Source organism: Chanodichthys erythropterus, chromosome 7, assembly GCF_024489055.1.
Source record: "Chanodichthys erythropterus isolate Z2021 chromosome 7, ASM2448905v1, whole genome shotgun sequence".
In the NCBI taxonomy this organism is placed as follows: Eukaryota; Metazoa; Chordata; class Actinopteri; order Cypriniformes; family Xenocyprididae; genus Chanodichthys; species Chanodichthys erythropterus.
The window spans coordinates 2,249,196-2,321,284 of record NC_090227.1 but is presented as its reverse complement, the minus strand read 5'-3'; the positions used below and the strand labels follow the sequence as shown (position 1 = coordinate 2,321,284).

At 38.7% G+C, this 72,089-nt stretch overlaps 3 protein-coding genes across 4 annotated transcripts in view; 2 read left to right on the top strand and 1 right to left on the bottom strand.

The window, feature by feature from the left end:
* The first annotated feature begins 30,997 nt into the window (after window positions 1-30,997).
* On the top strand, window positions 30,998-53,224 carry si:ch211-136a13.1 (HHIP-like protein 1). The gene is made up of 10 exons (XM_067390739.1): window positions 30,998-31,094; window positions 31,410-31,696; window positions 35,917-36,563; window positions 45,427-45,570; window positions 47,309-47,637; window positions 48,814-48,940; window positions 49,094-49,239; window positions 49,524-49,605; window positions 50,856-50,938; window positions 52,566-53,224. Exons 1-10 carry the CDS (start codon window positions 30,998-31,000, stop codon window positions 53,222-53,224), a joined length of 2,601 nt encoding a protein of 866 aa, XP_067246840.1.
* A 2,811-nt stretch (window positions 53,225-56,035) lies between these two features.
* Window positions 56,036-64,581, top strand: yif1b (Yip1 interacting factor homolog B (S. cerevisiae)). Of its 2 annotated transcripts, none has more exons than XM_067389584.1 (8): window positions 56,036-56,234; window positions 56,612-56,832; window positions 57,000-57,104; window positions 59,912-59,990; window positions 60,382-60,439; window positions 61,838-61,993; window positions 62,253-62,346; window positions 63,868-64,581. In XM_067389584.1, exons 1-8 carry the CDS (start codon window positions 56,192-56,194, stop codon window positions 64,021-64,023), a joined length of 912 nt encoding a protein of 303 aa, XP_067245685.1. In that variant the 5' UTR covers window positions 56,036-56,191; the 3' UTR covers window positions 64,024-64,581. The 2 variants fall into 2 exon arrangements, with proteins under 2 accessions (XP_067245685.1, XP_067245686.1); XM_067389585.1 differs by having other exon boundaries at window positions 56,037-56,225; window positions 63,868-64,580.
* Window positions 64,582-71,153: 6,572 nt separating this feature from the next.
* Window positions 71,154-72,089, bottom strand: part of LOC137023042 (uncharacterized) — a 9,443-nt gene continuing 8,507 nt past the window's right edge. Inside the window, exon 2 of the mRNA XM_067389583.1 lies at window positions 71,154-72,089. This exon is cut by the window's right edge and continues 1,586 nt beyond it. The gene's annotated coding sequence lies outside the window, so the exon portion shown is untranslated.

Genomic DNA, 72,089 nt, shown 5'->3' with positions numbered 1-72,089 from the left:
TTTCAGGTAACACAACATCTGGTAAATTAAGCCACCTTTTGTTTAAATCAAGTTTATTGTTATATATATATATATATATATATATATAACAATAAATTTTTTTTATTTTTTTTTTACATAGTAATGTCCATAACTCAGAAGCACATAATGTAAAAATATACGCCTGTGTTTTTATTTTTATTTCATGCGCAGTAGCTGAGGATGTTACATAAAATCTCCTCTCATTACGCGTCATCACGTTATTTCATTATTATTAGCAAATGTAGAATAAAATATATGTAAAAATTAAAATAGCATACTTTCTTGGCAATAGATGCTATTTACACTAAGTGTCAATAGCAGCATTTTCTTAGCGATATGCTATTTACACTAGATGGAAATAGCGATAGATGATAAAATGATCAATTCTTTGCAATAAGAGTAAATAGTATTTAGATGCTATCTATACTTTATATTGGCAGATACTATTTGCACCTCAGTGTTTTTTTTTTTTTTTTTTTACATTAACAGGATGCAATAATATCAGAGTGTAAATGATTATATTTATTAAAATTATTAAATGGATGCTGACTTATTGGGATAATAACTCTCCCTACACCTTCCCCTAAGCCTACACACTTTTTGCCAATAAACGCTTTTAATGTTATTAAACACTCGTTCACTGTTTATTTCCATTTTTAGAACATTATTTTAATTATTAAAAATAAATAAGATCTCAGCAAAAGGCGGATTCGAACCCTAGTCGATCGCGTTAAAAGCCAGGTTTGCGAGCCTTAATCGCTACTGCTGCGCCACAGAAGACATTAAATTCTGTGTCTTTTTTTAAACTTGAGTGGCCCAATCAGACATTGATCGGCGGAGCTAGTGTAAATAGTGTTTGCCAACAAGGGATGCTATTTGCACTTAGGCCCTGTCCCAAATGGCACCCTAAACCCACACAGTCCCATGCCGCTTTGACTACCGGGTAAAGTCCTCTGCATAGCTCACAGTCTTGCGGGATCAGCAGAAGTGCGCATGGAGGGTGCATTGCAGCCGCAAAGGGGGGCGCTCACGAGCACCCTTCTTTAAGCTTAAATGACGAATGGGACACCCTACGGTCTTGTGGACTTAACGGACATGCGCACGCAGCGGCCATTTTAAGTCCACAAGACCAAAAGTGCACATGAAGTGTGCCTTTTGGGACAGAGCCTTAGTGTAAATGGTCACAAAATAAGCCATGTCTTTTGTTCAAAATTGAGTTTCATATCACATACATCGCTGGTATTCAACTGTCCAATTTTGTAAAGTTGCTCATTCTACTTTGCATTTAAGCATGAAAATGACCTCTAATATAAATTAATTTAATAGTTTTTCCTTCAGTTAGATTAGATAATCAAGACACTTGGGTGCGTTCTTCAAAAATAAGCGTTTATTATGATATTCCTTATTTTATGTGTGTCCAAAAAACCATTGTCAACTAAGTTACCCACTAGGAAAAAACCCTTAAAAAAGGAATGGATTGTCCCAATCTCACATAATTTGCATAGTGTGATGTCGTTTTCCTCTAGAAGCACATTGATGAAGGACTAGAAAGTATGTCCTTTCTCTTTTCTCTAGTTTTGGTTAAAAAAGCAAACTTGTGTCAAGAGTGGATTAATTGACTGTGTTACACAAGTAGGCCTATTATTGCCACACATTTTAACAAGAAAAACTTATGTTTTTGAAAATATGTTTCTAAACATACCATGTGTTCAACCAAGTGGACAGTAGCAAATTGTTATGCTTGGTGAAACTCATACGTAGGCAGGGCTGGAAATGGGGGGAGTGGATTTCAGTGTTCCAGTTCAAATTGGTTAGATTTATTTTAAGGAAATGAAAATGATTTCTATATATTATTCACTCAATATTTTCAGGTTTCATCAGATGTAATGCCAAACTCTGTCTAATAATGATGTATAGCCCAAAAAAAGAGACCGCGTTTCCATTAATGAGACGCTTAGTAGGCTAGAGCAGCACAATTAATCATTAAAAGATTGCGATCTTGTGTCAAACACCCTAAATGACAATGATTCGTCTGTTAAACCTTTGACAAGTGCTAAAATTCAGATCTGCGTTGGCACTGCCGCCGAGCCACAGAGAACAGTTATATTTAGGTCTTTCAATTGTAGTCTATCATTATTTCTGTGTTACACTAATTCAAAATAAGTACTGGGATAAAAGTGTATAATTCGGATATACACTCTGATGTCAATGGTGGTGATAACAATAGAGTAAATCACCTTTTGAAATTAACCTGACACTTCAAATAAAGGTTTAATCAATTGCATTCTTACTGATTCATCCATTAATGAAACAAGTGTTTTTTTTTTATGAGTGAGTCATTGAATCATTCAAACCAAATTATTTATTTATTTTTTAAAAAATTGAATGAAATATTTTAATAGAGTGCAGCAACTAACATTTCGTCAGAACCTCTAGTAAATTGTTATATTGTTTAGTTGTCTATTCAGAATCGTGGAAGAATCTCAATTTCTCAGTTTTCAATTTTGGCGACTCAATTTTCAGAATCATGCAACTCATTGAGAATAACAGCATCAAAACCTCATGTGAAGATGTGTGTGGTTGTGAGAAGGAGGGGGAGATCAACTCATTAATACTCTTTAAATTAGGGCTGTATGATTTATCGCACGTGATTTGGCGAAGGCTGCGATTATTTTATGCGCAGCTTGTCAGAGCTGTACGGCTCTGTGATCAGTAGTTAATGCTCCATCTGAAAGCCAGAGGGCGCTCCTGTGCAGAAACTTTAAATATGCCCTGCCGTAGAAGTATAAAACATGCATCCCTATGGGCATCACACTCGCTGTAGCTGAATAAACATAAGATTGAAACGCTTTGATTGATTACACATGACTAATACACAGAATAAGGCATTTGTGTGTTTAAGAAGCCACATCATCTCACAGAAGGATGCTCAACTGGCATTATGAAGTGAGTTTGGAGTAAAAACATGTTATTAAATGTTCTCTTTTGTTGGACAAGATGTTAATAATTGCTTCTCATGTCTGGAAAGATGTTTGACGCGTGTTGCTTTTTCAAATGTACATATGTATAAGCGACTCAAATTCACAGTGCTTTCAGATGGATTAGCATTTGGAGCCATACTTCTTTGACAAGCCGCACATAAAAAAAAAAAATCACAGCCTTTAAATACTTCTTAAAAAACAAACAAAAAAGCAACATGTTTAGGTGGCAATATATATATATATATATATATATATATATATATATATATATATATATATATATATATATATATATATAATATATATTATAAAAGAGTTAGAGTCCAATATCTCTATGGTAAAATCCTCAAAACAAAATTTTATAAAATGATAAACCACATTTCAACCAGTTTAAGTGATGAGTCAATATAATGTATTCTAAATACATTGTTATCCAAATTATTTTGATCTTTAGAATGCACATTAGATTCACTTTCCCTTAAAACTATTCCCCTTAATGTGTTAAATTACCACTTGAGCAAAAACACGCCGTTTTAGTGTTTGTCCCTTTAAATGCAAATGAGCTGTTGCTCCCAGCTTAAGAGTGACAATCTCATGCACTAATAATGTCAGAAACTCAATGTAGTGGTGTTCATTTCGAACCGGAGTCTGAAAATGATGCCTACAGAGAATACAGAGAATATATGCTGCATGAGATAGAACAGGTACAGTTTAGTTTAATTGCCATTATAACTTATAAAGTCATCTTGCTTTTATCCACTATTGGTACAAGCCATCGGATCCCATCAGAATGATGGCCAAAATTTTACTGATGAGTTTTATGAAGCGAATATTTTCAGCCGGCTTTCTGTGTGCGTGCTTCGGATGTGTGCACTTTGAAAGCCATATAGCAGAAGTTTAAACTGTTATGGCCAAAAATCGCATGCAGATAATTAACTTTCATGATGACCAAGAACTGCATTGTCATGTAAGCGTGACAGTGATAGAAATGACAATCAAAACCAAACAGATGTTTTGTTAGTTTTTGGCAGAGAATCCGGACCGAGGCATGAGCTGTACAAACTCTGCCCTCTTCTGGAAAGCGGGGTGTAGAGAAGAAGCTCATTTGCATTTAAAGATACATGCATAGATTCATCCTTCCACTCAAAAATGGGCATTTACAACATGGTATAATAAATGATCTGTGGGGTATTTTGAGCTGAAACTTCACAGACACATTCTGGGGACACCAGAGACTTTTATTTATATATATATATATATATATATATCTATCTTGTAAAAGGGGGGATTATAGGTCCCCTTTAATGGGAACATTAGCAGAATATTCTTAGAACATTTTTGTTAGCTGTAAGCTGTGAAACATTGGTAACACTCTATAAAAACAAACTGATTAGATTTTATTTCATGACTGTCAGAAACGCTTGATTCTGATTGGTTGGATATTTTTGTATAATGACGCTAAAATTTGAAACTGGATGTTTCTCTATAAACATAAATAATTTCTCATATTAATATTTCATGACCATTTAGGTTACGTATTTATTTTTTATAGGCTATGTTTTTATAAAGTGTTAAAGTAGTTTTTGAAGGGGTGTTCACAGTTTAGATTCGACAGTCAACAATCTCAGTGTAGGTAAAGTGAGGTTAGGTTAGGCATTTCTTGTGGATTTGTGAATCGAGAGTGAAATCATAGGGCCGTGTTTTCTGCTCATATTTAATGTACAGTTCAAGGCCTTGAACATCACTCAGCCCTTTGCAAGTCACATTGCTTCAAGTTTACATTAAAGGCATTTTAGGGTTTCTTATAAGCAAGCTCTGTGAAGGCATGACGGTAAGCAGCAGTGTCATCCTGCTCCACACACTCCAGTCTCTCAGTGACGGATAAGCCGGAGCACAGAGGAGGAGGGTAGGCAGGGTTTAGTGTCTGTCTCAGTCTGACAGGCGATTCATCCTGCACAGGTGAGGCAGAAAACTTCAAGCAAAGACGATAATGCTAATACATTTCACTTCTGAGTATTATATGTACTGAGCATACTTACTATGCTTTTTATAGTATGCTTATTCAGTGCAGTATGTGTGTGTCAGTCTCTGATAATAATTCAATTAGAATTAGAGGCCATTTACATGACACCATTTTCAACCAAATGAGGAAAACTTTTTATGCGTTTTGGCCGTTTACATTTTTGTTTTTTTGGTTAGCCTGAAAATCTGAATTTGTGAAAACGGTGACGTCATGCACATTTGTGTTACGTGTTCAGTCTATAGGCTTGAAGTGTTTCTTTACAAAGTGACATCGCCACCTACTGGCCTGGCAGCAGAATAAAGCATTTCAGTTATTTTTACAAGGCAATCTGTTGTGTAAACGTACCCTTAAAGGAAACTGAATTATTCATGTTTTGGTGCAAACACTCCACTAACATAAGTTAATTAGTTAATGCATTTGCTAACATGAACTGACAATGAGATATATATTTTTTAAAGCATTAATCTTTGTTAATGTTAGTAAAATAAAAATACTAAATGTTGAAATTAACATCAACAAATTAAGATTTATAAACGCCGTAGAAGTATTGTTTATTGTTAATTCATGTTTGTGTAGTTAACTGTTAACAAATAAAACCTAAACACACAGCGAAAAAAAAAAAAAAAGGTAACATAAATTCATGGTTTTATTTGAGTCAAAAATATTCTGAACCAACCTAAATACATTAATTGAATTGAATAATCCTTATGTAAAAAAAAAAAAAATCGAAGAATTATTCAATTCAATTTGATGGAATTTTACTATTAATTTAAATGCGTAAATCTTGAAAACAGGCTTTTTTTTTTTTCTTTCTTTTTTTCTTGCAGTATACGAATATAGCTCATTTTCATGTCGTTCCAAACCTGTATGATTTACTTTCTTCTGTGGAACATGAATGACGTCAGAAATGGCATTTTGTGTAAATTATTCAGAGTTTAACTATTGAAGTGTTGTGCATCAGTCAAATGTCTGGGCAGCACAAGATCTGCATGATTTACTTGAGGCTAATAGTTTCTGTAATGTGAATGTCAGAACAGCTGAAGACGGATTGATTTTTCATGTTCAGCTCATTCTTGCTTGCAATCTGAGTGCATTGTGGTCTTAATGGAAAATACTCTGGTTGTGCCATAGAGCTGGATTAGAAAGATGGATGACATTTGATGAGCTTCTCAGGAGATCCAGTCAGCATTAGTGTGAATCTGAGCCAGTCTATGAACTAATAAACTAGAAGAGAAAAATGTGAGGTTTAGAAACAAATAAACAGATAAAGGGTTGCAAAAATAAAATGAAATATGCTTGATTAATCCCAATAAATTAATGGATACTTTTTTTATTATTATTATTTTACATGGGTGTGCATCAGTATCAGCTCACATGTAATCTTTTGTCTTTTGGTGCTTCGCTGTTAGTTGTTGTTTTGTTCACACTCTCAACTCCATTATACACATTATATCATGCTAAAATCCATCCTGCAAAATAATATAAACAGTGCAGTTGCATCCATGTTTATATTTCTATTGTTAAACAATTAAAACAATATTTTAAAAAGAGATTGTTTCACACACCCTAGTGGTTTTATATATATATATATATATATATATATATAATTTTTTTTTTTTTTTTTTTTTCTTTCTAAAGTATACTTGCAATAGTTCCACTTTAGCACAATCAAATATACTTCAGTATATCTTTAGTTGGACCTCAGCACTACTTACGGATAAGTACAAAATTAGTTTTTCCATTTTAGCAGATTTTAAGTATACCATTTTAGTATACTAAAAGTACAATTGCAGGGCATTTATATCAAGTACATAAATATGTACATAATACATTTAAATATATTTATTTTTCACTTGGGCAGTGCTGTTATTAACTAAAAAGTAAAATTACAACTAATACTATAAAAAAAATGCTAGTTGAAATAAAGGTGAAATTAAATAAACTAAAATATGAATATTAGAAGCCATTTTACATGGCACTTTTTTTCAGCTGAAAAGGTTTATGCGTTTGTGCATTTTTTGGGAGCCTGAAAATGCAAACTTTTGGAAAAGGGTTTCAAAGTGCAGGTTTTTTTTTTTTTTGTTTTTTTTTTAACAATACCGTTATCATATCTGTGTAAACTACCACCAAAAAAATAAAATAATGCGTATTAAGTGTTCAGTCTATAGGCATGTAGTGTTCGCCATATCACCACCTACTGGCCTGGCAGCAGAATACAGCATTTTTATTTGTTTTGACAGCACAGTCGTCAAAAAAACATTTCCATTTTTAGTTGTTGTCATGTTACCTTAACCTTAAAAAAAAACTTAACCTTAAACTCAAAAGTAAATTAGAAATGTTGCCTTTGCAAATAACTGAAATGAAATAAAATAAGTGAAATAATATAACATGTAATGCAAACCCAAATAGAAATATAAAAAAAAAACAATAACAAACTAATAAAAATGACAAAGGACATTTAAACAAAAACAAAATTTTAAAGACAATTACTAAAATTTAAGCTAAAAAAAAAAAAAAAAAAAGCTACCTCAAATATTAATAAATATTGTAATAATATAGAAATAATACTAAAACAACACTGGTTACACATTGAAAAAAATGTCATTTTAGTTCAGAGCTGACGAGATTAGAGAGGTCCGTTCCGATCATGGCCAGCTGTTCTCCGTCATGATCCTTGATCCTCCTGGATTTGGCCGTTCTTCTGATTTTCAGTCTAGAAAGACACAATCTGATAAAAAGTTTCAAATTAAGGCTTAATGCTTTCGTTTAGATTAAAACACACACATGTGCATACATTACTGATCACATCCAAGCTCTTGAATATACAGGAGAACTGAAGGATCGATGAACAGCAGCAGAAATATTCGACTGTTTGGAATTGCCAGTATCTGAATAATGTGTGATTTGTCGGATTTGCTGAGAGTAAAAGCAGATCAATTTAGACAAACTCTAATCCTCCACGGCAAGATTATTTTCGCTCTCTCTCTCTCAAACACATACACTCACACACACGCACACACACACGTGGATCTGGGTGCAATCGGTGTAGTGTGAGAAATGTGACCGTTATAAAGACACTTTATCCGTCAGTCAACTCGGGAGCAGAAACCTAAAGGTACTAATTCTCTTTAATTGTTTCTTTTCTTCTTCCCCTTCTACTTCATTGAACCACTAATTGTCTTTTTTTCCTCTTGTCTCTCAATCTTTCCATCTAACAATAATATACTACCTAAATTGCTCTGATAGGTACAGGCTCATGAATTGTATGATATTTGCACATTCACATGACCTTCCTGTGTTTATCCGTCAATGTCTTGATTTGTGATTTAAAGCTGGCTAGATTTGTGAACCGAAATGTGGTTTGATGGCCAGATTGTGCTTAATTGAAGTTCAGCGGTTTGTTTTGGGTTATCCAGGTAAATTTATTATCATTTGCAGCTGTAAAAAAACGATTCAGATTTAAGAAGCATGTTCCCAAATTAATATTTTATTATTTATTTCATAGCCCTTTTATAACTTTCTCAACTAACAGGGAATGTTCTCAGAAAAAACCGCTTCCAGTAACGTTAATAGAACGTTCACTCAAAGTTTTTTGTGTCTTATAAGAGTATAGAGCTGTTAGAAAAATATTGGATATTTTCTAATCTTATTTTTAAAAAAATAACATTTATTATTTATATTAGAGCTCATCTAATAATAAACTGCATGTAAATGTGGTCAACAAGACGGCTCACATTAGTGAACATGAGTTCTTACGTGGGGTTGCATGTGCCTGTTGACCTTTTTAATATCCAAATGTGCCGACATGTGGCAGCAGGACGCCTGATTATGCACATGACTTCAGGAGCAAAATGTTCACAGTTGATTCAACTCATTTTATTTTAATGTCATTTTACCTAGCGCTTCACCCAAATGTTGGCAATTTTACTTTATATGTTTTGCTTCATGCTCCTTTGGTTTGGTTTGCAATGGGCTGGAAGTAATGAAAAGCCATTTCACTGGAAAGCTGCCTTAGCTTGAGTCCTGCGACGAGGAGAAAACAAAGAACCATGGGAGGCGACCAGTCTCTTTTTGATTTAAAAAATAAATAAATAAATAAATAAATATATATAATATATATATATATATATATATATAAAATCATTTAAGTTCATCTTTTCCCTCCCTTTCTTCCTTCACACAGCACCCCATATTGACAGAAAAACACAGAATTGTTGACGTTTTTGCAGATTTATTAAAAAAGAAAAACTGAAATATCACATGGTCACAAGTATTCACAAGTATTCAGACCCTTTGATGTGACGCTCATATATTTAACTCAGGTGTTTATTAACTCATATTTAACTCATATTTAACTTTTTCTTTAAATGTTGTGTTATTAAACGTGCTTCTGTCGGATTTTATCATGGCCAAAACACTGGACTTGTTGTTTCTTACGGAAACTTTTCTTACGCAGCGTGCTCAATGTAGTCAGCTTCATTAACAAATGACTCTTATGAACCGGGTCTTTGGGAGTCAAAAACGCAGCGCAGCCAAGTTCACTTACAAATTGTTTTCCATTTGTTTGTGAATCGGAAAATTGCTGCTTCTCGGCTAACTCAGAAGTCCTTGAATTTTCGTAATTTTTTGCGAGCTGATTCACTGACCGCCCGCTCCACTTTCATCATGGATAAAGGTCTTTTTGCCATCCGATGAAATGGTAACATGAAATCAATAAGAAGATCCCAATCACAGAAACTAGTTAGGTAAGAATCTAAATGTATTTTAGCTTTTTTCTGCATTGCTAACACATTATAAGTGATTCAGTTGGCCCAGTTTCCCAAACCATTCGCTCAGTACTCAAAACAAAGACACATTTCTCAAAACGTTGAACAATGATTACATTAGGTAGCAAAACTGATGACACACACCAGTCAAAATCGAGAGAGAGCTGAATGAATAATTTACAGGGGTTTTAAACTTACACAGTACCAGCACTTTAGATGAGGGAAATTTCCACTATGTACAGTATACTGTAGCACGTTGTACACCCTCAAACTTGTGATTGTCAACTTTCTCTGTAGCCATTTGTTATACTGTATTTTGCAGAACTGAGAAATGACTGTCTTGTGTCAGAAGACCAATACACTGCTATAGTACCTTATATAGCCTTCTGTAATAAAATTTGACCAAATGTGCAGAGGATGCTGAATTTAGTTTTACTGTAATTGACAGTATACTGTATTGTGGTGCATACAAGTTCATACATTCATCTACTGCCTGATCACTTTACAATAGTAAAATGAAAAAAAGAAAGAAAAAAAATCATTTCTGTATTTTACTGTATCTTTAAATTTATTTTTGTATAGTGTAGTAGACAGTGAGATGCAAAATAATTCCTGAATCCCAGTAAGCGGTATTTTTGTTCGTGTTATATGAATTGATCTCACTAGTGTTAAGTTTTGTGTCATTTGAGGCCAAAGTTTGATTTTGTCAGACAAGAATAAGTTTTTGACTAAAACATTTTATTTTGACCTGGAAGTTTGAGGTTTGTACAAGTTGGTGCATAGTTTTGAGATTGTGTTTATAGTTGTAAGAAAATGTTCAATTGTTTAATTTCAGCTAGATTAAAAAGTTTGAAAGACAAATTTATGCTGGCTTGTCATAAAGCCAACTTAAAGTCTTGTTTAAAAAACATAAATAGTTTGGTCAGTTAGGCCAGAATATAGATGTTCTGGCTGATTGCTAAAGTGTTGCTAGGTGGTTGCTAGGAGATTCTGGGTGGTTGCTAGGCTCTTGCTGCAATTGCTGGGGTGTTGCTAGAGTATGTAGTTGATAGGCTGTTCTGGGTGAACACACATAGACACTCCCACCTCTGTTAATAAGAGAAACTCAAAAATTGTTTGCAAAAAACAAGTTTTTGTTGTTCTTTAACTTGCACTAAAACATGTGATTTATGCCATCAAAATAACCTGTGTATTAATAAAACTGCTCATCTCCTTCAGTGATACAAGGTCAGACTCATTCTAAATCTGTTGATGTTTTTCATATAGTGCCTTTACTTGGTGCCATGATGGATATTGAAATCTTATTTATTTTGGTAATGCAATGTTTATGAACACAATTGTGTATGTCAGGCCATAAATCTCCAAAAACTATGCATGGGCGCTTGCTTTGGTGTTGCCACCCCTCATAGACCTCATGCCACCCCTCTGCCACCCTATAAATAATTTTCTAGATCCACCCCTGTCTGTTTGTAAATGTTCGCACTCACTGTAAGGGTCATACATTGGATTTAGTCATTGCAAATTACTCTCTTTTCTCTATTTTTTCTGCTGTGGATGTTGGTCTTTCTGACCATTTAGCCATCTTCTTTAATATTGAGGCATCACTTTCTAGTAGAGAAAATCCATTCCATAAATGGCAATCAATTGATCATGCTATTTTGGCAAATTCGATTGTCTCTTCCTTAGATGTTATGTCTTTTGCTCCTCTTGAGGATAAAATCTCAATATTTAACAGTGTCCTTACAGCCAACTTGGACATCTTTGCTCCCATAAAAACACGTTATGTCTCATTTGTACAGTCGTTCCCTTGGTATAATGATGATTTGCGTTTCCAGAAGGCAGCATGTCAGAAATTGGAGCGAAAGTGGCGTTGCTCTGGTCTAAAGGTGTTCCATCAAGCTTGGAAAAGCTGTTTGGCACACTACAGAGTAGCTATTGAAACTGCAAGATCAACATATTTTTCGAATATTATTGAAAATAATCAAAACAATCCTAGACAGCTTTTTCACACAATTAATAGTCTGCTTAATGCAGATGGTGTCAGACTTCATCTGATTGGTTATGCAATGGGTTTCTCAAATTTTTCAGTGTGAAGATTAATAATGTTTGCACAAATATTCGTAGTTCTGCGTCTGCTGTTCAAACAGCTAATACATTAAGCTTTTCTGGCACTCCATTTTCCAAATTACTGCACTACAATCTGAGTTACTCTGCAAGCAGGTTTCTCGTATGAAAGCTTCCACTTGCGTACTTGATCCTATGCCTTGTAGTCTATTTAAATCTTGCTTTGGTCCTTTATGTTCTTGCTATAATAAATGACCCTTTGTTAACTGGTGTGGTGCCAGCAGCACTTAAAACTGCTGCTGTCACTCCCATTTAAATAAAGCAAAATTCTGATGTGAATGCTCTTTCAAATTATCACTCACTTTCAAGTCTTTCATTCCTGGCTAAAAACTTAGAGGGTGTGGTTGCGGCCCAACTGAACAATCACTTAATTGAAAATAATTTATTTGAGCCCCATCAGTCTGGGTTTCAGAAACTGCACAGCACTGAGACAGCGTTGGTTAAAGTCACTAATGACTTGCTAATAGCTTCCGACTCAGATTCCCTCTCTCTTCTCATTCTCTTGGATCTTAGTTCTGCCTTCAATACTATTGATCATGCGTTGTTACTTAATCATCTTGAAACTGTGTTTGGATTGTCATAGACAGTTCTTGACTGGTTTAGGTCCTATCTTACTGACCGCAGTCAATTTGTTTTTATGGGTGGCTATAGGTCCAAGGTTGGTTCTGTACATACTGGTGTCCCACAGGGGTCAGTATTGGGTCCCTTTTTAGTATGTATATTTACCCACTTGGTCAACTACTAAGATCTCTTGACCTTAACTATCACTTTTATGCCAATGATATGCAGATTTATGTCCATTCAAGACCAGGTCAACATGTGGACGTTGTGCATTTTTCCAACTGTATCACTGAGATCAAGATATGCATGTCTAATAATTTTCTGTCTTTAAATGGCTCTAAAACGGACGTCGTCTCATTAGGAGCATGTCCCGACGCTGTCAGGCATGCATACAAGCACGTGGGGGCCATACAAACTACTGACTACCATTTTGAGTTGCTGCAGTGAAATTTCAGCAAAATGGACTAGGCTGGTGCATCATTTTCTCACTTTGATTTTTGGGGTGTGTTTGAATTCAGTCCTCTGTAGGTTCCTAACACATTACCCAGTCCATATCAGTAAAGATATCCAGCATGATATTTTTCCCCATTGAGATCTAATGTGTTTTCAAAGTGTTTCTTTAATTTTTTTGAGCAGTGTTTATCCCACTCAATAACAGGTGCCGTGATGAAGACGGAATCAGTGTTTTTCACTTCACCTGTCGGTGGTCATGATGTTATGCCTGATCAGTGTGTGTATGCATGTGTGTGTATATATAATAATCCTTTCAAATATTTAATTTAAACTTAAATTGATGTATTGTTCTGTATTGCACCTATTAAGCATTGGAGTTTGATTTGATTTAGTTGAGATCTTTACTGTAAACTCCAGCAGCTCAAGGATAACGGGGACTGTATATTTCCTTTATGGCGGTGCTGTGAAGAGCTGTGGGGTAATGACGTGTGTATTCCCTCCGGTGAACTGAGGGCAGCCAATATATTTGTGAAGCATGACACAGAGTTTATGTGACAGAGGCTCAAAGCATGGCTGTTCTTACTTTCTAAATGAGCATGCAGATATAACTGTCAGCTGCTGCAATCTATGCTGAACCAAAGCATGTTTACATGTGAGGACGCCTCATTATCACTGCTTACCACTGATAACAGCCTTTAGTTGTGACAAACAACACAAGTTGCTCACTCCTAGTAGTGTGTGTGTGTGTGTGTGTGTGTGTGTGTGTGTGTGTGTGTGTGTGTGTGTGTGTGTGTGTGTGTGTGTGTGTGTGTGTGTGTGTGTGTGTGTGTGTGTGTGTGTGTGTGTGTGTGTTTGTGTTTGTGGGTCTCGAATGTGACAAATAGGATTATTGGTGCCCTTCAGTGTAGTTTAAGTCTGTTCCAGCTAACAAAAATATATAAGAATGCTTTGCTAACGTTCCCATTACGTAATAAAAAACGTTATTTTAGAATGTTCTCTGAAAGTTTAAAATGTCAAAATGTTTTCAAAATGATTTCAAAATGTTTATTTCTTTGTTAAATGAAAGTCAAGGGAAAATTCCATTTTATCATTTTGAAAAACAGTATGAGAGCGTTTAAGAATGTTCAGAGAACATTCAAAAGTAACAAGTATAACATTTAAAAAAAAAACATTAGATGAACATCCAACTAACACTTCAGGAAAGCAAACAATGCATAATGTTTTTGTGCTGACGTTTTGAGAACATTATTATTATTAAATACCAAATGTTCTATTAATGTTATTGGAAGAACGTTTGTTCATAACTTTGATTCATAAGTTCTGAGAATGTTCCTTGTTAGCTGGAAAATATTGACCTGATTCGAACTTTGAATATCTTTGGCTTTTAATTTAATCATATTAGACTTAAGTAGCTGTAATGAGGCACATTCAGTAATCTTAATAAGATAATGAGAGAGAACTATATATCACTTGAAATTAGTTTCAAAGTGACACATCATTAATTTGAATTAAGAGTAATTTCTACATGTTTGCTCATCCTTTCATCCACATCCAACAGATTTACTTTCACACTAAAATGGAGTTTTCCTCCAACCTTCAAACAGCTGTTATCAGCAATGAGGTGAAGAAGAGCAACATGACAAATTGATTGTCACTACCCAGAATGCACCTGTACACCTCCAGACTGGTGACATCAGACGCCAGATGGGAACGATTAAAAAATTACATGATAAATGGAGATGCTTTTTTTAACCAGATGCTACTCGTCACTTTAAGCAGTATGTAGTATATGGCAAATCTCAACTGCTTAATGTTATCTTGATGTTATTGTCAAGCGATATGTTTAAAGTTGGGTATATAGTACATCCTACATTGCCTGCATACAATATACTCATGTAAAGCAATCAATGTGATTGTTTGTATCACAAAATGTAAACCATATTATTGCACAGCTCTATATATATAAATAGAGGCTTTCACACCGGAGGAACCTTTTCATAGTTCTTAGAACTATTGGCTGAAGTACCCAGATTTTGCCGTGTTCGCACCGCAGGAACTAGGAATAATTTTACTTCTGGGAGCTCCTTTTACTTCAGAGTACAGTCTAAACCAGCACTATAGGAACAAACATGGAAAATGGAGATAACGGCATTTACCTGTTGTATAAATTATGAGTTTTCATTTCATTTTCATTATCACAAAACCGAAGACACACATCAAACATGGCTCTGATCATGGCATCCTCCATTCACCGTTTTTTGTCGGCCGCTTCAGAGTTCCTATTTCCGGTGCGAATGCAAAATAGCCCGGGGGAGAATTAGGCTCTGGTGGAACTATCCTAGTGGATAGTTCCTATAACTGAGTTCCTAGAACTATTAGGGGCGAAAGCCCCTAATGCTGGATATATATACATTTCATCCAACACTATACTCACATGAAGGACCCATTGTGCCCTTTCTTCAAAGTCTTGATTTTGTTTTTGGGCTTTACTAGAACAGGTTTTTATGCTTGAATGTTCAAAAACATTATTTTCCCCCATATTCTCCATTGTTGCAGCTCCTCTCTTCCCAGTCTTTCAGTAACGCTCTGTTTAGTTCCTGTCTCTATGAAGCCCCTCCTTCTGAAAAGCACAATGTGCTCTGATTGGTCAGCTGGAGCAGTGTGATGCGATTGGTCAAGTGCTTCAAGCGTGTTTGGGAAATGCCCCGCCTCTTACTATAACCGCCAGTTTCAACATACTACTAACTAACTCAACCAGGCCCCTCTCCTTTAATTGGTGTATGAATAATTTAAATGAGGAATATTATGACATGTTCATTCCCAGAAGAAAATGCAAAACTACAATGGAGGCATTTCAGGGAGTTCAGAAACAGTGACACTGATGAAGAGAACTTTTACAGAGCTTTTTTTACACACTAAAGAAAGATGAACATGGGGAAAAAGCATAATAGGACCCCTTTAAAAAAAAAAAAAAAGTAATTGGAGTAATTTTATCATGTCATGTTGACTTAAAGACTGAGACTGATTACATACTCCATGTTTTCTCCCATTTCTTTCAGCATATTCAAGCGGTCAGTGGAGCCTTCATGGATTCTCAACACAATGGCAACACACCCCTTCAGACTTCCACCTCTAACCTCAACGCCATCTTGCCCAAACCAGCCGAGAAAGAAGAGGAGGACGAAACCATCTGGCTGTGGGTGGCTGTCATTGCAACCGTTGGCAACATTGTGGTGGTAGCAGTGGTGTGCGCCTGTGCCTTTTAGACCCCGTAGTGTCCAAGAACACAGCCTAAACTCCTGATCCTTCACCCGTTTGCACCTTAGCACAGTATGTAGTATGCAAGCAACAACCTTCTGCCTCCTTTCTCCAAAGATGCTTTTGAGGCGAACTTTAAGGCAGCCGATTAATCTTTTATTTTAAATGAATTACATAGCATTTATTATTCTATAGATTTTTTTTTTTTATTTTTTTTTATTATGACTAAACAAAGCATGGGTCAATTTCTTCATCAGAAGGGGTCGGTTACAGTTTGCTTGGTTATATAAGTCAGCATTGCGTAACATACTTTTAACTGTCCAGTTGCTGATCAACATCATAAAGCAAATCCCTGGGACATGCGTCTCTGGATAAGACTCAAATAAGCGTGCATGTTTCTGAGTGTCAGTGCATGCTAAATTAGACAGATGGTGGTTTTCAGACCGGTCTATGCATTAACTGGCATTAGTTCACAGTGCTTCTGGTCATTCTACCCATTCCTCTTAATTTCTGCCTCTAACGATGGAGTCAACACTTTTTTTGGCCCACTGTTTGGCAATTTAGGGCCGATATATGACACATTACAACATATGTTAGACATAATTGTCAGCAAATGTAAGCAATGTGTTAGTGTATTCAAGTCTTGTAAGAAAGATCATATTTACAAATTAACGGACATGAACGTCACTACCAAGTCATAATTATTGGTGGGAAACTCTTAAGTTTATGAGTTGTGGGCGTGTAGGGCACAGTGGATTCAGCGTCTGTATAAATGGTAAATGTTTTTTTTTTTTTATGAATATTTACACCAAAACTACAAACAACAACAAAAGTTGCATGTACAAAATACCATAGTATTGTACAATTAATATAATATATATAAAATTTAAGTTTACAGCACCTTTTATAAATTGAATAAAAACATAAAGCAAAAACACATTTGATGCCCATTATTCATAATTTTGTAGGTGTGGACTTAAAAAACCTTTTTAATTTTTGTTGAAAATGTATATCGGCATCTTGTTCTGACTGAAGTGATTTGAGCACACCTGACATCGTAAATACGACTTCACAACTTGTAAATGCGAATGTCCAAAGACTTGAATGCATTTCTAGTTGAAGTGACTATTATCAGCTCTTTGATTGGCTGATTGGCAAGAAAATGCACAGACCCAAGCCATACTTACAAAAATATATAATTCATATTAGAAATAGAAATATTTTTTATTTATTTTTTTTTTCATTAGAATATACAGCTACTTTTTAATAGTCGTCAACGAGAAAAAATGCTTTTTACATCTACCAGTTAGGACTAACGTCATGCTAACCAGCCTATATACTAAGGGGGCATTTACACAACACTTTTTTATGCATTTTGGCCATTCATTTACACAATAACAGAATTTTGGGTGCCTGTAAATGCAAACTTTTGAAAACAGGTTTCAACTGTTTTTTTCAAAACAGTTTTCATTGCCGTGTAAACTACAACATATGAATTTATGAAAACGACGATGTCATGTGCATGCGTGGGATGTGTTTATAGGCGCGTAGTGTTTCTTTACAAAGTGGCATCACCATCTACTGGTCTGTCAGCAGATTACAGCTTTTTTTTTTTTTTTTTTTTTTTTAAAGGATCCATGCGAACGGGGAACATTTTATGTTTTTAGTACATCGTAATGTAAACGTACTCAGTCTCTGAATATTCAATGCCACTTTCAACCAGTGTTTCCCATTTTTCATAAAATGGGAAACCTAGGAATGGCTTATTGATAGTCTCTGCACATAAAACTAGCATAGGATAAGTGTTTTAACAACACAAAACATCACCTTTCACTCTTTTTGAGTTTCTGTCCTACTATAATGCCACTCAAACCAACTTCTCTGCCATTTAATTGTTTTAATGCAGTCTCTTTTGTAAAAAATGTTTGTTTTTTACAAAAGAGACTGCATTAAAAAAAAAAAAAAATTGCCTTGTCAGATTGAGTCAGAGTTCATAGTTTACTGTGAGCGTGTGCAAGATAATATTAGTGCTTGGATGATGCTGAATCTCATCTTCTGTGGATTAAGATACAGAAATACCACCTCATTAATTCAATCATAGCTCAATTTTCAACACCCAAAAGTCTTTTTTTCTGGCCTGTTGATGGTCCACACAATTACTAATGGTCTGCTGGATCTCTGAACTGAAACATGACTTTTGTTCCACCGCGATTAATCAAACCGTTGTGGAGGAGCTTTAGGTTCACAGGTTAAAGCTCATTTAGCATGCAGTCGCTCTGTATTATTACATCTGAGACAGAGTCGTGGGTGAACTCATTTTGCAGGGTTTTACTTCAGAGATAATATAGATAGTGTTCTGTGACCCTCTATTGCACAATATTGTCTATATAAATAGACATTTATAATGTTACAAAAATATTTCAAATAAATGCTGTTATTCTTGAGCAGCAAATCAGCATATCAGAATGATTTCTGAAGGATCATGTGACACTGAAGACTGGAGTAATCATGCTGAAAATTCAGCTTTGATCACAGGAATAAATTACATTTTATGTATCCACATAGAAAACGGATATTTGAAATTGTAGTATTTCTTAATATTACTGTTTTTACTGATCAAATAAATGCAGCTTTGGAGAGCAGAAGAGACTTCTTTAAAAAGCATTAAAAACTCTTTCCGACCCCAAACATTTGAATGTTTTGTTAGAGCCAATCTATAAATCTTCTGATTTCATCTGTCTCAGATAGTGCAGACTTTACAGATATCCATCGCTCGGCTTTGCTCTGTGGTGAAGCAGGCTGAAGGGTTGATTCATGTCTCCCTCTCCCTGTACTTTCATTCAGGAGTTTGGCAACAGGGCTGTGGTAGTTTTCTGGCCATAGTTTGATCTCAGAAATGTGGCACAGCTGTAACAACGTTTGTGTGCTTGACTCCGGAGTCAATGGAGACGCAGGTGTCCATCACGCTCTCAACCACACCACAATGTGCCTTAGGGAACGTAATGCTGCCGATCTGTGCGCTCCGGTGTGGACACAGTGGGAATGATCTCATTTTGGAGGTAAGTTTTCTTTACATTCTTTTATAGAAAATTTTAAGCTTAATTTACAGCCAGCTCTTCTGCATTTACCGAACTGCCAGAAGCCAGTTATTTAAGTTTTTAAAACTTTAAATATGGATATTTTTCTTACACAAATGCATCACTTTTTCTTCAGAAGGACTTTATTAACCCCCCGTACTTTATTAACCATGATGGGAGGTTGCACTTTTTTTGTGCTTCAAAATCTCATCCTCTATTCACTGCCATTATAAAGCTCGGAAGAGCCAGGTCATTATTTAATATATTTCTGATTGTATTCGTCAGAAAGAAGAAGGTCATATACATCTAGGATGTCTTGAGGGTGAGTAAATCATGGGGTAATTTTCATTTTTGGGTGAACTATCCCTTTAATACACAGCTTTCTGGAATTCTGATTGGCACAACGATCGCTCTTAATCCAGTTACCTTTCAAGAAAGTGCAATTCCTCATTAAGAGAGCAAGTAGCAATTTTAATTTCTTTGTTGCCTCGAAGCTTGTGGATTTCTCGGCTTCTCTCAGTAGAGTTGTGGGTCTTTTTAGCACTTTGGGAGATCTGAAGGTTACAGTGGGAGCTTCTTCATCGGGCCTGCCCCCACGAACCTCCCCCTCCTCTAGCGCACCATGTGCCATCGAGTTGCTGGATGCTGGTGCGGGTCTCTCACATGAGGCACCTCGTATCTCATTCGGCGCTCAGGATGAGGATCCTGAGGAGGCTGAACTCTACCCCCCTCTGGGGTGGTTGTTCATGCCGAATCGGATTCAGAGTTGACGGCCATGCCGTGGGCATTGGGCTCAAGTGGAACCCTCCACTGTGTCCCAAGCACTCGCGACTGGATGATTGGTTCCTGGGCTCGGTGCACGGTTCACAGCTGCATGACCCTCCAGTGCCTTTCTTCCTGGAAGTGCATGAGCAGGTTCAGAAAACATAAAAGCCACCTTTTACTGCCTGGAAAAGTTCTTCTGCCTCCTCCACTCTTACTACCCTTGATGGCGGGGCTGCCAAGGGTTACATGGACATTCCACACGTGGAGCATGCAATTGCGGTGCACTTGTGCCCGCAGTCTGCCGCCACCTGGCAGAATTGTCCTTGCCTCCCGTCCAAGGTGAGTAAGACGAAGGCAGCTCTGGCTGCCAAGGCTTACTGTGCCGCTGGACAGGCTGCCTCCGCATTGCATGCCATGGCCATCCTGCAGGTCCATCAGGCAAAAGCTCTGAAAGAGCTGCACAAGGGTAGTTCTGAGCCGCGGTCGTTGCAGGAGCTGCACACGTGCTCCTCAGTACTCCTTCACAAGCTCCTGTTCAAGATGCTCACCCTGAAATACATCCTTGTGTGCATTTGCTCCCAGGATTGGTTCACAGCAGTTGACCTGAATGACGTGTACTTTCATGTCTCAATTCTCCCTTGACACAGACCATTTCTACGCTTTGCATTCGAGGGTTGAGCATACCAGTACAAGGTCCTCCCCTTCGGGCTGTCCCTGTCTCCCTGTGTCTTTACCAAAGTCACGGAAGGTGCCCTTGCCCTGCTCAGGGAGGTGGGCATTTGCATCCTCAACTATCTCGACGACTGGTTCATTCTGACCCAGTCCCGAGATCAGTTATGTGAACAATGGGAACTTGTGCACCTCAGTCAGTTGGGGGCTCAAGTCAACTGGAAAAGAGAAAGCGCTCCCAGTGCAGAGCATCCCTTTTCTCTGTGTTGGACTTGGTCAACATGACAGTGCGCCTCACCAATGAGCGTGTGCAGTCAGTGCTGAACTGCCTGAAAACATTCACACAGAAAACTGTGGTTCCACTGAAGCAATTTCAGAGGCTCCTGGGGCATATGGCATCCACAACCGCGGTCACGCCGCTCTGATTATTGCATATGAGACCATTTCAGCACTGGCTACACAGTCAAGTCCCAAGATGGGCATGGCACCATGGCACACTCCATGTGGCCGTTACACCGAGTTGTCGCCGAACATTCAGCCCATGGTCGGACCTTGCCTTTTTATAGCCTGGGATGCCCTTAGAACAAGTGTCCAGGCATGTTGTCACGACAGTTGCCTCCACCACCAGTTGGGGAGCTGTATGCAATGGGCATGCTACCTCGGGCTCCTGGACAGGTCCCCAACTGCAGTGGCATATCAATTGCCTCGAGTTGCTAGCAGTACTCCTTGCCCTGTGCCAGTTTCCGCTGCTGCTGCACAACAAGCATGTACTTGCCCGGACGGACAATACATCGACCGTGTTGTACATCAACCATCAGGCTGGTCTACACTCTCGTTGCATGTCGCAACTCGCCCACCATCTCCTCTTCTGGAGTCAGCGGCAACTCAGGTCGCTGCGTGCCATTTACATTCCGGGTGATCTCAGTCATGCAGCTAACATGCTTTTATGACAGCTCACGCTCCCGGAAGAATGAAGACTCCATCCCTAAAGGGTCCAGCTGATTTGGAGCCGATTCGGGGATGCACAGGTAGACCTGCCTCCCAGGAGTCTGCACACTGCCAGTTGTTTTATTCCCTGACCAAGGGGACCCTCAGCATGGATGCACTAGCGCACAGCTGGCCCTGGGGAAGGTCCCTTTTTTTTCAGGGACGGGGCACCATATGGCACTCGCGTCCAAACCTCTGGAAACTCCCCGTGCGGTCTCTGGACGGGACTTGAGCGGAGGACTTAAGCGGCCTACCACCAGCGGTAGTTGACACCATCACTTCAGCTAGAGCCCCCTCTACCAGGCTTGAAGTGGAGTCTGTTTGCTGAGTGGTTCTCTTCCCGCTGGGAAGACCCACGGAAATGCCTGATCAGCTCTGTGCTTTCCTTCCTTCAAGATGGTTTGGAGTGGAGGCTGTCCCCCTCCACCTTGAAGGTCTATGTTGCCGCCATCGCAACACATCACGTTGCAGGTCACTGGGAAAGCACAATCTGATTGTCAGGTTCCTGTGAGGCGCCAGGAGGTTAAATCCTTCTAGGCTATGCCTTATCCCCTCCTGGGACCTCTCTGTCGTCCTTTCGGGCCTTCAGAGAGCTGCCTTCACGCCCCTAGAGTCAGTTGAGCTTAAACACCGGTCTTTGAAGACAGTGCCACTGACTGTGCTCACTTCCTTCAAGAGGGTAGGGGACCCAGACCCAGCCCTCGCGTTGCTGTCCTGTTCACGCTCTGCGTACGTACGTGGACCGCACTCAGAGCTTCAGAAGCTCAGAGAAGCTCTTTGTCTGCTTTGGAGGCCAGCAGAAGGGAAAGGCTGTCTCCAAACAGAGTTTGGCCCACTGGATGGTGGATGCCATCACCTTGGCATACCAGTCCCAAGATGACTCATGCCCCCCGGGGTGAGGGCTCACTCCACTGGTGTTGCTTCCTCCTGGGCATTGGTGCATGGCGCCTCTCTGGCAGACATATGCAGAGCTGTGGACTGGATGACACAAAACACATTCGCAAGATTTTATCTCAGAGTGGACCCGGTGTCCTCCCGTGTGCTTTCAACAATTAGATAGCCATGGATTCTTGATTGCCACGCCATTTTCCTCCAAGGACGGGAAGCGATAGGGTTTGCTATCCCCAGATAGCAAACCCTATGGAGTTCCTCTTGCATCTTGCGGCAGTCAATGCCAGGCCCAGTACTTGTGTGCGTGCCAAGTTGGTCAGCCCTGGTACTGAGCTAGATGCCCATATGATATTCCCTGCAGGTAATCCCATATGTGTAGCGTCCATGGTACGGTTTCCCTGACGGTAAACCCATGTCTTTCCCTGGGCGACTCTGCTCTGCCCTGTCTCTGTGCCAGTAGCATTCCTCCCTGGTTAGGTAGGACCTACCTCAGAGATTTTCCTTATGTAGTACTGCCCCATTGGTCAGTCGCTATGATGTCAGAAAATAGGGAACCCATTATGTCAGTTTTGATGTAATGTCGAACGTGACTGACTGAATGGGAATGTCTAGGTTACTATTGTAACCCCTGTTCCCTGAAGGAGGGATCGGAGATGTTACGTCCTCTTGCCATGGCCCTGATTACCACTGAATGGCCAGGATCCTTGTCTCAGCTCCTCAGCAAAATATGAATGAAGTGAGTATGCTCGTCCTATTTATACCCGGATGTGCCGGGTGGGTGTGACTCGGCCTGTAAATCTCACTGGCCAATTCCCATTGGCTCATTTTGTACCACTTGAAGGTGATTGGGCTCCCAGGTGAGACCCCATTACATCAGTATTGATGTAAAGTCTCAATAGTAACCTAGACGTTTTCTATTTTAATGTAATTTATTCTTGTGATCAATATAATATGTTGAATTGGTGCCACAAAAATATGAAGCAGCACAACTGTTTTCAACAATAATAATCAGAAATGTTTCTTGATATTGCAATGATTTCTGAAGGATCATGTGACTCTGAAGACTGGAGTAATGATGATAAAAATTCAGCTTTGATCACAGGAATAAATTACATTTTAACATATATTCACATAGAAAACCGTTCTTTTTACTGGTATTTTTTTATCAAATAAACAGTCTCGGTGAGCATAACAGACTTGAGAAAACTTAATTCCAAACTTTTGACTGGTAGTGTATATTAGAATAATTGTATAATAATAATTGTTGCTATTTTCTAATTATAAATAAGCTCCATTCGATTTCATGTCCATTTATTTGGTAGAGATAATGTAAAGATGTGTGTCTGCCGTGATCGTACAAGTTGTATTTTGTGATAATGACCATGAAAATTATCTCTTGCATATTTGCTTCCAACAATCGAACTCGCCTCGAATCATAATCAGTCCTTGAATCCATTCTTCGATAAAGATATGATTTTAAAGAACAAGTCTGTGATAAGAGCTCATCAAAACTGTCAGTGTCACCCACAAATCTGGAGTTGGTCATCTGCATGATTTGCTCATTGCATTTTTTTATTTTCGTCCATGATTCAAAACATCTTGATAGTATTATGCATCATAGCTGAGGCTCTGTTTGCAGGGAGATCTTTGTGGTCTCTCCCGACCCTTTACACATCTCTTCTTGTCTTTCAGATTGAAAGGAACATGTTGCAGCCTAAAGGATGCTTGTATTAGAGCATATTCTCAAATGCTTTGAGACACTTTGATTGCTGCAGCAGCACAATGGGAACCTGCTTTAAAGACACTCAGAAGTGGAGGAGCTTGTTTGATTATCAAGTGAATTCCTGCTGGGGAAATGGAGCAGATTCATAATGTCAACATGCTCTGAATATCTGTAAATGTTAGGATCAGTGGAATTATTTTTTGTTTGTTTGTTTGTTTGTTTGTTTGTTTGTTTTACAGTTGTATCACAAAAAGCATATGAGGGTTAAACCGTTTTTTTTAATTTTTTTTATTATTATTATTTTAAGACTTATTTTGGTTATTTGCGTGTGGTGGAGACAGTTTGATTGATAATCTCTTCAAAAGTGAGCAAAAAGACCAACTTTTTATTTTTATTAGTAGGACTGTCATTGAAACAAAATGTAGTTTGAATAATATTATGCATCTAATTGTTGATTTGTTGTATATGCATTTAGAGGGGGTAAAGTTAATAAAAAAATAAGTTCATAGTAGATGAAATTGTATATAAATGGAGACAAAGCACTTTATTTATTTATGCTGGTCAGTAGAACTTGGGTTTCATTGTGATTTTCATTCAAACATCATCTGTTTACTCATTGCACATCCATCTGCTTGCTCCTTATCGGTCCGATCTGAAATTTGTGAATGAATGAGTAACACCGGACCCTCAGGGATGCTCTTTGTAAACATTTACTTAACGCCAGCACAGCAATACAGCACTGTTTCACGTGCAAAAATCCAGTTAAAGTTATAACAGATTGCACTGTTAAATGTGTGAGATGCACATATGGAAAGTACATGTAAAGTGGGACAGTTGAGCTCATCTATCATTATGTAAATATTCTTGGGAATGGGATGGCGCTTATGTAAGCATTTTTATCATCTTATAACCAACAGCCATGAAGTGTCAGAATGTGTCTCACTTTACCTGGATTCAAAGTGATCTGAACTGACTGGATTTCATTAAAATAATCGCCACCTCTATAATTCGTTTTGCCTTAACTATATTATAGCATTATAATAGCACATGATGCACACTTTAAAAATCTTGATAATTGTACCAGTTTAATTCATGCCAATATTTTTTTTTTTGTTTGTGTTTTTTTGTATGAAGATAAAACATATAAAAGATAATCACGTGTCACTTATATGAGTCCAGCCACTCTTGCGTTTAGACTGTCTTGCATGTTGGCAAATATCTCTGTTCTGCTGTTATTTTATGCAAGTATTATTGTCTATACTGTACATAAAAATGTGTAAAAATGATGCATTCCTTCATGTATTTTCTTAAAATATTTATGGAGCAAATATGTTATACTCACAGTACAGTATACATTTTCATTTAATTTTGGGCACAACCAGAAAGCTTATATGTATTTTATTTATTTATTTGACCTGCAGTGAAATAATCCAGTTGTGAGCTTTAAAAAAAAATATTAAGGAAGTTTTATCAAGGCTGATTTTTGTTTTTATCGGTGTCTGTTACAGTAACTACAAGAACAAGTTCATATATTGGACACAAGTGTCTTAATACTCTTTAGTGATGTTGTTCTATACACTTGAATCACAATGAATGACTAGTCTAGTGTTTGTTGGGAACAAATGCATAATGTTCCCTCTTTACTCTTGTACTTATGACCTGGAATGACCTGGCCCTGTCTGCTCTCTGGCTGTTCTATTCTTGGACGCTTGACCATCTGCTGCAAAATCGCTGTGTCTGCATTTAATGGCCACAAAATCGTAATTACGCACCACAAACAAGCCAGAGATTACTGATAAAGGAGCATTAAATTATGCAAAACTAGCTCTTTTTCTGTTACACATTCTTTTTCCCTCTCACACTTGGATGCATTCATCACCCTCCATCAAGAAGATCTAACAGAAAGCGAACCATTTCTATTTGCTCCAGAAGAAACTACAATGGTGTAGTTTATCAGCAGGGACTAACTGGACCATGCTGTAACCAACCAAACCGCATTATCCTCACAATTTGTCTTCTAATTTACCCAAGACAGATTCATTAAACTGCTGGACCAGACCCGGTCATCTGGATCAACGGAAGGATGCAATCTGCTCTGATTATGTGCAGTGCAATTAAACTACAGTCATTTCTGCTTTCTGTAATCACAGAGCTGCTTCAAGAGGAGGTTTTACCACATCTGTTTTTCCACACACTACTAAATATAGAGTCAGAAGCCAATTCTAATTAGAACATGATTGAGGATTACAATCTTTATTGTTCTCTATCATTTTCAAAACAAGTTAACCTGCTGAATACGGGTAGGAGGACATTATTTACCCACTTATTTCTATTTAAATATGTTTTAACAGTGAAATTCTGAAATAATTTACCCCTACTTATTGTAATTTGTTGAGTTTGTATTCTTTTAAAAAAAGCTGCTTAAAGATTCTTTTTGGAATTTTTTAAACGATCTGAGTAACAAGTTATTTGAACCAACAGCAGGATTCTTTTTCCATCCACTTATTGCCGTTGTGTCATCATGACCTCTCAAAACCCTTTTATCTCCAGCCTTTTATTATGCACTATAATGTTTATTCAGCATCGTCAAGGACCATCTGAACTTCTCGTCATAACATAGACAATGACTCAACAGTTTAAAGCATTTGCCAAGGTCTGTCTCGTTCTACAGGTCCTCTTAATCTCTATGATAACATTTAAGTTCATGCTGCACTCAGCAAACTGGAACATTTAAGATGCAATGACATTAGAGAAATTTCCAACACTATCTTATGACCAATTCGTACATATTTTACGAGGGCTAATTCATACGAATTAACAAAAGTCGCTAAAGTTTAAGAAGACGAGTCGCTAAAGTTAAGAGTTGCTTCTTATGACCTTCATACGATTTGTCTAAACCCCGGTGATGGGTAGGTTCAGGGGCCGGGTTAGGGGTAGGTCATTCATACAAATTTTGCAACTCGTAAAATACATACAATTTACCAAAAATGTCCTATGAGTGAGATCGTACAAATTAGCCACCACATAAAATACGTACGAATTGCCGTGAGATCGGGATGGAAACTGTGCGTACAAAAAAGTTCTCTATTGTCAATAGTGTAGCGATGTAAAGAAAGTGGCTCTTTGTTGGTCAGCACAGCGAATTCACATGACCAACTTGAATACGAGGAAAATAGGTGAATTTTTTTTGTCCCTCACACGAAGCTCCCGCTTGCACGGTGAAATTTCGCGGAGCAACGGTAAAAAATTTTCTCAAAAGTTGTGGCATTGTGCAGTTAAGAAAGTGAATGTTGGCATAACATCACAAGAGTCGCTTCAAAGAGAAAACCCATTTGAAACTTGTTCAAAAAAGCTTTTCATGACCAGACAGTGGTCCATCCTCCAGATATAAGGGCACAAATGCGAAGCTGAGCAGCTCTCAAAAGTCTTATTATTCAGGAAGTCCTTAGAAATGCTGCTCTTTTAGTGTCGGCCAAAACATACCACTGCCACGTTCATCTTCTTTATCTGCTGTGTTCAAAAGTGTTGGTCACGTTGACAGCAGTCATTAAGTTACCCATAAGACATAGTTTCCCAGAAGGTCTCCACATGGTGTGGCGCTGAATCACCAGGTTCAGTTTACTGGACTTCCTTCCACGAATGCTCACCATATACAAAAAAAGGCCTCTTTTGCTTCTCACAGACAGTGGGATATGGATCAAACTTTGTTATGCTCTTTTAGCAAGAGTCCAAGTTTATTAAGTCCTTGGCAGACAGTCATTGGCAAAGACATTCAAAGCAACTGAAACTCTTGTCAGGATTGAAATGAAAAAGTGTTCTATTTTATTACTTACATAAGCATGCAAGGATTAAACTTTAATTTCCAAAAGACAAATCTAATATCATATTCAGACTGGGTTTACCAAAATTCACAGCACAAAACAAGGCAATCAATAGTGATTTCTTCACATTGGAATCAGTCTTTTCAAGAATGTGACACATTAACTTCAAGGTCTAGTTTTTCCACTATGATTTAATCAGATAAAGAACCATAGCAAACCCATAACACAAAGTTCACAAAATAAACATTTATCCTACACCAGAATACAGCCTTGTTGCTTTACTTGTGTCAAAAAACGGCTGCATTTACAGTCATTTTGTGATTTATGTAACCACTGCTGATGACAGAACCTCAAGCTCTTGATCTGTGCTTACGTGAGAGAACAGATGCTCCTCATGGCTGTCTTATATGGGAATCAAAAACAGATGAGAGACACATTCCCATTTCATCTGAGTAACATATATATAGTGCAGGCAGAGAGAAAATCTATGCAGAGGTTTTCAACAGAGCCGACGGACACTGAGCTGTCTACATAAAAAGTACTTTAAGACATCATATGTTTTTTGGATCCAATTAAGTAGGACTTATTCAGTTGTCTCTGAAATATGGTTAAAGTGTAATGGTGAATAAGCATTTTAAAACTTTAAATTTTTCATTGTTACAAAGTTCACTTTTTTAAACGTGTACAGTCATGAATGTCTTTACACTTAAAAGGGTAGTTTACCCAAAAATGAAAATTCAAGACTTATGTTCATCTTCGGAATACAAATGAAGATGTTTTTGCTCAAATCTGAGAGTTTTCTGTCCCTAAGATGTGCTGCTTAACACGAGAATGAACCTCATTGGATCTTGCGGAAGCTCAAACGTGCTGCGTAACACACGAGAATGAACCTCATTGGATCTTGCTGAAGCTCAAACGTGCTGCGTAACATACGAGAATGAACCTCATTGGATCTTGCTGAAGCTCAAACGTGCTGCGTAACACACAAGAATGAACCTCTTTGGATCTTGCAGAAGCTCAAACGTGCTGCGTAACACACGAGAATGAACCTCTTTGGATCTTGCAGAAGCTCAAACGTGCTGCGTAACACACGAGAATGAACCTCATTGGATCTTGCTGAAGCTCAAACGTGCTGCGTAACACGAGAATGAACCTCATTGGATCTTGCTGAAGCTCAAACGTGCTGCGTAACACGAGAATGAACCTCATTGGATCTTGCGGAAGCTCAAACGTGCTGCGTAACACGAGAATGAACCTCTTTGGATCTTGCAGAAGCTCAAACGTGCTGCATAACACACGAGAATGAACCTCATTGGATCTTGCTGAAGCTCAAACGTGCTGCGTAACATACGAGAATGAACCTCATTGGTTCTTGCAGAAGCTCAAACGTGCTGCGTAACACACGAGAATGAACCTCATTGGATCTTGCAGAAGCTCAAACGTGCTGCGTAACACACAAGAATGAACCTCATTGGATCTTGCAGAAGCTCAAACGTGCTGCGTAACATACGAGAATGAACCTCATTGGTTCTTGCAGAAGCTCAAACGTGCTGCGTAACACGAGAATGAACCTCATTGGATCTTGCAGAAGCTCAAACGTGCTGCGTAACACACGAGAATGAACCTCATTGGATCTTGCTGAAGCTCAAACATGCTGCGTAACACACAAGAATGAACCTCATTGGATCTTGCAGAAGCTCAAACGTGCTGCGTAACACACAAGAATGAACCTCATTGGTTCTTGCAGAAGCTCAAACGTGCTGCGTAACACACAAGAATGAACCTCATTGGATCTTGCTGAAGCTCAAACGTGCTGCGTAACACACAAGAATGAACCTCATTGGATCTTGCAGAAGCTCAAACGTGCTGCGTAACATACGAGAATGAACCTCATTGGTTCTTGCAGAAGCTCAAACGTGCTGCGTAACACGAGAATGAACCTCTTTGGATCTTGCAGAAGCTCAAACGTGCTGCGTAACACACAAGAATGAACCTCATTGGATCTTGCTGAAGCTCAAACATGCTGCGTAACACACAAGAATGAACCTCATTGGATCTTGCGGAAGCTCAAACGTGCTGCATAACACGAGAATTAACCTCATTGGTTCTTGCATGCATCAAGTAAACATGCATGACCTTCTGTTTACCATAACTGATGTGTGGGTTGATGGATGTTTATATGTGAATAAAAGCCTTTCATTCAAACTGTTCATCATATAAAGTGATCGAGTCTCTTCAGAAATTTTGGACTTATCCTCTCAATTCATATGGATTAGTTTTATGATCTCTTTATGAACGTTTTGAAGCATCAAAGTGGTAGTCACGTAGCTGTCAATGGAGGGACAGAAAGCTCTCAGATTTCATCAAAAAGATCTTTATTTGTGTTCTGAAGATGAATGAAGGTCTTACGGGTGTGGAACGACATGACAGTGAATAATTAATTACAGAATTTTCATTTTTGGGTAAACTAACATTTTAAGTACAGTTATGTGGCCTTTTTTAATTTTATATTATCTTCATGTACAGTTTTTAAAAATATACTGAAGTACAATAAAAGTAAGCTGTTCCAAATAGGTCACTGGGTCAGCGAAAACCTGTTTCTTTTAGGATGCAAAATCAAATCAGACAGTGAAACGGCTCACTAGTGTTTGGAAAAAGAGCCATAAAATCAGTAGACAAGAGACCTGAATCCCCCCACACATGACCAAGCAGACAGCGAGGTATGAACACACGAACACAAAGCCATGTTGCATCATACAAAAAATGTCTTTTAACACAAAATGTAACATAGGAGGTTGAGAAGATTCGCACAACCAATCGAAGATTAACATGCACTGGATTCACACAAACAAATGTTGGCGAAATGAAAGGACTAGCATGCTCTGTGTGAGAGAGCAAGAGAAACAGGCATGGGTTCATTCGGGGGAGGGAGGCTGCAAGCGTGTGATGCAGGCCAGCCGCAAGAAGAAGGAATGCATCTGCTGAAGAATGAGAGAAAGCGAGGGAAAAGAGGGAAAGGCAGAGGAGGAGACAGGGTGGAAAGAGGGAGGGAATAGAGAAGTGTGTGTTTGTAGAGATGTGTATGTGTGTGTGGCATGGCTGTTGAATGAGTGGGCCTTGTGTAGCAGTATTCCTGCCGCTTCTCTGCCCTAGAGCCACATGTGTGTGTTTGTGTGTGCATTTGCACGTGTTTGCGGGAGACAGACCACCAGCCACCACTAACTGACGGAGAAACTCCAGCACACCATTGGTGTTTCTCAAACTCAGCACAAGACACCTTTGTTTGCAGTTTTCGCCTGTGCAATGAGAGGAATGACACTGTGGAGAGCTCACTGCTTGTGTCTGGTGGTCCTCCTGATCCCTCTGCAGGGAAATTCCCACCCACAGTGCCTGGACTACAAGCCTCCATTCCAGCCTCCGGAGCCCCTGCTCTTCTGCAAGGAGTATGCCAAGTTTGGATGCTGTGACTTAGACAGGGATAACCAAATTTCACAGCGCTTCTACCAGATCATGGACTACTTCGATCATACAGGATTCATGGCCTGCGGGAAGTACATCCGTAGTATTCTTTGCCAGGTGAGTCTCAGGTGGCTATTTTGACTTTAGAGACATGTAAGATAATTGAATTATATTTATTAAATACTAAATTATATTAATATTGAATAAATAACATAAAATGTTAATAATTAATTTAATTATTCATTCAGTTGTGATGTAAATTATTTCATTTTCTAATACGGACTGTGCCTCATTCATACAGAGGAAGTTACATCATTGTGTGAGTTACATCATTTTTGTTTTGGCTTTGCTTTTACACGGCTGGATGGCTTCTGCATTAGTAATGACTGAGCTATTTTTAGGGATGATGACCTCAGTTTAAAATGTGAGATATTATTATGGTAATTTCATGTGAATTGTACTCATCAGTCTTAATAATAAACCCACACATGATCAGTTAAAGTCAACCAAAACTAGAAACTACAAAATTAATATGTGTCTTTTTCTGAGATTTAGCACACAGGAACATATTATTATGTAAAGCCATATGCTTTCGTTTTGGGACTTATTTAGTTACCTACTTACATCAAGGCTGCTGGGATTAAATGATGATATTTGACCATGTGGCTTTGAGATTGCAGTGGGATTGAGTTTGGCAAAGGGAACACCTGATTTATTTGACTACTTAGTGGTGAAGCTGAGCTCAATGATTGCCTTTGTTGGAACATTCACTCCAGATACAGGGAGCTGCTTGTGTTCTCCAACCTGTAGAGAGGCAAAATATATGCTTCCTCTCTAACTAGGCATGGGATATATCATATTCCTGTGCAAAGGTCAGGGCAACAATGATATTAAATAAAGAGTAGAGGATGGGCTACTAAATATTCAGAATACATCAGATGCCGATATTAATTTCAACAGCACTGGGACTTCTTACTGTTTGTATCAGCTTGTTTGTGTTTGTGCTTCACAGACTTTCACCAGTATATGGCGACACATGACTGTCTTTTTGAGTTATTGAATCATTCATTCATTCAACTGATTCATTAAATATGATGATTTATTCAGGACCAAAACGGGTGACTGTCTTTAAAGGATTAGTTCAGAATTCAAATTTTCTGATCATTTACTCACCCACGTGTCATCCTGTTTATGTCTTTCTATCTTCAGTCAAAAAGAAAAGAAGGTTTTTGAGGAAAACATTCCAGGATTTTTCTCTATATAGTGGACTTCACTGGGGTTCAACGGGTTGAAGGTCCAAATGTCAGTTTCAGTGCAGCTTCAAAGAGCTCTACATGATCCCAGACGAGGAATAAGAGTCTAATCTAGAGAAATTATCAGTTATTTACAAAAATATTAAAAGTATAAACTTTCTAACCACAAATGCTTGTCTTGCACTGCTCTGTGATGCGCCACGCATTACGTAATCATGTTGGAAAGGTGACACGTGACGTAGGTGGAAGTACTGAGCAATTGTTTACAAAGCGAATGTGCAAAGATTAAGTCAAACGGCCTTTACAAAAAAGGTAAAACAATGATGTCTGACAATTTTGAAGTTGGAGGAGTTTTTTGCCTTACCGCCATACTTCTGCCTACGTCCCATGTGACCTTTCCAATGTGATTATGTAATATGTGGTGCATCGCAGAGCTAGTGCAAGATGAGTATTTGTGGTTAAAAATTAAATTGTATTTTTTTTTTAGAAAATGACATATGGTTTCTCTAGATAAGATTCTTATTCCTCGTCTGGGATCATGTAGAGCTCTTTGAAGCTGCACTGAAACTGACATTTGGACCTTCAACCCGTTATATGGAGTCCACTATATGGAGAAGTCCACTATATGGAGAAAAATCCTGGAATGTTTTCTTCAAAAACCTTAATTTCTTTTCGACTGAAGAAAGAAAGACATAAACATCTTGGATGACATGGGGGTGAGGAAATTATCAGGACATTTTAATTCTGAACTGAACTAAGAAAGAATGACAAACTCAACCGATTAATTCAAAAACGTTTTTTATGAATCAAAACGTTGGCCGCATTCAAAATCACATACTCTTGAGTAGGTACTTATTTTGAATAATATATTTATATATTTATATAATTATATATTTATAATATATTTACTATTGTAGGAAAGTATGCGATTTCAGATGCAGCAATTGTCTTTATGAGTGAGTCGTTGAATCATTCACTCAGTCGATTTGTGAGTCATTCAGGAACATAACACCACTACTGTTTGTTGCTTAGAAGAGTACTGGAAATATCTGGAATATATTGTCTAAAATGTAAGTTACCTACCTTTTTTTTTTTTTTTGCTTGAGTGATATAAGTGAGTATAAAACATCAATATCACACTCTCAATCATGTTGTTGGTCTTGGCTGCGATTCAGAGGTTGCAAAGCACTCTTGCTTGTGTTATTGCATAAATAAATAGCATAATTTTGCAAAATAATGAATATGCAATCAGTAATTTTATTCTCAGATATACCATCTTCTTTAGGCCACACTTTTTAACTCTCTCTTGAGGTTTATAATGTTATCACAGACCAAATCAAAACCAGATCCAGTACAAACGTTTGTTTCATAAGGCATTTTCTATTCTGTCTCAACAGAGAAAAGCTTTAAGGCAAAGCTGTAAACTCATAATTGCCTAATGAGTGACGGGCACAAATATATAAGTTAACGGCTTTGAGGCACAGTAGAGTGGGGTAAATGTGTTGATGAGTGAAACCCTGCTGAGACCATCTGTTGGAACAAAATCCATCAGTGGTTTGATAACAACAGAGATTTAGATCTCCTATAGTCTCATAATTACAGAACCATATAAACAAAATTATATGAAGGACAGAAAAAGAAGAACAAAATGACTGGACAAGAACTAACAATAGGATCAGAAGGTATGGAGGACAAAAATATACAGTACATCAGAAGAAAAGTGAGCATGGGAATTGGTGCTTTTCCCAGCATTGTTTAAAAAAGTAGACACTTGGCATTGAACTCAGAATTGTTTAGTAACCTCGCATGCAGTTTAAACATTCAATATCTTATATGACATCCATAAAGCAAAATCAGATGAAAAATCAGATGTCCCATGAACTACAGTTTTTATTAAGCCTGAAAACTTCAATGACATTTTGTAGCTTCAGAAGAGTTTACTTTTTATAGACACTTAGTCCAACTCATTTCAGACCTTTCTGCAAGTTTTATTTTTTTATGTTAACAGGATATTACATAACCATGTGTGTTGTTTAGCAAATGCTGGACTCATTTACACCACATAACCCCCTCAATAGGTTTATATTTAGTTTGAATTGCAATCAAGCATTATTAGAGAGACCTGAAACATTACTCATCCACATCTTGGCTACATTACAATGTCTGTAATGTGTTACGAGTGAGATACCCCATCTATCCAAACCACTTTCAGGTCCATTGTTTGTTTAATGTCATTGTAGTAATCTCAGATGATTTCCAGTCCCGAGCTGGCAGTATCATTGCCAAGGCTGGCTCAATCCTCTGATGGGTGTGGTGTTGTGGCTAAGGCATAATGAGGGCTTGGATAGTCCAAAATGTTCAAGAGTCACTGTATTTATAGTTCAAACAATCATCACCAGCTGCTGGATTGAATCCCGGGATCCCGGCTGCAGAGAAGACGTGCAGAGTGCCACGTTTGCCAGAGTATGAGGAGGAGAGAAATTAAAAGGCTTACACAGCAAATACGTTTTGGATGAATTCACTATTTGAGAAATTATAGGGTTAACTGAAGGTTTATTGATGATGGCAGCAAGACAGTGTTTATGGGCCAATGACACTATTTTTTTAATTTAATCTATAAATTTATTTGAAAAAAAAAAATCAAACATTGAGATATTATGTACACTCACATGAATTTAAGGTGTATGGAAAGTAATATTTTTGAAAATAAAATATTATAGAGTTACAGTTATGCCCTTGATTTAGAACAATTTTTAATACATTATAGTTTTAGTTATCTTCATCTTAAGGTGCAATCATATTTAGTTTTTTTCGCAGATAAAATCCAGTCATTTCAATAGAAATCCAAGCAAGTTTGCAACAGGTTCAATTATGTCACATGCATATTTGCTGTATTGGCGAACTAAAAACTGCCTGGTTTGAAAGTGACTTCTGTGTGAGTTGTGCTTTGAGAAAATAGACAGTGGACCTCTTTTGCCAGCAAAATTTTGCTAATGTGATTGCAACAGGCCTTTGAAGCTTTGAGAAACTGTTAATTGAGATAATAATTGAGTAACTGTGCATGCTTTGATTTGCTTGGTTCAGGAATGCTCCCCTTATGCCGCGCATCTGTACGACGCAGAAGATGCCAACACCCCAATGCGGGAGCTTCCCGGCCTCTGTGGAAACTACTGTGGTGATTACTGGCTCCATTGCCGTTACACTCTCAGCCTTTTGATCAATAGCAATGAAACGTATGCTATTGAAGAAGACCGAAGCAAGTTCTGCAAATACCTTGAGCTGAAAGATCCCGAGTACTGTTACCCAAACGTCCTCTCTAACGACGATCTCAATGCCAATCTGGGAGATGTGAAGGCGGATCCGCAAGGCTGCATACAGTTATGCCTGGAAGAAGTCGCAAACGGTCTTCGCAATCCTGTCGCAATGATACATGCGAATGACGGAACTCACCGCTTCTTTGTAGCCGAGCAGCTGGGTTACGTGTGGACTTACTTGCCGAATGGTTCTAGAATCGACAGGCCCTTTCTGAATCTGACCAAGGCGGTTCTAACTTCTCCTTGGGCAGGAGATGAGCGAGGGTTCCTCTGCATTGCCCTGCATCCTCGCTTCACAAAGGTGAAAAAGGCCTACGTCTACTACTCTGTGTCTGTAAAGAAGCAGGAAAAGATTCGCATCAGTGAGTTCATCGTATCCGATTCAGATATGAATATGCTGGATCACTCCTCAGAAAGGTGAGATTCATTAAAATACAGATAAGGAAAACATGTCAGTAAACATGCCAGGACAGTCTTGCTCTTACATATTCATGTTGTAATATCAAGCAGCATTTCAGGCCGAATGGTTCTAAGAATGGTAAGGAAGGGTTCCAGTTATATTTCCACTTGAGCTTGGTTCGGCACAGCACAATTAAAAACTGTTCTCAGCCTGGTATTGTCAGCATGGTTGGCTAACCATGCTAAACCATGCTGGTAGAATGCGTGTAGTGACGTTGCCACTCAGGATTGGTCACTTGTCTGTTGCCTGGCTACCAGATTCTCTGTAGCATACAATTTGCAAGTGTGGGTATCTGCAGGTCGGAGTAGGGACGTGCAGAAATGTAGTATCCGTGCTGAAAGGTAGAGGGCTTGCTGAAATGTAGTGGGGATGCCGAAATGTAGTGGGCATGCCGAAATGTAGTGGGCGTGCTGAAATGTAGTGGGCGTGCTGAAATGTAGTGGGCGTGCTGAAATGTAGTGGATGTGCTGAAATGTAGGGGGTGTGCCAAAATGCAGTGGCTGTGCTGAAAGGTAGAGGGCTTGCTGAAATGTAGTGGGCATGCCGAAATGTAGTGGGCGTGCTGAAATATAGTGGGCATGCTAAAATGTAGGGGATGTGCCGAAATACAGTGGCTGTGCTTAAAGGTATGGGATATGCTGAAAGGTACTGGGCACACTCAGAGGTAGAGGGCATGCTGAAATGTAGGAGGCATGACGAAATGTAGTAGGCGTGCCGAAATGTAGTGGGCGCGCTGAAAGGTAAAGGGTGTGCTGAAATGTAGTCAGCATGCTGAAAGGTAGTGGGCATGACAAAATGTAGTGGTTTTGTTGAAAGTTAATGGGCGTGCTGAAATGTAGTGGGTGTGCTGAAATGTACTGGACGTGCTGAAAGGCTGTGGCCCTGCTGTAAGTTAGTGGGCGTGCTGAAAGGTAGTGGGCGTGCTGAAATGTAGGGGGCGTGCTGAAATGTACTGGACGTGCTGAAAGGCAGTGGCCCTGCTGTAAGTTAGTGGGCGTGCTGAAAGGTAGTGGGCGTGCTGAAATGTAGGGGGCGTGCTGAAATGTACTGGATGCACTGAAAGGCAGTGGCTCTGCTGTAAGTTAGTGGGCGTGCTGAAAGGTAGTGGGCGTGCTGAAATGTAGGGGGCGTGCTGAAATGTACTGGATGCACTGAAAGGCAGTGGCTCTGCTGTAAGTTAGTGGGCGTGCTGAAAGGTAGGGGGCGTGCTGAAATGTACTGGACGTGCTGAAAGGCAGTGGCCCTGCTGTAAGTTAGTGGGCGTGCTGAAATGTACTGGACGTGCTAAAAGGCTGTGGCCCTGCTGTAAGTTAGTGGGCGTGCTGAAATGTACTGGATGCACTGAAAGGCAGTGGCCCTGCTGTAAGTTAGTGGGCGTGCTGAAATGTACTGGACGTGCTGAAATGTAGGGGGCGTGCTGAAATGTACTGGATGCACTGAAAGGCTGTGGCCCTGCTGTAAGTTAGTGGGCGTGCTGAAAGGTAGTGGGCGTGCTGAAATGTACTGGACGTGCTGAAAGGCTGTGGCCCTGCTGTAAGTTAGTGGGCGTGCTGAAAGGTAGTGGGCGTGCTGAAATGTACTGGATGCACTGAAAGGCAGTGGCCCTGCTGTAAGTTAGTGGGCGTGCTGAAATGTACTGGACGTGCTGAAATGTAGGGGGCGTGCTGAAATGTACTGGATGCACTGAAAGGCTGTGGCCCTGCTGTAAGTTAGTGGGCGTGCTGAAAGGTAGTGGGCGTGCTGAAATGTACTGGACGTGCTGAAAGGCTGTGGCCCTGCTGTAAGTTAGTGGGCGTGCTGAAAGGTAGTGGGCGTGCTGAAATGTACTGGATGCACTGAAAGGCTGTGGCCCTGCTGTAAGTTAGTGGGCGTGCTGAAATGTACTGGACGTGCTGAAAGGCTGTGGCCCTGCTGTAAGTTAGTGGGCGTGCTGAAAGGTAGTGGGCGTGCTGAAAGGCTGTGGCCCTGCTGTAAGTTAGTGGGCGTGCTGAAATGTACTGGACGTGCTGAAAGGCTGTGGCCCTGCTGTAAGTTAGGGGGCGTGCTGAAATGTACTGGACGTGCTGAAAGGCTGTGGCCCTGCTGTAAGTTAGTGGGCGTGCTGAAAGGTAGTGGGCGTGCTGAAATGTACTGGATGCACTGAAAGGCTGTGACCCTGCTGTAAGTTAGGGGGCGTGCTGAAATGTACTGGACGTGCTGAAAGGCTGTGGCCCTGCTGTAAGTTAGTGGGCGTGCTGAAAGGTAGTGGGCCTGCTGAAATGTAGGCGGCGTGCTGAAATGTACTAGACGTGCTGAAAGGCTGTGGCCATACTGTAAGTTAGTGGGCGTGCTGAAAGGTAGTGGGCATGCTGAAATGTACTGGACGTGCTGAAAGGCAGTGGCCCTGCTGTAAGTTAGTGGGCGTGCTGAAAGGTAGTGGGCGTGCTGAAATGTAGGGGGCGTGCTGAAATGTACTGGATGCACTGAAAGGCAGTGGCCCTGCTGTAAGTTAGTGGGCGTGCTGAAATGTACTGGACGTGCTAAAAGGCTGTGGCCCTGCTGTAAGTTAGTGGGCGTGCTGAAAGGTAGTGGGCGTGCTGAAATGTAGGGGGCGTGCTGAAATGTACTGGATGCACTGAAAGGCAGTGGCCCTGCTGTAAGTTAGTGGGCGTGCTGAAAGGTAGTGGGCGTGCTGAAATGTAGGGGGCGTGCTGAAATGTACTGGACGTGCTGAAAGGCTGTGGCCCTGCTGTAAGTTAGTGGGCGTGCTGAAAGGTAGTGGGCGTGCTGAAATGTACTGGATGCACTGAAAGGCTGTGGCCCTGCTGTAAGTTAGTGGGCGTGCTGAAATGTACTGGATGCACTGAAAGGCAGTGGCCCTGCTGTAAGTTAGTGGGCGTGCTGAAAGGTAGTGGGCGTGCTGAAATGTAGGGGGCGTGCTGAAATGTACTGGACGTGCTGAAAGGCTGTGGCCCTGCTGTAAGTTAGTGGGCGTGCTGAAAGGTAGTGGGCGTGCTGAAATGTACTGGATGCACTGAAAGGCTGTGGCCCTGCTGTAAGTTAGTGGGCGTGCTGAAATGTAGGGGGCGTGCTGAAATGTACTGGATGCACTGAAAGGCTGTGGCCCTGCTGTAAGTTAGTGGGCGTGCTGAAAGGTACTGGATGCACTGAAAGGCTGTGGCCCTGCTGTAAGTTAGTGGGCGTGCTGAAATGTACTGGATGCACTGAAAGGCAGTGGCCCTGCTGTAAGTTAGTGGGCGTGCTGAAAGGTAGTGGGCGTGCTGAAATGTAGGGGGCGTGCTGAAATGTACTGGACGTGCTGAAAGGCTGTGGCCCTGCTGTAAGTTAGTGGGCGTGCTGAAAGGTAGTGGGCGTGCTGAAATGTACTGGATGCACTGAAAGGCTGTGGCCCTGCTGTAAGTTAGTGGCCCTGCTGTAAGTTAGTGGGCGTGCTGAAAGGTAGTGGGCGTGCTGAAATGTACTGGATGCACTGAAAGGCTGTGGCCCTGCTGTAAGTTAGTGGGCGTGCTGAAAGGTAGTGGGCGTGCTGAAATGTACTGGATGCACTGAAAGGCTGTGGCCCTGCTGTAAGTTAGTGGGCGTGCTGAAATGTACTGGATGCACTGAAAGGCTGTGGCCCTGCTGTAAGTTAGTGGGCGTGCTGAAATGTACTGGACGTGCTAAAAGGCTGTGGCCCTGCTGTAAGTTAGTGGGCGTGCTGAAATGTACTGGATGCACTGAAAGGCAGTGGCCCTGCTGTAAGTTAGTGGGCGTGCTGAAATGTACTGGACGTGCTGAAATGTAGGGGGCGTGCTGAAATGTACTGGATGCACTGAAAGGCAGTGGCCCTGCTGTAAGTTAGTGGGCGTGCTGAAATGTACTGGACGTGCTGAAAGGTAGTGGGCGTGCTGAAATGTACTGGATGCACTGAAAGGCTGTGGCCCTGCTGTAAGTTAGTGGGCGTGCTGAAATGTACTGGACGTGCTGAAAGGTAGGGGGCGTGCTGAAATGGAGGTGGCGTGCTGAAATGTACTGGATGCACTGAAAGGCTGTGGCCCTGCTGTAAGTTAGTGGGCGTGCTGAAATGTACTGGACGTGCTGAAAGGTAGTGGGCGTGCTGAAATGTACTGGATGCACTGAAAGGCTGTGGCCCTGCTGTAAGTTAGTGGGCGTGCTGAAATGTACTGGACGTGCTGAAAGGTAGGGGGCGTGCTGAAATGTAGGGGGCGTGCTGAAATGTACTGGATGCACTGAAAGGCTGTGGCCCTGCTGTAAGTTAGTGGGCGTGCTGAAATGTACTGGACGTGCTGAAAGGCTGTGGCCCTGCTGTAAGTTAGTGGGCGTGCTGAAAGGCTGTGGCCCTGCTGTAAGTTAGGGGGCGTGCTGAAATGTACTGGACGTGCTGAAAGGCTGTGGCCCTGCTGTAAGTTAGTGGCCCTGCTGTAAGTTAGTGGGCGTGCTGAAAGGTAGTGGGCGTGCTGAAATGTAGGGGGCGTGCTGAAATGTACTGGACGTGCTGAAAGGCTGTGGCCCTGCTGTAAGTTAGTGGCCCTGCTGTAAGTTAGTGGGCGTGCTGAAATGTAGGGGGCGTGCTGAAATGTAGTGGGCGTGCTGAAATGTACTGGACGTGCTGAAATGTAGGGGGCGTGCTGAAATGTACTGGATGCACTGAAAGGCTGTGGCCCTGCTGTAAGTTAGTGGGCGTGCTGAAAGGTAGTGGGCGTGCTGAAATGTACTGGATGCACTGAAAGGCTGTGGCTCTGCTGTAAGTTAGTGGGCGTGCTGAAAGGTAGTGGGCGTGCTGAAATGTACTGGATGCACTGAAAGGCTGTGGCCCTGCTGTAAGTTAGTGGGCGTGCTGAAATGTACTGGACGTGCTGAAAGGTAGGGGGCGTGCTGAAATGTAGGGGGCGTGCTGAAATGTACTGGATGCACTGAAAGGCTGTGGCCCTGCTGTAAGTTAGTGGGCGTGCTGAAATGTACTGGACGTGCTGAAAGGTAGTGGGCGTGCTGAAATGTACTGGATGCACTGAAAGGCTGTGGCCCTGCTGTAAGTTAGTGGGCGTGCTGAAATGTACTGGACGTGCTGAAAGGTAGGGGGCGTGCTGAAATGTAGGGGGCGTGCTGAAATGTACTGGATGCACTGAAAGGCTGTGGCCCTGCTGTAAGTTAGTGGGCGTGCTGAAATGTACTGGACGTGCTGAAAGGCTGTGGCCCTGCTGTAAGTTAGTGGGCGTGCTGAAAGGCTGTGGCCCTGCTGTAAGTTAGGGGGCGTGCTGAAATGTACTGGACGTGCTGAAAGGCTGTGGCCCTGCTGTAAGTTAGTGGCCCTGCTGTAAGTTAGTGGGCGTGCTGAAATGTAGGGGGCGTGCTGAAATGTACTGGACGTGCTAAAAGGCTGTGGCCCTGCTGAAAGGTAGTGGGCGTGCTGAAATGTACTGGACGTGCTGAAATGTAGGGGGCGTGCTGAAATGTACTGGATGCACTGAAAGGCTGTGGCCCTGCTGTAAGTTAGTGGGCGTGCTGAAATGTACTGGACGTGCTGAAATGTAGGGGGCGTGCTGAAATGTACTGGATGCACTGAAAGGCAGTGGCCCTGCTGTAAGTTAGTGGGCGTGCTGAAATGTACTGGACGTGCTGAAATGTAGTGGGCGTGCTGAAATGTACTGGATGCACTGAAAGGCTGTGGCTCTGCTGTAAGTTAGTGGGCGTGCTGAAAGGTAGTGGGCGTGCTGAAATGTACTGGATGCACTGAAAGGCAGTGGCCCTGCTGTAAGTTAGTGGGCGTGCTGAAAGGTAGTGGGCGTGCTGAAATGTACTGGATGCACTGAAAGGCAGTGGCCCTGCTGTAAGTTAGTGGGCGTGCTGAAAGGTAGTGGGCGTGCTGAAATGTAGGGGGCGTGCTGAAATGTACTGGACGTGCTGAAAGGCTGTGGCCCTGCTGTAAGTTAGTGGGCGTGCTGAAATGTACTGGACGTGCTGAAATGTAGGGGGCGTGCTGAAATGTACTGGATGCACTGAAAGGCTGTGGCCCTGCTGTAAGTTAGTGGGCGTGCTGAAAGGTAGTGGGCGTGCTGAAATGTACTGGATGTGCTGAAAGGCTGTGGCCCTGCTGTAAGTTAGTGGGCGTGCTGAAAGGTAGTGGGCGTGCTGAAATGTACTGGACGTGCTGAAAGGCTGTGGCCCTGCTGTAAGTTAGTGGGCGTGCTGAAAGGTAGTGGGCGTGCTGAAATGTACTGGATGTGCTGAAAGGCTGTGGCCCTGCTGTAAGTTAGTGGGCGTGCTGAAATGTAGGGGGCGTGCTGAAATGTACTGGACGTGCTAAAAGGCTGTGGCCCTGCTGAAAGGTAGTGGGCGTGCTGAAATGTACTGGACGTGCTGAAATGTAGGGGGCGTGCTGAAATGTACTGGATGCACTGAAAGGCTGTGGCCCTGCTGTAAGTTAGTGGGCGTGCTGAAATGTACTGGACGTGCTGAAATGTAGGGGGCGTGCTGAAATGTACTGGATGCACTGAAAGGCTGTGGCCCTGCTGTAAGTTAGTGGGCGTGCTGAAAGGTAGTGGGCGTGCTGAAATGTACTGGATGCACTGAAAGGCTGTGGCTCTGCTGTAAGTTAGTGGGCGTGCTGAAAGGTAGTGGGCGTGCTGAAATGTACTGGATGCACTGAAAGGCTGTGGCCCTGCTGTAAGTTAGTGGGCGTGCTGAAATGTACTGGACGTGCTGAAAGGTAGGGGGCGTGCTGAAATGTAGGGGGCGTGCTGAAATGTACTGGATGCACTGAAAGGCTGTGGCCCTGCTGTAAGTTAGTGGGCGTGCTGAAATGTACTGGACGTGCTGAAAGGTAGTGGGCGTGCTGAAATGTACTGGATGCACTGAAAGGCTGTGGCCCTGCTGTAAGTTAGTGGGCGTGCTGAAATGTACTGGACGTGCTGAAAGGTAGGGGGCGTGCTGAAATGTAGGGGGCGTGCTGAAATGTACTGGATGCACTGAAAGGCTGTGGCCCTGCTGTAAGTTAGTGGGCGTGCTGAAATGTACTGGACGTGCTGAAAGGCTGTGGCCCTGCTGTAAGTTAGGGGGCGTGCTGAAATGTACTGGACGTGCTGAAAGGCTGTGGCCCTGCTGTAAGTTAGTGGCCCTGCTGTAAGTTAGTGGGCGTGCTGAAATGTAGGGGGCGTGCTGAAATGTACTGGACGTGCTAAAAGGCTGTGGCCCTGCTGAAAGGTAGTGGGCGTGCTGAAATGTACTGGACGTGCTGAAATGTACTGGATGCACTGAAAGGCTGTGGCCCTGCTGTAAGTTAGTGGGCGTGCTGAAATGTACTGGACGTGCTGAAATGTAGGGGGCGTGCTGAAATGTACTGGATGCACTGAAAGGCTGTGGCCCTGCTGTAAGTTAGTGGGCGTGCTGAAAGGTAGTGGGCGTGCTGAAATGTACTGGATGCACTGAAAGGCAGTGGCCCTGCTGTAAGTTAGTGGGCGTGCTGAAAGGTAGTGGGCGTGCTGAAATGTACTGGATGCACTGAAAGGCAGTGGCCCTGCTGTAAGTTAGTGGGCGTGCTGAAAGGTAGTGGGCGTGCTGAAATGTAGGGGGCGTGCTGAAATGTACTGGACGTGCTGAAAGGCTGTGGCCCTGCTGTAAGTTAGTGGGCGTGCTGAAAGGTAGTGGGCGTGCTGAAATGTAGGGGGCGTGCTGAAATGTACTGGACGTGCTGAAAGGCTGTGGCCCTGCTGTAAGTTAGTGGGCGTGCTGAAATGTACTGGACGTGCTGAAATGTAGGGGGCGTGCTGAAATGTACTGGATGCACTGAAAGGCTGTGGCCCTGCTGTAAGTTAGTGGGCGTGCTGAAAGGTAGTGGGCGTGCTGAAATGTACTGGATGTGCTGAAAGGCTGTGGCCCTGCTGTAAGTTAGTGGGCGTGCTGAAAGGTAGTGGGCGTGCTGAAATGTACTGGACGTGCTGAAAGGCTGTGGCCCTGCTGTAAGTTAGTGGGCGTGCTGAAAGGTAGTGGGCGTGTTGAAATGTACTGGACGTGCTGAAAGGCTGTGGCCCTGCTGTAAGTTAGTGGCCCTGCTGAAAGGTAGTGGGCGTGCTGAAATGCAGGGGGCGTGCTGAAATGTACTGGATGTGCTGAAAGGCTGTGGCCCTGCTGTAAGTTAGTGGGCGTGCTGAAAGGTAGTGGGCGTGCTGAAATGTACTGGACGTGCTGAAAGGCTGTGGCCCTGCTGTAAGTTAGTGGGCGTGCTGAAAGGTAGGGGGCGTGCTGAAAGTTAGTGGGCATGCTGATAGCTTGTAATGTAAATCAATGAGATCTTTATAAGAGTATAACAGACACTTACATAAAATGCATATAAATATCAGTCGTCACTCTATATCTGCCAATAATGTCTTAGTAAGATGATATTTAAATGCTTAGTTTTATGATCAAAGCTCTTTAGTTTTAAAACATATAATGTAATGCAATCCAATGATGATTGAGAGATGAACAAATAAACATTTCTCAAATTCTATTTTTACATTTACAGGAAAAAGACACATGACCCAGGACCTAAAGGTGGTTGTTTTTACTAAAAGGCCTTTTATTGGCTACTAAAGTCTAAACTATCAGATGACAGAAGGCATATAGTAGATTGTGTGCAACATGTTTTTCAACAAAGTTGTGGTGTTGGTAATTTAGAGATTCATGTATCAATAGGATTTATGGGGTTAAAAGTTTGGCAGAAATGTTTGATTAATTAGCAGCTCAAAAAGACTTTCTATTAAGAACTTTCTTTTAGATGTGTGATTTTCACCCATTTTTGTTAGTCACTGAGAAATAGTTGTTGATGCTTACTTTGGTTCACAGGACACTTCTAGAAGTTGATGAGCCTGCATCAAACCACAATGGAGGTCAACTGATGTTTGGGTTGGATGGATATCTGTACATATTCATAGGAGATGGTGGCAAAGCGGGAGACCCTTTTGGAAAGTTTGGGAATTCTCAAAACAAGTAAGTAATCTTCACACTCTTTATCTATATTTGAAAAACTTTACTTGACTCTTTTCCATACTGAGTCAAAAATATACCACTGAATATAGTGTGCAATCTGTATGGATCACTTTCATGGTGTTTTTGTCTTTTTTGGAGCCTAATTTAAGTAGTTTAACTCTAGAGTTTGGCATGCATTTGCCCCAGTTGAGTAATGCACATTTAGCCAGACAGACACCCAGCCTCAAAATATTAGCCTTGGCCTGCCACACTCCTGTCCCCATGTGACATAAGCAGACCTGGCAGTGCCTGCTGAATATACAGAGTGGCACGATGAAACTCACAGTTTCACAAATGCACAGCAAGCCTTTCATCCTTATAGAGAAACTTGTTGTAGCCACAGAAGTCTTGGAGTGCTGGTGTCGATGACTAACAGAGAAAGTATATACTGGGTTGTACTAAATTGAAACTATATGTTGAATGTGGAGGAACTGTCTCATTGCCGTGGTCTTCTGTACCACACACATAATTATTAAGCTTCATATCAACCTTCAGTGGTGACAAGATCTTGATTCTTGCCTCTAAGCTGCAAGCTTGTAGAAGCATGTTTCATTTATTTGTAATGAAACTTTATCAAAAATCACAGTAACTTGATTACAAATGAAATGGGCTCTGATTTCTGGTTACTTCTGAATGCTTGTCAGTACTTGGCTACTTTTTAATGGCCATAAATAAAGCAAGATGCATTTTGCAACACAGAATGGTGTTATTATCTGCGATATTCTTCAATAAAAGCCTCTTTGCAAAGCCTGCATTGCATATTTACAACGCATATGATCAATATACTAATCATATGCATTAATACTAACATCTTACATACGTTTTACATCCATTTATTTATTTATGGATTTATTTATTTATGTCTGTTGCAGTATTATTTTTGTATAACTGATATACTATTATAGTTTTTATTAATATTTTGAATTAGTTTTTGTATTTATATTTATTTTATATTAATTTGTCTGTTTTCATTTTTATTTTAGTTAAGTTTAGTAAATTTGTGTTTTTGTCATTTTTATTTTTAGTATAGTTTTTATTCATTTTTATTTCAGTTTTAGTTATTTTAGCACATCAAGTTGAGAAATGTTTCCTTGATTTTCCTTATGTGTGTGTGTGTGTGTGTGTGTGTGTGTATATATATATATATATATATATATATATATATATATATATATATATATATATATATATATATATATATGTATATATAATGCTGCTGATCTGAAGTTGACTGACATTAATGTAATAATCAATGAATCTAATTCACAGTGAATTCAGTGTTTTGTTTTTGTTTATCTTTTAAGCTTGTAAATTAGACAAAAATTACAGAAAAAATAACAAAGCAGAAAAAAAGATAGCCTACATTGAATGAAGTATCTACGCCAGGAGTAGCTTTAATTCTTTTCACAGGAGAGAAAATGAGTAAATAGGCCTCTTCATGGACAGTTCAAGTCCACGCCAGTATCAATATTGACATAGGGCATTGTGGGATATGGGAGGCCTAGCATGAGGTTTAAAAGGATGCGGTTGAGAGAGAGTAAAGGAGCAGATGGTGCAAATGTTTATAGGACAGGTTTAAAGTAAACTACTGTATAATCTTACGAGTGCAGTCTTAGGGATATTTTTTTTTTTTACTTTAAAACCTTCTGTAAAACACAAATGCTTTTCTCAAGTAAAAACAATCCCTGTTATGTTACAGGTCCACTCTTCTAGGCAAAGTCCTGCGAATCGACGTAGACAACAATGATTATGGCGCCCCCTACAGTATCCCATCAGACAATCCTTTTGTGGGAGAGAAGGACTCAAGGCCAGAAATCTACGCCTACGGTGTGAGGAACATGTGGAGATGTTCAATCGACAGGGGTGATCCAGTCAGCGGCCGGGGCCGCGGCAGAATGTTCTGCGGGGATGTTGGGCAGAATAAATATGAGGAAGTGGATCTTATTGAAAAAGGAGGGAACTATGGATGGAGGGCAAAAGAGGGCTTCTCCTGTTATGACAACAAACTATGCTCCAACTCATCTCTCAGTAAGCAAGCCTTTCAATTTTCAATTTTATTTTTTAATCAGTATTGGCCAAAAGTGATGTCCGGAGAGAAAAAAAAAAATGTCCATAGAGGATAATTTTGCTTTTAATTACTCTACAAATTCAATTAAACCATCAAAACATGAGGAAAATATATATTTTTTAATAAATAAATAAACAAATAATACAAAACATTAAACTTGGTTAAGGTATTTATCTGACAAAATTATTTGGCAAAAAAAAAGGCAAACTACAGCTACAGGCTTTATTTTACTATACAAAAAAAAAAAAAGCATAGAAACAATTTTAATGCAGTTAGCATAATCAAAAGCTCAAGGACACCTGCTCGTCCTGCTACAACAAACCTTATTGGTTCTTGCAGAAGCTTGCGTAACACGAGAATGAGCCTCATTGGTTCTCGCACGTCAAGCGAACATACTTGAGCTTCCGTTTACCATATAATTGATGTGTGCATTGATAAATGTTTATATGCGAATAAAAGCCTAAATTCAACATATTCATCATATAAAGCAATCATGTCTCTTCAGAAAATTTGAACTAAATGGCTCAATTCATATGGATTAGTTTTACGATCTCTTTATGAACTTTTTGAGGCATCAAAGTGTAAGCTACATAGGCTGTCAATAGAGGGACAGAAATCGCTCCGATATCATTTAAAAGATCCTCATTTGTGTTCCGAAGATGAACAAAAGTCTTACGGGTTTGAAACAACATGAGGGTGAGTAATTAATTTTTGGGTGTCTGTGTCCTGAATCTCAAAAGGAAATATGTGTAATGAATTTATTGGGTTGTTTCAAATATTATTAGACAAATTGCTTACTTTCTTTTATATTTCTTCATGTCAAACTACACGGTAACCAAGAATATTCTGATGGTTACAATAATTAAACTAATACATTTTGTGCACTTGACATTTAAATAATGAATTTGTTGTATTAGACAAGGCGATCTCAAGTGTGTAGGCTAGTATATAATCAGACTACATCACAGCCTGTCATTTTATTCTCATTAAAAAAAAAAAAAAAAATTGAAAATGACTTTCTTATGAAGTTATCCTTTTTTTCATTTATTTTAAAGAAGATTTTCATGAATCCAGCTTTAGTTTGAGCTTTGAAGAGTATATAAGAGTAAATATCTTTATTTTCCCTTTTTCCATAGACGATATCCTTCCGATATTTGCTTACCCGCATAAAATTGGCAAATCTGTAACTGGCGGCTACATCTACAGAGGCTGCCAGATGCCCAATCTCAATGGTCTGTACATCTTTGGGGATTTTATGAGTGGGTACGCGTGTTTTATTTCTAATTCATGAATTATAGTCCAATATAATAAAATATAAACCAGAATATCAACACAATACTAATGCATGGTACTTTCCCATAATGACTGATTTATTTCACTGTTCAAATGAATAAATCAGACTTCTGTGCACCCTAGGCGCCTGATGTCCCTAAAGGAAAACACTGAGACAGGAAAATGGAACTATAAGGAGATTTGTATGGGTGCTGACAAAACATGCCGTTTCCCTAAACTTATCAACAGCTACTACAAGTATATCATATCATTTGGTGAAGATGAGGCAGGTAACTTGAGAGCAGCTCTGTGCGCATTCTTCTTCAACATACAGTCAATAAAGGTTCTACTTGTCAGGCACATATAGGACACTTTAAGATGATTTTATGGATTTATTTTTAATTAATTAATTTTGTTTTAATTAGTTTTTCATTTTAATTCAATTTTATGAATTAGACAGCTCGTAAACATACTTAATCAGTAGAAAAAATTGTATTATGCAATCATTTAAGACATTTCTCCTTATATAGAAACCTTTTTGAAGAGCATCCAGTCACCACTGTCTGTGTTTCAGGTGAGCTCTACTTCCTTGCGACGGGAGCGGCGAGTGCCACAGCCAGAGCAGGAGTGGTGTATAAGATAGTGGATCCCTCCAGGTACATCATGATACTGACACTGACTTCAGACTCTGTTACCATCCACTTAATAAAACATCACAGTTATGGTTTTTATACCAAATTTACTAGAGGTATGATGGTAATGCAGCGTTTTAGTAAAAATAAAAAAAACTTTTAACTTGCATATTGGCTGTTTATTAGTACTTATAAAGCACATATTAATGCTTTATTCTGCATGACCATATTCTACATCCCTTAAAGGATTAGTTCACTTTCAAATAAAATTTTCCTGATAATTTACTCACCCCCATGTCATCCAAGATGTTCATGTCCTTCTTTCTTCAGTCAAAAAGAAATGAAGGTTTTTGATGAAAACATTCCAGGATTATTCTCCTTTAATGGACTTCAATGGACTCCAAATGGTTGAAGGTCAAAATTACAGTTTCAGTGCAGCTTCAAAGGACTTTAAATGATCCCAGATGAGGAATAAGTGTCTTATCTTACAGAAAAAATGTAACTGGCACCGCGTTCGTTCCGTAAGTAGAATAAGGAAGGCTTACGACATACGGCTAAAGATTTTTGAAGAATACGAAAGTGCGGTTTTGGCGGAAGCACTTGGAAGGCCATCATTTGTTTAAATAAAGCATATACATTTAATTTTTTTTTTTCGAAAATGACCGAACGTTTCGCTAGATAAGACCCTTATTCCTCATCTAGGATTGTTTAAAGCCCTTCGAAGCTGCACTGAAACTGACATTTTGACCTTCAACCGTTTGGAGTCCATTGAAGTCCACTATAAGGAGAAAAATCCTGGAATGTTTTGATCAAAAACCTTTAATTACTTTTTGACTAAAGAAAGAAAGACATGAACATCTTGCATGACATGGGGGTGAGTAAATAATCAGGAAAAATGTATTTGAAAGTGAACTAATCCATTAATCCTACCCCATACCTAAACTTAAACGCTACAACATCTACCTTACTAACTATTAATACGCAGTAAATTAAGAGTTTATTGAGGCAAAAGTCTTAGTTGATAGTGATTATGTGTTCAGATAAAACATATTAATTATACCAAAATGCCTCTTAGAGTATCCCAAAATATATTAATAAATTAAAAGTGATAGTGCTTTTTAAAGGAATAGCTTGTGCAAAATAAAAATCATGTCATTTATTCACTCTGATGAGCAATAGTTTATGTTGTTGTTCTGTTATTTGGGGTGTAAGATATGTACATTTGATTTCAACAGCTGTGAAATAAACTGTTTCACATTTTCTTCACTATTTAGGAGGGCCCCTCCAGGCAAATGCAGCTTTAAGCCCACTCCAGTCAATATCAAGGGCAAGCTGATTCATTTCAGTCCTAAAGAAGGTAAGAGAGCAAATAAACACTCCTTCACATTGAAGGCTTGAGATTTGAGTAGGGCTGGACGATTAAAAAAAATAAAGCCAAGATTGCGATATGGCTTAGTAAGATTTTCAAATCGCAAAGGCTGCGATTGAATTGAATGAAGGGGCTGTGGGCTTCAGAGTGAAGCACAACAATGTTTTACACATGAGCAGCTGTTTGTCTGCTGCTGCTCAGTTCACAGTAAATGCTACTCCACACAAACTCCATCTGCGTCTGCTCTGAGTTTGAGTCATTTTAATGTGCATTTGGAAACACAACATGCACCAACCATCTTCACATACTTAAAATCAGAAGCTTTTGTCAACAAAAGATAGTTTCAAGGGCTCCATGTTGTTTACCGTCAAAATAAAAGTTTGACTGTTTAATGTTTAAAGGGGACCTATTAAAATATTTAATATCGCTCCCCTCGTCCGCAGAATGTGTCTGTGAAGTTTCAGCTCAAAGATCATTTATTATAGCTTGTCAAATTTGCTCCTTTTTGAGTGTGAGCAAAAACATGCCATTGTTGTGTGTCCCTTTAAATGCAAATGAGCTGCTGCTACAGAAGAAGGCGGAGCTTTAACAGCTCAACAACAACAAAGCTGGAGAATCTCACGCAGCCAAAATGAAGATTGTCAGTAACAGTGTTCAGTAATGTCATTTATTACTCACCCTCATGCCGTTCCACACCTGTAAGACCTTTGTTCATCTTCGGAATGCATATTAAGATATTTTTGTTGAAATCCGATGGCTCAGTGAGGCCTGCATAGCCAGCAATGACATTTCCTCTTTCAAGATCCATCAATGTACTAAAAACATATTTAAATCAGTTCATGTGAGTACTAATATTATAAAGCAACGAGAATATTTTTGGTGCGCCAAAAAAACAAAATAACGCCTTATTTAGTGATGGCCGATTACAAAACACTGCTTCAGGAAGCTACGGAGCGTTATGAATCAGTGTGTCGAATCAGCGGATCGGAGCACCAAAGTCACGTGATTTCAGCAATTTGGCGGTTTGACACGCGATCTGAATCTTGATTTGACACAAAAGATTCATAACGCTCCGAAGCTTCCTGAAGCAGTGTTTTGAAATCGGCCAGGACTATATAAGTCCTTTTTTTTTTTTTTTTGGTGCACCAAAAATATTCTCGTGGCTTTATAGTATTATTATTGAACCACTGTACTCTCATGAACTGATTTAAATATGTTTCTAGTACATTAATGGATCTTGACAGAGGAAATGTCATTGCTGGCTATGCAGGCCTCACTGAGCCATCGGATTTCATCAAAAATATCTTAATTTGTGTTCTGAAGATAGAGGAGCGAAATCTAAATTTTAAAAAATATTATTATTATTATTATTTTTTTTTTTACATGCTTGCAGATAAAGGCTTACCAAAACAAAGTTACTGGGTTGTCCTTTTTCATGTTTTCTGGGTATAAAATACACTTATTTTATAACCATATTGATAATCACAAAACTCTGACCAAATCGTGCAGCCCCACAAACAAAAACAGCAAACAACAGCAATAACATTTTTTTTTTTTTTTTTTATCGGAAAAGGTGTATCGTTTTTTTTAATAATCTGTTTGATTTGTTCCACAGAGTTTGTGATTAACAAAAAACCCTCAACGACTGCCATTCCCAAACCAAAACCGACCAAACCCAGCACAACCCCACGACCACGAGCGCCGATGACGACTCGCAGAGTCGCTCCAGCGACCACAGTCCGCCCATCTACGCCACGACCACACGCTCTCCACACAACCCCGCGGCCCCGGCCTCCGTCTCTGACCACCGCCAGGCCCTCGTACTGGACCGCGGCACCCAAAACCACCGCAAAGACCCACACAAGCAGGCCTGGTAAACGAGGTCGAGGCAAACCCAGGAGAAAAGGGGACCGCAGGGGTCGGCCTCGCGCCGGGACACCGAGGCTGGTCAGCGCCGACGGACGGAAGGACCGCGGGCGAGTGGAGATCTTTGTGCGGGGCGAATGGGGCACGGTCTGCGATGACATGTTTAACATTCAGGCTGCGGCCGTCGTCTGCCGGCAGCTGGGATTTCCCGTGGCCTTGCGGGTGGCGAAGAGGGCGGAGCTCGGTGCGGGAGGCAGCGGCGTCAGGATCCTGCTGGACGACGTGGAGTGCGAAGGGACGGAACGGACTCTGTTACACTGCAAACACGCCAAGCTTGGCAAGAATAACTGTTCTCATGACGAGGATGTAGGCGTGGTTTGCGGCCATTATGAACATGCAGTGGAGTGAAAGACTGGTCAGATGTGGGTTGTGATGCAGACCAAAAACACAACTGTTTACAGAGAATACTGTCAACTGCAGTTGACAGAAAACATGTGTTTTCATTTAAAATGACCTACTATGATATTTTGACAAACTGGAAATGCCCCCATCACAACCAGAAGAGAATCAGTGTTTTGTTTTTGAATGTAGACAAACATTAAATATCATACTAGACTATATGGATGGTGAGATTTAACAAAAATATGATTAAATGAGTAAACATAAGTAATACTCATCAATCAATCAATCATTTTTTCACACTGAATCATGCACTATTTACACTGCGGTGTGAGTTGTTGATCATCTCACACAACAAAGATAAATATATTAAGGATTAGTTCACTTTCAAATGAAAATTACACCAAGCTTTACTCGCCCTCATGACTCTCTTCTTTCTTATGAACACAATCTGAGAAATATGAATAAATATCCTGATGCATCCGAGCATTGAGTGATACCAATGAGGATGAGCTGAAGAAAGTGTCTCCATCCGTCATAAACGTACTTCACACCACTCCAGGGGTTCATAAAGTCCTTCTGAAGTGAAGCGAAGTGTTTGTGTAAGAAAAATTTGTAGTTATGAAGTAAAATATCTAGCTTCCGCCAGACCGCCTTCTGTATTCAAGTTATGAAGAAAGTGTAAACTGGCATCACATCAGTTATGCTTTTTATGTAAGTCAAATAGGGAAGGTGTAGGACGTAGCGTGCGAGAGTTTTACACTTTGTTGCTAGATATTTTACTTCATAACTTGTTAAATATGGATTTGGTCAAACGCATCGCTTTGCTTCAGAAGGCCTTTATTATCCCCCTGGAGCTGTGTGGAGTACGTTTATGATGGATGGATGCACTTTCTTCTGCTCATCCTCATTGGTATCACTCACTGCCATTATAAAGCTCGGATGCATCAGGATATTTATTAATATAACTCTGATTGTGTTCATCAGAAAGAAGAAAGTCATATACACCTAGGATGGCTTGAGGGTGAGTAAAGCTTGGGGTTATTTTCATTTGAAAGTGAACTAATTCTTTCATTAAAACTATTAAAAAACAAGCACCTAGCAATCATGAGATCAAGTGTTTTCCGAATTGTCTTTTTTAAATATAATTCAGGTTATTGCTATGTAAATATTGCATTTTTGTTGCACATTCCAAATGAAATTCCAAATGATGATTGTTTTTAAACACAAATGCTGGACATTCTTTGTTATATTGTTATAATTGTAACAAAAAAATGTAAATAAAATTGTTTGCATAATCGTAGTGAAGATTGCAAAGTTTCCTACATCTTTTATATATCATTAGACACGTCTTCTGTTGATCTTTGGATGTTGATGATGTGGATGTGATGGTTTTCCTAACTTTAAATAATCTGAAACAAACTCAAAAAACCTACTAAGCACTGAAGCACTGAAAAATAGCGTGATTTTTTTTTTTTTTTAGTTAAATCAAACTCTTTTTTTTATTATTAGAAAACAGAGTTACAGAGACATCAAAGTACAATATATAACATCATATATGTAACAATACGTAATCACGTGGTGTCTGTTACTTTTCACACTCAGCGCTGGTCGGGCAAGTTTAATAAATAAAAGTCCCTTTTTATATATATATATATATCAGGTCTTTGATTTAATACCATTTTAGGTGTTTGCTGGTGCAAGCGTACATTTGTATGTATTCATAATTCAAATTAAGGACAACAGACTGTGATCAATTATTATTTATTTTATTTATTTTATTTTTTTTATTGACATGTAAAAGCAAATGTTACAGGTCAAAGAATTTAACATCAATAATATAATTATAAACAATAAACAAAAAAATAATAAATAAATAAATAAACAATGTAAAGGGGAAAAACAAACAAACAAACTATGAGCCAGAGGTAATATAACTTTCTTTTTTCTTCCTTGTACATCATAAAAAGGCATAAATGTTATACTTTGTGCACAACGAACTGGACTTTAGGGCTTTGAGATTGCTGGAAGAGGACATAGTGCCAAATAACATTTCAAGTCTTGATAAAAAATAATAAAAAGAGCTTTAACAGACAAAAATTTACACTTAAGTATAAAAAACTTGGCTAGAAAAATAAATAGATTTCTAAGAAGTTATATAATCCAAATAATATATCCTTAAACACCAAAGAAAAAATTTCAAAAAAAGAAGCACGTACAAATAAACAAAATTTCTTCCAAAAAAAAAAAAAAAAGGGACTGAGATCTAATTACGTTTGAACAAGAACAACTTAATCATATCAATATAACAATGGATGACATCAAATATAAATAATAAGGAAGACAAATGCATAAAATAGTGACAGGAAAGCAATCAAAATAATTAAAGAAAGAAAGAAAGAAAGAAAGAAAGAAAGAAAGAAAGAAAGAAAGAAAGAAAGAAAGAAAGAAAGAAAAATACAGAGGTAATAAAACAATTTACGTAACATTCATCAGATCATTATACAGATTTATAAATTTGACACTTTTTTTTGTTGTTAATCTTTTTTAGTGTTATAGTTAAATAGTTAAGGTCACAGTCACAGAGAAAGTGGTTTAATTTTTTGCACTGTTGAAGAAAATTTACATTTATGAATGTAATATTTTGTTTACAATGTGAAAAATAACAGAATATATCACACATAGTTAAATCAATGACCAAATTAGATTTCAAAGCCAAAAAAATTGCCAGATCGCAAATTACAACATGTATTATTATTATTATTACGTCATCGCACTAAGGTCCAATCCTGAGCTTCTCCGGTTTCTTGACCCGGAAGTGATGTCTGCGGAGAGTTTTCCTGCTATTTTTGCGGTGCTAATTTTAGTTTCGCTACCGGCAGCTTCTCGCTTAGACGTCTGAATGTGTTGATAAATATTTATATATGTCTTTTGTAAGCTTACTATTTAAGTAAAGACACATTGTTTCGAGGAGAGATGGAGTTTTTGAACCAGAGTGGGTCCAGACAGCGTAAGTTACGTACGTGATTATTTGTGATTTACAGGCTTTGAGTTTGTGAACAATGAGCGGAGAAATGCTGAATAAGACTCATATTTCATTATTAGCTGAAGATTATTTGGTCAGATGAGTGCTTGTTTGGTTGTTAAATAGTGTGTATTCACACTGCTGACAGCAAAAGCAAATTCAGGCTTTTTTTTTTCTTTCATTTTCAAGTATGTTTATTCTTGTTTTCGCCTTCATTTGCTTGTTTACACACATTAAATGGATCAAATATCAGAATTCTCCACAGCAGATGATTTGAAATCAACCAAAATGACTAGCTGGGACTGTGTGCTCTGGACATTTACAGTCATTTGTTGATGAGAGCTGACTTTGATATGATTCTTGTGTTGTAGAGCCGAAGATCAGGATGAGAGGCACCACGATGGACCCCAGTGACCCCAGTCCGTTATTTGAGGACACCAGTGCCGGGGTGAACAAACACGATCACAGCGGTGTGGGAAAAGGGCCTGATGTGTATCCAGGACAGGCCTTGCTGTCGGACCCCATGTCTAACCTCGCCATGGCCTACGGCAGCAGTCTCGCCTCCCACGGCAAAGAGATGATGGACAAGAACGTATGTGATAGCCGTCAGATACATGATGATGTTTGTTGGGGTGTAGAAGAGCATGTGATGTAACAAGACCCATCTTGTTTTCCCTACCTGCAGCTCTGATCCTCATTCTGCATGTTATTTTATTGTCGTGGTTTAAATGACTTCTGAAATCTCTTTTTGCTCCACAGCTGGATCGATTCATCCCCATCTCTAAGTTAAAGTACTATTTTGCAGTAGACACGGTTTATGTTGGCAAGAAGCTTGGACTGCTGGTTTTTCCCTACATGCATGAAGTAAGAACACCACTATATTTACAGACTTAGTTGATTTTTTCCTTAATGCATTGCCCTTGTGAAAAAGAAGTGCACTTATTACTTAGAAAAAAAAAATTATACTTTAAAAGAATATACTTAAGCGTGAACTGAATGTAATGTTTTCAGGCACTTAAAGGGTTAGTTCACACAAAAATGAAAATAATGTGGGAGCAATGACATTTCCTCTGTCAAGATCCATTAATGTACTAAAAACATATTTAAATCAGTTCATGTGAGTACAGTGGTTCAATATTAATATTATAAAGCCACAAGAATATTTTTGGCCGATTTCAAAACACTGCTTCATGACGTTTCGGAGCGTTACGAATCAGTGTATCGAATCATGATTATAAATCATGACGGCCATCACTAAATAAGGTGTTATTTTGTTTTTTTGGCACACCAAAAATATTCTCGTTGCTTTATAATATTAGTACTCACATGAACTGATTTAAATATGTTTTTAGTACATTAATGGATCTTGAGAGAGGAAATGACATTGCTGGCTATGCAGGCCTCACTGAGCCATCGGATTTCATCAAAAATATCTTAATTTGTGTTCCGAAGATTAACGAAGGTCTTACAGGTTTGGAACGGCATACGGTGTACTTCTTTAAAGCTTGACAATAAATTATTAAATCATAATGATACTTGAGGCTTTTATATACTATATATACTAAGATTTTAATGGGTTATTATAAAGTGCACTTTTTAAAACTGTACTTAAGATACATGATCAGTCATGAAAGTGTATGGCCTTTTATTTAATTAATATCTGCAATTTTTTTTTTAAAATATACTTTTAAGATTTGAAGTAAACTACAAGTGCTCATTCAGTACAATTAAGCGCACTTCTTTTTCACAAGGGCTGTTCAAGTCAGTTTTTTTACTGGATATTTGTGGATATGATTTAGGCATTTAAAAATGAAAATACTGTCATCAGTTACTCATGTTTGTCCAAACCCTTGATTTATTTTTTTGCCATGAAACTCAAAAAGGAGAAGTTTTGAAGACTGATACTGTGCACAGTCTGTCAAGCTCCAAAATGTTATATTATATATATATATATATACTGTGCTCAGCATAAATGAGTACACCCCCTTTGAAAAATAACATTTTAAACAATATCTCAATGAACACAAAAACAATTTCCAAAATGTTGACGAGACTTGGTTTAATACAACATCTGTTTAACTTAGAACATGAAAGTAAGGTTAATAATATAACTTAGATTACACATTTTTCAGTTTTACTCAAATTAGGGTGATGCAAAAATGAGTACACCCCACAACAAAAACTACTGCATCTACTACTTTTTATGTCCTCCATGATTTTTAATGACAGCACCAAGTCTTCTAGGCATGGAATGAACAAGTTGGCAACATTTTGCAACATCTATCTTTTTCCATTCTTCAAGAATGTGCTCTTTTAGAGACTGGATGCTGGATGGAGAGAGATGCTCCCATAGGTGTTCGATTGGGTTCAGATCAGGAGCCACTGAATCACTTTCACCCTGTTCTTCTTCAGAAGTCCAACAGTGGCCTTAGATGTGTGTTTAGGATCATTGGACACTGACACCTCTGTGTTTCACTGTAGGCACCATGCATTTTTCTTTGTATTCCTCACCTTTGTGACGCCATACAGTTTTGAAGCCATCAGTTCCAAAAACATGTATCTTGGTCTCTTCACTCCAGAGTATAGAGTCCCAGCAGTCTTCATCTTTGTCAGCATGGGCCCTGGCAAACTGTAGATGGGCTTTTTTGTGCCTTGGCTTTAGGAGAGGTTTCTTTCGTGGACGGCACCCATGATGCCATTCCTCTGCAGTGTACGCCGTATTGTGTCACGGGAAATAGTCACCCCAGTTTGGCTTTCTACTTCTTTAGATAACTGCAGTGAACTTGCATGCTGATTTTCTTCAACCCTTCTCATCAGAAGACGCTCCTGTCGAGGTGTTAACTGGACCTGGACGTCTCTGTGAGATGGTTGCAGTTCAGCTTTTTTAAATTTTGTACCACTTTTGCTACAGTATTCTGACTGATAAGTAAAGCTTTGCTGATCTTCTTCACCTTTTATGGGGTAAAGAAATTATTTTCTTTCTCAGGTCTTGTGACATTTCTCTTCCATGTGGTGCCATTGCTGACAGTAAGAAATGGGGTTTTAACACCCTTTTATAGTCAGCTGTCTGCTGGACACCTGTGTAATGAATAATTACACTCATCTGTGGTTGAATTCTTGTTAAATTAGACATTTGTAGTCTAACATTTAGCTTTGCTCCAGAGACTTTCAGCAGGGTGTACTCATTTTTTGCATCACCCTAATTTGAGTAAAAACTGAAAATGTTGTTAGTTATATTATTAACCTTACTCTCATGTTATAAGTTAAACAAATGTTATATAAAACTTAATCTTGTCAACATTTTGGAAATTATTTTTGTTCATTGAGATATTACTTTTCAAAGGGGGTGTACTCATTTACGCTGAGCACTGTATATATATAATTATATTATCATTTTTATATTTGTATTTTGTATAATTTAGTAATAGAAATAAAATAATTATGGTAACATTACAATAAGGTTCTATTTGTTCACATTAGTTAACTACAGTAGTTAACGTGAACAATGAAAAATAATTTGAATGTATCTGTTCATCTTAGTTCATGTTAATGTCAACATTTAAAAATGCATTATAAAAATCAATAGTTGTATCTGTAAATAATATTTAATGGAGCTGTGCTTACATGAACATAAATTCTGTAAATGTTTCTGTTATGTCCTCTCTCTGTAGAACTGGGAGGTGAGCTATCAGCAGGATACACCAGTTGCGCCACGGTTTGATATCAACGCCCCTGATCTGTACATTCCCGGTATGACTCCAAACCATATTTTATAATCTCTCTATTACCGTTTCAGTTGTATCCGACTCTCTCTTGCCATATGCGAGAGACTGTCCATGAATTATCTTGGCCTTGGTTTTTCCAGGGTAGGTTGCCAGGTCTTTCCCAGACCCTCTCCATTACATGGCCTGGGACTCATAAGCAAAGACTTTCTTGCTGTGAGGAGACAGTGTTACCCACTGAACCACTGTGCCGCCATATTTTATAATAATATCTTTCAATTCAAGTACTTTAATTAGTGATGTGTAATTTAAAAATTCATATTTTATCTTATTCATATGAAAGTGTACAGTCGTGGAAATGAAAAAGGAAATGTTAACTAAATGCATCTGTATGTGTTTGTCTTGTTCTCGCTCCGCAGTGATGGGTTTCATTACGTATGTCCTGGTTGCAGGACTGGCTCTGGGCACACAGAACCGGTAAGAGCTGCGCTTCGCTTATCTACAGCAGATACTGTGAGAATTCAACAGCGTGGGAATGTAATGCTTATGCCACGGCTGTTTGTGGACAAATGAAACGTGATAATGTAAATATTAGTCTAAGATTTGCCTTTAAAAAGAATTTCAACAACAGAGGAAGTTTTGGCTCACTGAAAACATTTTAGCTGATAAGCTAAGTTTTATTCATTTCACCTTGAAAAATACAGTGTTTTGGCTACACATTGGTTATGTTTCTGTTGTTTCGCATGATCTGCTGCTTTATTCTAGCCAGGGTTTTAGTTAAGAAAAGCAGTCAAAAATTAGTTTTCTTTTTCTGTATTGGATGTTTTTAGCCAATTGGAAATAAAAAAAAGCATAATTTTTACTAGCCTGATCAAAAGAATCATTCAGCAAGGCCACATTAAATTGATCAAAAGTGACAGTAAAGACATTTATAATATTATTTTTCAAAAAAAAAATGAAAACAAATAATCAGATTATATACAGTGAATTCTCAAATAATTTATTATTATTATTCATTGTTATATTACAATTTTATATTTACATGTTATTCAGTTATACATTTTATACATATATATTCAAATTTAATTTAAAATACAGCTGTGTGAATGAGAAATGGATTGAGATTCTATCAAGTGAACCAAAAAGAGACTTTTTAAGTCAAGGTCAATGCCAAGAATAGAGTGTGTGAGTGTGTGTGTGTGTGTGTGTGTGTGTTTACATATTGCACATGGAAAAGTAAAAATAAATAAATCTAGGAATAAATATATATAAAAATAAATGAACACATAAATAAAAAAAAAATAGAAGTATAGATAAATAAATGTAAAAAATAAACACAAAAGGAAAACATAATACAAAAATAAATTCAGGATAAAATTGTGTTTATATTTTAAAAAATATATTATATTAAAAAATGAATTATATTTTTTATCATAATTTATTCCTTTTATTATTTTCATACTATGACATTTATTTATTTATCCATTTATTTATTTTTAATATCTGCATGTTTGGTTAAATGTGCACGGATGAATCATTTATAATAAATATTGCAAAGACCAAGAATTGTCCATTTTGATTTCATGGTGACTTTAAATAGGTATCATTCCCAGTTCAAATGATCAAAAGTCACAGCATACATTTTTACCAACGCCTGAAACTTTATTTTTTAGATGTATTTTGAAAAGAGGAACTGTGTTCTAATGATTCAGGAGTTTCAGAGGGAAATGGAAAAATGCAAAGCTGATGATAAACAAATGGAACTTCCTGCAGTTGTCCCGACTGCTCTCGACCTTCTTTTCCTCCTTGTTCTGTTTTTGCTCATTAATTGTTATTTTTTTCTTCCTGATTGTGCTTCACTGTTCTTGTTTTCAGGTTTTCTCCAGAGATTCTTGGGATTCAGGCCAGCTCGGCCCTAGTGTGGCTCATTATCGAGGTTTTGGCTATGCTCCTCAGTCTTTATCTGGTGACCGTTAACACTGACCTCACCACCATCGACCTGGTGGCCTTTTCTGGATACAAATATGTTGGGTAAGGCCATTGGTTATTCTTTGTTTACCCTAGATATGCCACAGTATCATAATTTGCATGCCTGAATGGGTTCAAACTACTTGGGTTCAAATTCTGCTGGTATTTTGGACTCTAGGTGGTGCTGTTGGGTAATATTTGCTGCACAGTTGCCTATCCTTTACATTTGTTTTACTTTAAATTAAAAAGAGACTATGTACATTTTCTTCAAAGTGTGTCAAAGTGTCAGCTGTGTAAATTCCTGCGGTATTGGTTTCCTCAGGATGATCGTGGGAGTTGTGGCAGGACTTCTGTTTGGCCGGACTGGATATTACCTCTCACTGCTGTGGTGCTGCATCTCTATTTTTGTCTTTACGGTGTGTATTGAGAAAAAAATAAATGAATAATTAAAATAAATAAATAAATTTTTATATATATATATATATATATATATATATATATATATATATATATATATATATATATATATATATATATAATATAATATATAATTTTTTTTTTTTTTTATGTTTTTTTTTCACGTATTGTATGTTTTTAGCTAATTGGAAATAATTTTTTTTTAAAAATCATAATTTTTATACAAAAAAAAATCATATTTTTATTCAGCAAGTACACATTAAATTGATCAATAGTGACAGTAAAGACATTTTATAATATTACAAAAGATTTATTTTTCAAATAAATGCTGTTCTTTTGATTCATCAAATAATCCTGAAAAAGAAAAGTTTCAACATTGATAATAGTCATAAATGTTTCTTGAGCAGCAAATCATCATTTTATAATAATTTTGAAGGATCATGTGACTCTGAAGACTGGAGTAATGATGCTGAAAATTCAGCTTTGATCACAGGAATAAATTACACTTTACTATATATTCACAGATTGTAAAAATATTTCAGTTTTTTGCTGTATTTTTGATCATATAAATAACTGCCTCTCCAGTGAGCAGAAGAGACTTTTATCGAATGCATTAAAATATCTTACTGACCTTAAACTTTTGAACAGTAGTGTGTATATATTTCTTTCCATCCTTTGTAACCTAAGTTCATAGAGAAAAAGACGGTGTTTCTATATTTGTATAACATCTATTGCTGTCTGAATTCACTCATAAGGCATTTACATATGTACTGATAAGTTATGCTTGGTTACGATCTCATTTATATGGAAGCTTGTTTCGCCACTAAATAAAAAAGGTAATTGCTACTTTTTATCTCACAATTCTGACTTCTCACAATTGCGAGTTATAAAGTCAGAATTGTGAGATATAATTATATCACTATTCTGACTTTTTTCTCGCAATTGCAAGTTTTTATCATGCAATTCTTACATTATTCTGACTTTTTTCTCAGAATTGTGAGATTATATCTCACAGTTCTTACTTTAATATGCAATTGCAATTTATAAAGTCAGAATTATATAAACTTGCAATTTTGAGAAAAAACCATGAGTCTTTTTTCCCTTACAATTGGACATTATAACTTGCAATTCTCACTTTATAACTCCCCATTGTGAGTTTACATCTACAACTCTAAGAAAACAGGTCAGATACAAGGTCACAATTACCTTTTTTATTTTTTATTTAATGGCGGAAACAAGCTTCCATACATTTAGGATCTGGAGCCAGTTGCATAAATACAGCCATTATGTTGAGACTGTGTGTCTTAAGAACTAGTATGACCAACTGTCAGTTAGTTGGGGGTAACTGCTCTTACTATTCTGTGTATTAAATCAGACATATCTATGTTTTATGTAACTTAAAAAAAGTTATAAACAGTCTTGAAACAATGAGATGACTAACTTGTAGTTTATGCATCTGGCCTGATCTCAAGACTTTAGATGTGACACGACTCCTGATCTTCTTTCTGATTCGCTGACAGATTCGGACACTACGGTTAAAGATCCTATCTGAGGCTGCTGCGGAGGGACGGTTAGTGCGAGGAGCCAAAAACCAGCTGCGAATGTACCTGACCATGGCCATCGCTGCAGCACAACCTGTGTTCATGTACTGGCTGACCTTCCATCTGGTCAGATAAGAACCACAGATGCCGTTGAGGAACGGCCCTGTTGTTTCTACCACAAATGAAAGCTCCTCCTCTATAGAGCCATACGCCTATTTGCACACATGTAATAATAAACCAATGGACACACATTGTGCAGCCTCATAGCACAATATGAATCATCTGAACTGTAATTGCCCAGCTGTCTTTTGTATGTTTTTGGTTTGTACATTTCTAGGAGTTTTTGTTGGCTTTTGTTTTGTATAATGTACAGTATAATTGTATTTTAAAAAGAATGTCAGTGTCTTTGCAAACAAAAGGTGTTGTCCAGATGCTATGACTGTGCCAGGCTGCCGACCACCTGTCGTGTATGTAACGTGTTTTATGACCACAAACCGAATGAAACCGGCTCTGTACGATGTCTGTTGTGGATGTGTATTGATTGCTTTGAAACTAGTCAATCGCTCTTTCTTGTTGCCACTGTAACAGATGCATAAAGAGTCTTAAGGTCAGACAGCCTTCATGCTTAATGCAGTTTTTTACAAACTTGCTTCATACATTTCAGGGTCAATTGCAGTTTTTTTCTTTCATAAAATGGACATGAAATAAATGGATGTTCTAATCAATCAGTTTTAATCAATTTAAACATACTGTTTGACATTAATCTACCAACCATCTGTGCAATACTTCCTGAAACTGCTGACATCCTACTTGTTATAAATGTCCTGTGTCTTCACAGTGTGATATAGCAACAAAAACGGATGGTGATAAAACTGATGTTAGCAACAGGTACATGACAGAAACATAAGCAGTTGTGTTATTAATGTCAACATGTTTCCAGCATGAAAATGTTTATTAGGATCTTCAAACAGGCCTAAGTTAAGCAAAGACAAAGAAAGTGAATTCACAGCAGTTCTGTAAGGCAAGACCCAACAAGCCAAAGTATGTTTTTCTGGCTGTTGACAGTATGTGAATTATAGAGTCATAAAGAGATATCCAAAATCCACACTGTAAAACCTTTAATGTCAACAAAAGTAATTTTGAACTTTTGTAAAAGTTTGCCTATTTAAACAACATTTCAGAAAACTTGTAACTGCCTTAATGTACTGTGATCAATCAACTGGGGAAAGAATGCGGATCTTTTAAATTTTTACCGTTCACCTAGTGTCTTGCCTAAACCCTATAAAGTATTGTTTTAATTTCTAAAAGTGCAAAAGAAAAGGCATGCCAAAGTATGAACCATCAGAAAAATGAAACCTCACTCAGGAAAGGCCTCTCAGTTTCTCTCTGTCTATAGGAACTTAGTTGTTTCATTGTTTAATTTTACAGCTGTAATCTCAGTTTCAAATCTACTCACTGCTGAGAGAGAGAGAAATAGAGAGAGAGAAAAGGTCTTTTAAACTGCTGATCTTTACTGATTTTATGCCAACCATACAGTACGTGTGACTTGATAGTTTACCAACTAACCAAGTGCAGTTGCATTGATTTCCTACTGAGTATAGTCAGGGTTTGCTCACTAACATACTGTACAATATTCATGAAGCTATGCAGAAAAAAACAAACATTATAAATGAGTTATATACTAACAAATGTAATGTTCAAGTAAATTTTATTTCATTGATCACAAAAATAATTTACAACAGCCATTTACTACACATCACTCTTAAAATTGCAGCATTTCAGAAAGGGCAGGAAATTAAGGCAGCATGTCTGTGATCTTTCATTTCAGCATTTTGTAATTTACCGACTTGCTGCACATTAACCATCTGTAATTTTTGAGCAAGTCAAACATTAACAAGCCTGTTTCTGCCTCAGGGTAAACTCTAAAAGGTAACTAAAGTAGTCTCATTGTGAGATATAAAATTGCAATTATACAAAAAAATAAAGCAGCAATTGTGAGAAATAACCCTTGTGAAAAAGAATTAGGCCTAGGCTACATTTTTGCATACTTATAAAAAGATAACTTAAAGTTGCTTTTTTTAACCTTTTATTTGTATTTATTTCATTAATTTATTTCATTCATTTATTTCATTGTATTTATATAATTAATAATATATTATCTTCAAGTAGTTTTTATAACATTCAAATTACACTACAAATGCACATTCAATGCAATTAAGAAAAAAATTAAATTAAAGTTCCCTTTTGTAAGATATCACTGTGAGTTATGCACTCTTAGAAAGGATGCGTTAAAACTGTCTCACACTGTTAAATTCTTACACACCAATGTGTGAGTTTTGGGACAACTGTTAATTCTGTCAGGAAGGTTAACCAGAGGTGTAGTCAAGACCAGATCCTCCAAGACTAAAGGGCCGTTTACACTAAACCATTTTCAACTAAAAATGGAAAACTTTTTATGCATTTTGCCATTCATTTATACGACAACAGTGTTTTGGTGGCCTGAAAAGACAAACTTTTGAAAAAGTAACATTTTTTGAAAATGGTCTCTGTGTATACAACAAAAACCCAAATCTGTAAAAACAATGTCATCATGCACATGAGCATTACATGTTCAGTCTATAGTGTTTCATCTAATATTCTGCCAGCGTAATACAGCGTTTTAAGTCGTATTCATGGATTCGTATGAATGGGGATTGTTTTGACAATGGTGTCGTATGTACTCGGAAAACTCAAAGGAAAACGTTTTGGGACAACACTTGGGCCCGATTTCACAGACAGGGCTTAGACTAACCCAGGATTAGGCCTTAAAGGTGCCCTAGATTGTTTTTTTACAAGATGTAATATAAGTCCTAGGTGTCCCCTGAATATGTCTGTGAAGTTTCAGCTCAAAATACCCCATAGATTTTTTTAAATTAATTTTTTTAACTGCCTATTTTGGGGCATCATTAACTATGCACTGATTTTTTTTAGCACGGCCCCTTTAAGAGATGCGCTTCCTCTGCCACACGAGCTGTCGACTATATTACAGCGCATTTACAAAGTTCACACAGCTAATATAAGCCTCAAATGGATCTTTACAAGATGTTCGTCATGCATGCTTCGAATTATGTGAGTAAAGTATTTATTTAGATGGTTACATCTGATTCTGTGTGAGTTTAAGGCTATAAACTGACTGTGGCTAAAGCTAGCATTACACACTGTTGGAGAGATTTATAAAGAATGAAGTTGTGTTTATGAATTATACAGACTGCAAGTGTTTAAAAATGAAAATAGCGACGACTCTCTTGTCTCTGTGAATACAGTAAGAAACGATGGTAACTTTAACCACATTTAACAGTACATTAGCAACATGCTAACGAAACATTTAGAAAGACATTTATAAATATCACTAAAAATATCATGATATCATGGATCATGTCAGTTATTATTGCTCCATCTGCCATTTTTCGCTGTTGTTCTTGCTTGCTTACCTTGTCTGTGCACAGATCCAGCCGTTAAAGCTGCAGTAGGGAGTTTTTAGAAAACGTTGACTTAGCCTGAAAATTTGAACGAGCACAACTCACAGGTCACTCCCCCTTGCTCTCTGCTGCGCTACAGCCCTCCCTCCCCAGCTCCTCCCCCATCACAACGGAGCCTGCCGTGAACGAGCAGGCTAGTACGCAAGCAGGACTGATGACGGCGGATTTAAACAGTTAGGCTATAACACATTCACTGATATGGACAAAACATCAACAATATGATTTACTTTGACTATGGCCTTCCCATACTTTGACTACAAACTTGGTCTTCAAAACATTACGTATTTTGCAATACATGTAATGTAACTATATGACGTATGCACTATTTCTATAAGTAATAAATAGCTAGTAAGATAATATAACGGTAATGTTACAGTACGCAAATAACTGGCTTCTCCGGTTATCTCTGTATGTAGCTATATTTTAGCCAAGAATAAAACAAAATTTGTTATTAAACCACTCAGCCTCTTTTCATTTTATTTAAAGAAACAAACAAAAACATATTAATAGCCTCAGGCAACGAGTGATTAATTATCTGCAATGTCTGCTTATTTATAACAAAACGAAATATTAAACAACCCTGCCTCTTTTCATTTACATTTCAAACATATTAAATTTAATACTATTTGTCAGTTTTAATGTTCAATAATAGCCATTATAAAAGGTATAAAAATATACAATAAGAAATAAAGCAAACAATTCAGTCAAGCGTACAAAATCAGCGCTTTAGCATGATACAAAAGTTAAATAGCCATATATAAATTTATGAAAAGTCACGTTGCCCTCAGCCAAAAGGGAGCCAGCGGCAAACGTCAGAAGGATTAGCCGAGGTAAGGCTGCTCTCGGCTGGGTACATGAGCGCTGAGAGTCCGGTGATCGCCTGGATCTCAAAACTCCGACAACGTCAGATCAAATTTTCAGAAAGACGCTATCTTTATCAATTAACCACAAATTTGAGCTTTAAACCAGCACATTCTCGCCTGATAAAATCTTAAAACTGCATATCATGACTTAATAGAGCCCGATCACACGAAAATGCGTATCAATAGTACGAGTTTGTAATCTCGTAGAATATATACGCCAAAATGAGTTTTTCGCGTGCATATGATACGCACTTTATGGGGTATTATACGTACGAAACTGGATTGTTTGTCCGCCATAAGCAAAGCTGCTGCACACCGGTAATCTTGAATTTGAATGCCTGTACACGCTGTGCACTATGGCTGTGCATGATAGGAGTGTGATCAGCGCGCACACAAGCTTGATTGACACTGCTAAGACACTCCTCCTGACTCTGATTGGTTGGTTCTTACCGGGAGCGGTGTATTTCTGCAAATGGCAATAGGGCCACTGGGAGGAGCCAGAGGAGCTTGATTTTTTTCACAGATTATCTGTCTCATATTCTACTGTCAGGACATAATGACAGGTTTAATAAATATGTAAAAAATACATTTTTACAAAAGTTACCTACTGCAGCTTTAATACTGCCTTTCCTTGTCTAATGTGTCGAATGGGCTGGCATTATGCAAATATTGGGGTCATACATATTAATGATCCTGACTGTTACGTAACAGTCAGTGTTATGTTGAGATCCGAGTGTTTTCCGGAAGTCTTTTAAACAAATGAGATTTACATAAGAAGGAGGAAACAATGGAGTTTGGGACTCACTGTATGTCTTTTCCATGTAACGTAGACTAACCATGTTCCGTACACAACGATGTTCCGTACAGACGAGCTTTTACTGCTGATCGTTGAAAACATACTTCCAGGTCATACATAAACTATATATCTATGTCATCTTCATTTCTTCCTCTTTCACCCCCGATCAAGACAGAGACGCCCCCGCCTTTTGTTCCCATGGGATTTTACTAAGTTTGCAAGGTGCGCCCACTTCGCTTGAAAATGGACGGTGGGCAAGCTACACGTTAGACTGCTGCTTGTGTGGGGAGACGACTAGAGCAGGGAAAATGTACATTTCGACTTAATTTGTGCTTATCACAGTATTACAGTCTTTATGAAATAAATACTGTATTATCACAAATTCTTAAATATATTGCCTTTTGTTAAATAAATGCTTTGAAATAACGTCAGTTGAGGACGATGACAGCTTGGCGCCACTCTCAGCCTGAGCCGGGCAAAGACGTGCATCCTGATCATTTATGTTTGGAAGTTTTCACATTGGTTAATCATTAAATTTTATTTAAATCAATGCAAATTGTTTGTTCTTCATTCTCTTCAGAAATACGTGGTAACGTTATATTCACTAATGTTTCACATGTTTCATGCTTAACTCATATGCCGTTATTAATAGAAGACAGAATCAAGGCAACTCCTCTAGCTTATTAATTAACTTACATTTTAACCAAATAAAAAGGTATTCGCCTGTCTAATTCATTTAAATTATGTTTTCTTCAGTTAAAATAAATAAACAACACACAATTGATCAGTTAAATGACTATTTTCGCCACTGAAATCAAGTTATACGCTCTGTACGGAACATCATTGTAAGCCTGTACGGAACACCGTTAACCTTTAACATCTTCCGTACATAGGCAAAGGAGGTACTTTCCCCCACTTTTCTCTAATACTATTTGTCGAAAAGACATCAATCAAAGTTTGAACTGTACAATAGGTATTACCCCCAGGGAATGAGCACACAAACTTGCTTGTTTGGCTCTCAACAACGGGGGAGTGGTCGCTGACGTGTGGTGAATGGCGAAAAGTGTACGGAACATGGTTAGTCTACGTTACTGAACTCTTGTTATTCAACTATGCCGAGGTAAATTCAAATTCTGATTCGAGGGCACCTTTAATTCAATTAGGGTATTTAAGTAGCTTTTATAAATGTACTATAAAAAAAAATATTACTGGTATCCATCTTGAGACAAAACAATGACACTGACTTTTTTTAAGAAATGTCAGTGCGAGTTGCTTTCAGTTAAAACAGCTCAAACATGCATTTTAGTCTAGGACTAGCTTAAGCCTTGTCTGTGAAACCGGGGGTTGTTGTACTAATTCTGTCAGGAAGGTTAACCAGAGGTGTAATCAAGACCAGACCCTCCAAGATCAAGACCATTCAACAGTGAAGTTAATGAGACACATAAGTGATTAACCAAGTGATGATTGGCATTAGTAATGAACATCTGCTGTTAACAAGCAGAATCACTGAAGAAAAGAGGAACGAGATAAATGATAAGAGGTCAGTAGAAATAAAACAACTACATCAAACCTACAGCGTGTCTACACCATTAGTGAGAGGCCCAACATGACAAAAGTGTTAAAACCAGTGATTCTGTACACTGGATTCTTACACATAAATGTGTGAGTTTTGGGATAATGCTTGTGTTAATTTTGACACATTCATGGTTTTAATGGTTTTAACAATGAATGTGTCAGGAAGTTTTTCTGCTGTTAACAAGCAGGATCACTGTAGGAAAGAGAAACAACAAGAACAGGGAAAAAAATAGAAACCCAAGAACTACAACTGACTTCCAGCCACAGCCTTTGATGAAATCAACTGAAGATAACTTGAGACATTAAATATATCAAGATCTCCGCAGAAGAGGATTAAACAACTCCACAAATCCTTCTGTAGATGTTTGACAGAAACAAAGACTATCTGGTTAGTAATAAGTGAAGCTGGCAATGCTGCTTGTGGAGTTGTTTAATCCTCCTCTGCTGAGATCTTGAGAGATTTAATGTCTCTAGTTATCTATAGTTGACTTCATCCAAGGCTGTGGCTGGAAGTCAGTTGTGTTTCTACTCATCTTTTCTCTTTCTCTCAGCTTGTTAACATCACTAATGCACAATCATTATACTTAATCATTAATTACCTCATTAACTACAGTCTTGAATGGTCATGGAGGACTGGTCTTCTCTGCACCTCTGAGGTTAACACATGGATGTGTAAATGCAAAATATTAACACATTATGGGTGTTCTTGGCTACACAGATTGTGTTGGAGGCTGTGAATGAATACACAGGTTGTGTTAAGTTAAAAAATACACGTAACTGTGTAAAACAGCTGAATTCTTCCAACAGTTTTATTTAATACTGACACAAAATATGTAAACTTCAGTAGTCTATTTAAAATGTATCAGGTTATTGAATTGGGTAAATGTTTAACTTGAGTTTAAAATATAACCTGTATCTTCAATAATTTAATGTATTTCTTCCCAAAATTATTTTATAAGCAGGCAAACCCCAGAAAGTATACTAATGGTCATTATTATTGTTCCACATTATCTCCAGCAATATTCTTGATTTGTTACTTGATTTTGTTTGGCTTTCACTGGATCATATAAAAAAGCGAACAGCCTACTTTTCTCAACAGAATTCCTTATCCCTGAGTTGTCAGAATGGAATATATTTAGATGTGAATTGTTTGTATGCGTTGATGAAGATGTTTATCGGAGATAGTCTTTTATCCCTGTTTTGAATTCTTTATCATAGTAATGTGTAACTTGTAGGAATGCGTAAAGGCCAATTTTCCACTGCATCACAGTTGTTGTCCGTGCGCTCCATCTGCGTGCAACCAGATTTTTATGTCCGCATGGACAACAGTGAATGTGTGAGTGATTTGAGCGCTTGGAAAGAACGGTCCACTAGATAGAGCGCACAAAAATTACCTCACGCAGAGGGGAACACCGAAACACGGTTAGTATACTTCCAGTTTCTCCAAAT

What these genes read in the sequence shown, in the direction of transcription:
- si:ch211-136a13.1 (XM_067390739.1), top strand. Translation starts at nt 30,998, where the DNA reads ATGCTCTGTGTGAGAGAGCAAGAGAAACAGGCATGGGTTCATTCGGGG. An exon ending in TCCGTAGTATTCTTTGCCAG is followed by an intron (nt 31,697 to 35,916) that starts GTGAGTCTCAGG and finishes TGCTTGGTTCAG; the next exon opens with GAATGCTCCCCTTATGCCGC. An exon ending in CTGGATCACTCCTCAGAAAG is followed by an intron (nt 36,564 to 45,426) that starts GTGAGATTCATT and finishes TTTGGTTCACAG; the next exon opens with GACACTTCTAGAAGTTGATG.
- yif1b (XM_067389584.1), top strand. Translation starts at nt 56,192, where the DNA reads ATGGAGTTTTTGAACCAGAGTGGGTCCAGACAGCGTAAGTTAC. An exon ending in GCTCTGGGCACACAGAACCG is followed by an intron (nt 60,440 to 61,837) that starts GTAAGAGCTGCG and finishes TCTTGTTTTCAG; the next exon opens with GTTTTCTCCAGAGATTCTTG. An exon ending in TCTGGATACAAATATGTTGG is followed by an intron (nt 61,994 to 62,252) that starts GTAAGGCCATTG and finishes TGGTTTCCTCAG; the next exon opens with GATGATCGTGGGAGTTGTGG.